Here is a 60948-nt window from a genome sequence, read left to right as displayed (position 1 = left end):
ACTTACGCACGGAACCATCAAAACAGATATACAGAACGACTTGCATGATTGTCCAGCAACGCCACTTTCAGCATCGCGACAGCTTGTCTCCCATCCAACAACACCGAGCTCTGACGACTGTAAGATCGCCACCTACCAACGACGGAGGCGACGAAGACAAGAAGTTTGTCTCCCTGAAGCAGAGTCCCTAGCGAACCGATGGTGGTGGAGACTGGAGAAGAGTCGACGGACTACCACCGCCGACCGAAGCCATGGAAACTGATGACTTGAAGGATGTGTAGCTAAGGTTTTGGGTTTCATGCAGCTTGCTGAAGATCAGGTAACACCTGGCACATCCCAATTGTATTATGTAATATTTGACCTGGACTTTGAATTCAATTCCTTGGTGCTACAATTGCGTGGAAACTTTGAACAACGTGTTGTGGAATTTGTTCGAGAGGCGTTAAATTAGTGTTTCTTCATAACTTTTGTTTGTGGATGCTTGGTAGTGAATTCATCGCTAATTAATGTTAAAAGCTGCTAAATCAGTAACAAATCCATGGAAGGTAGTTTTTCTTTCTTTCTTTCTTTGAGTAGGTGGCGATTTATTGAAAGAAGTTAGGTGGTCTAGAGAGAGGGGGACTCTGAGTGCTTTTGAGGTGCCTAGCAAATGTGGATCTGGAGTATGTACATCGTGCAGAGTGTGATAGTCTTCTCAAGACAAATCTCCAATAATTGGGATAGGACTCTGTCGCCAAGTTCTACGAGGCGCTTGAAGAGGCAAAATCATAGAGGAATGAAGAAGATGCTGTGAGACTTGAAGAAGCCACCAGTTGACAGTCGAGTTCTTTTACCACTTGATAATTTCGGCAACTATGGAAAAGTGAAAACCAAATTCACATGGAGCGCGAGAGTAATATGAATATCGGTTGTGCCCATGGATGATGGCTGGTTAGGCAGTGATATTGTTTCGCCCCATGGACTGTCGATATGAAAAAGAAAAAATCACGATAATCACTGTCACGATCTCTCTTTTTCAGTCCGGGGGAAAAGGAAGAAGATTTAGGGGTATTTGCCTAAAGGCGGACCAATGGCCCTAAATTAGGTGCTAGTTCTGCCAAGCCCATACCTCGAGCGACATTGGATTTTGAATTTTAGTTCTTAACAACCTATGTAATTCTAGGAGTCGTCAATAGCCTATTGGGGTCGGCTAGAAACCAATCAAGACACGGGAGTGTTGTCTCAATTCCTACGCAACCAGAAATTTCTAAGAACGGGGACTTGTTTACACCAATGTTTATAGTAGCGCCCTTGCGGTACCACTAACTTGAAAGGTTGTTTAGCTAAATGGCCACACAATATTGATTACCAATTATAATCTTTATTAAACCACTAAGTGTCCATGCAAATATTTTTGTAGTTTTTTTTTATGTCTAGACTAATCCTAACATAATTTAGAAGAGAAATTTACACTCAAATTAATGAAAAGTGGCACGTAAGTAAACATCCAATAAATTGAAATGACTTGAAAATAAACGCGGAAAAGATAAACCCGATACAAGTTGGGCAAATAATATTACATGGCCTTGTTATGACTCCCCAAGACAGGACCCCTATGAGCAAAATGAGAATTCAAATATACATGAAATTACTCTAAATAGTTTTAATCTACGCAAAATTGATTATTTACAAAAATGGTTATAAAATACCAAAATAGCATTAAATTAGGAAAATGACCTTTTAAAATTAGGAAAATTTCATATATGTCATTTCTATCCTAATTTGATGCTATCTAACCTTTTTTGATATTTTTGAAATTTTCATATTTTTCTCTTTTTTTATTATTATTTATTAAAAAAATTAATAATAATTCCTTAAACCGATCTATGCTACATGGAGTAACACAGCACATGAATATCACAATAATCAAGCTTAAATCGACCGTTTCAAGATCGAAGCTTAGTTTGGGCATTTTGTCGAATACTTGGTGTGCATCAAACTAGCTCAATAACCTCCTTGAGCCATGTTTGTGGCCTTCAATCTCAACCCATAAGCAATCTCATGCGAAACTAAAGTATCAAGATTATACTACCACATGAAAGGAGTAAGATTAGATAGAAATCACAGCTTAAAACACATGAAAACCAAGCCAGAATCGTCATCAAATATGTGAGTTTGATCTGATTTTGCAAATCTGAGTTTGAACCAAAGTCAAGCAAACAGGTTGAATGCCCATATTCAAGTCCCGACACTCATCACATACGAGATCTAAGGGAAACACTACTTAATCCTAGTGAAAGTAGGTAACATGAGCTTTCAAATGCAACAAACATCATACAGAATGACCCACCGAACAACATCAAAACAACATCTTCAAGAAGCACACATGCAAAACTCTTGAAGAGATTTCAAACATTTAGAAAATTTCAGCCTCAAAAGTCAATTTTCCGAGCTGGTTTTCCTCTTGATTTTCATGATCAAAACATGTTCAAACTTGAAAAAAAAAAAATCTAAGATTCTTACCTTACTTCCTAGTTTCCTTTCAAGTGGTTCTTGGCCCAAGAAACCAAGAAATTATCCTCAGGGGCCGTGGGAGTTGGCTTCTTTAACTGGGAATGAGATCTGCAGAAAAAAGAACTGACAACAAAGGTTTCGTTGACCTCTAAAATTAAACTTCAAGACCTCTTTTGTTGGAAATATTAACACCAAACTAAACTATATGTATTCTAGTTTTGGGTACAAGTCAAGCTTTTCCTCATTTGTCTCTCAATTTTCTCAAAAACACTCGCTTTCCATCACCCGTGACCAACCGGGCTCAACACTTACAAAATTTTCGGACTTTCTTGGCCCGCTAGGAGGGTGGTTTTCGGGGGGCTTTAGGAGACCTTCCCGAACTCCATTTGAGACGTGCGACCTATGGATGGAAAGATATTTGAGTGAAGCTTCACTCTCTAGTTAAAGTTTTTGGCTAATTTTGGCCACAAGCTTGTGAATTTCACTTTTCTCTCTGAATGTTGATTTGGAATTTATGAGCTTTTTTTCTTTCTGGAGTTGCTTCTGAAGGTGTCTTTGGGGAACGATTCCGAGCTCTCTCCCTCTCTCTCTCTCTCTCTCTCTCGTCTCTTTCCTCTCATCCCTTGAAAGACCTTGCTTCAATGACCTTATCCCATGAATTAAGGGATTTTTGGTCGGTCTTTTGTCCACCTACCAAGCATGCAAATTAAGCTGGTTCACCTACTCTTCTGACTTAGCAAATTTTTTAACTTCTGCAGCTGTTGAGTGTATGGACTTTGCTACGATTTTCCCGTGCTTTTAGCAGCTTATCCCTGGCCAATTTCTGTCCACTTACATTGCTATATATGGTCTTCCATCACGTGTAAAGATCAAGCTGATTGAGATGCTGAGTAGGATATGGTGGGGCCACAAATAAGCTTACTTAGTAGCTCCGAAATGAGGCTAAATCATGGACTGAGATTTGACAGCTGGTTTTGGTGCTTTAATCCATCAACTTGGCTGCAGTTCTTAATCAATTAGCAAGTTCATATATAGTATTTTAAGATCTCGACCAGATTTTGCAATTGTGCCCACCCAATTTTGCAAGAAAGTCCCTCAAAATTAGCCATTTGTTTATCCGAAAATACCCAATTTAATGCAAATTTGGTCCTTTTGGCCCGATTTGATTGATTTGACCTGACCCAAGCTCAATTTCAACTTAATTGGGGGCTAAGATGATGATTTAAGGGCTCGGGTGAAATTTTGTAAAATTTGCAAATTGGTCCCTCAACTTTTGAAAATTGCATTTTGGCCTCGGCTTGCCGCTTTAATTCCAATCGACCTCTTGGCCTTGGCTAGTCACATTCAAATCATCAGCTCCAACAACTTTTTTTCTTTTTTTTAATATTTTTCTTTTTATAATATTTATAATTATTTTGATTTTTTTAATTTTTAATTTTAATTTTTTTAGGACAAAATCTTCCATTTAATATATATATATATATATACTTAACACCTAGATGAAATATTTTTAGGCAAAAATTTAGGTATCAACAATCACGAGTTTGCATAAGTTATGCAATAGAATAGTCACAGAAGCACAAGAAGCTAATTTTCTATTCTGAATTATGAGGCCTTGGCAACAGTCTAAGATTCTTTTTTATCCTTCCGTGCCACTACGTTTATGAAGGAGAATGACCTAGAAGCCAAAACTCCTGGAAACTTTTGAAGATCTTGAGTGAAACCCGATTAATGAAATATGAGCTTCGAGGTACCAAATATAGGACATGCTAAAACGAGCAACATGTAGTTTCTCATATTAGTTGCTATTTTTGTGACATCCAGATTTTCGGGATTTAATTTCGACTGGATAAATAGGGACATTTTAATCGGAATTTTGTAGAGGACCGTTTTTATTGTGAAATTGGGATGCAAGATGGGCTATTGGATGGTGAAAAATAACAATTGGAGCATGGAGACATTGATTAATTTTATAGAGGCCAAGTAAGAGTGAATCATGAGGGAGTGGTTGTGCAATTGAAGTCATTGCTAGGAAATTGTAACATCCCCACACCCTGCAAAGAATGGACCACTTGGGAGGTTATATGGGACATTTTGATGGCTAATGGGCGCCAAGTATTTATACTTGGTTTAGATTGATTTAAGGGAGATATTTAAGAAAATATCAAACCTCAGTGGAGCCCTCACTCCTCATAGCTATCCACCTCTCTCTCTCATACCCCTCAACCGAACAGCTTCTCTCCTTGATCGTCTAAGCCTTCTTCTCCATTCCATGCGTGCGACCTCCAACCAGGAAGGGAGAAGGCCAGCAGGGGCAAGCTTCATTGCCGACCTCAGTTTCTCCATTTCTCTGCCCGTAAATACTGCAGCTCCACGCCAACGTCTCCCACCGAACGAAACCCCAAGCTGAGTCAATCTTCACTTGTCGAAACCCACCAGCGAAGACTCCATCTTTCCCCACCAAAGCACCACCGAAATTTTAGTCAACTTAGCAAGGATTCCAGGCGGTTTGTTGACTCCCTCACTCCACCGAAGCTCCCCACGCTGACTCACTCTACCGAATTACCTTCAGCAGCCCCTCACGACTTCAACCCATGCCTCCACTGAGTTTTCTCTCCAAGCTGCCACGTCCGAGTCAACTAAGCTTCAAGCGAAGCCCCATCATTGACCGTGAAGCTTCTCCATGCGCCACGCCTGCAGCTCCATCGATCTCATCATCCACCGAAGTTGCTCCACCACGTCGTGTCTTCATGCTGGTTTGTTGACTCCAGAATCAAGCCGCGGCGTCCTCCATCGGGTGGATTGCCCACGCGTCTGAGGCTGCCGCTGTGTTGACTCCAAGCTCGGCCAACCTAACGCCGTGAAGCCCCCTTAGAAGACCACGCCGTCTCACCGAATCCTCATCCCATCTCTGCCAGCACACCCGTGTCTTCTCGTTCAGCTTCCACGGTCGAAAATCCCAGCGGAGCAGCCGCGCGTCCCACTGATGCCAGCGAACCCATCCTGTTAATTGAAGCCTGCTCCACTTTCGTTGATCCAGCTGCTCGACCGAAGATGCTGCCCAACTTCTTCAATCCAGCGAAGTGCAACAGCTCACTGAGGCCCAGCAGTTTCGGTCTCCTCTTGCCTGTGAATTTTAACAGCCCAGCCCACCGAAGCACGCATCTTGAAGCCTACAGCAAGATAGGCCCGGTTCAGTCTTGTTCAACCCAGCTCCTCCAAACAAGACTAGAAGCTCCTTTGAGTTTTCTTGCCCAACCCGTGAGTTCAGTGAGGCCCATTCGGTTTAGCCATTTCAGCGCAACTCAGCCCGGTTCGCAATTGTTTTCAGCAGGTCCGAGCCCAAGCTTTAGCCCATGAAACTCAGCTCAGCTCAGCCCGCGAAGCAGCCCAAGAAGTAGGCCCAATCAAGTCTGGCCCAAGCCCATCTTTTGCTGTGGGCTTGCGAGGCTTGTAGGCCCGGCTCGAGTGTCTATCGTCGCCGCCGAAATTTTGGAATTCGGCCGCCGTCGCGGTTTTCGATCTTCGCTTTACCAAGTGAGTTTTGCTCACTAATGCTTTATTAGTTTGCTAATTATGTCTTAGGGTTGGTTAGATTTAATTACATGCACTTAGGTGGTTAGGTTAGGTTAGAACAATTAAATTAGTGACTTAATAATGCATGTTAGGTGGTTAGACCTAGTTATTAGCAAGTAGAAATGTTTGGTTATTTATTGAATGTATCTCGGGATTTTTCCCGACCCGTTTCGGGCTCCAATCAGGCAATATGGGCCTAAATTGGATTTTTTTATGTTTATTTATTTATTTTTCGAAATTAATTATTTAATTAATTATTTTTCCGGAAATTCAACCGGGATGGCCGGTGAACGGAATTTCGTGCTGATTGTCGTGGTGCAGACCGTTTATTTATTTGAGCTCTACGTTGTGTGGAATTGAATTTATTGTGGAATTTTAGGAATTTTCCTAAATTGTTTGTTATTGAGTATTTGATTGGTAATGGCCAAGCATGGGTATATAGCGAGACGTTGATGGGCTATATAGTAGGGAGAATGGTGAGACCAGTCAGGTACGATATTATTGGACATACGTGGTTCGGTGATTGGAAGTATCACTGGCGAAAACGGCGCCTTAAAGAACGCACGTAAATGACTTATGGGCACACGTGGTTCGGTGATTATGGGAATATCACTCGGTGAAAACGGCGCCTTAAAGAACGCACGATGTTGTCTATAGCCGATGTCACCTTGGCGAAAACGGCGCCCTTGAAAGGACACGTGGTTCGGTGATCAAGGTTATCATCGGTGAAAACGGCGCCTTAAAGAACGCACGGTGTCGGTGATCGGTATGTCATTGGCGAAAACGACGCCCGAGAAACATGTGATTTGGTGAATGAGTACACCACTGAGAAAGCGTGGTATGAGTGGGAATGACCTAGAAAGGGTCTGGCTGACATGTAATCGACTTAGTCGATTGATCAATGCTTGATCGGATGTCGTGAATTGTTTGAATATCTCGTGTTTAACCTTGAATTGCAGGTTGGAACCGAGGCTAAGGTAAGTCCTCGACTCGTGTTGTGCTTAGGCAACCGTATGGCGTATTAGTTTATTAATCGAGTCTTAGTGGGTAGGACTCGCCGAGACGTGGTCTCATTGGTTATTGAATAACCATTTCAGACCCTGAGGAGAAGCTAAGGAAGGGGAACCTGAAGGGAAGAAAGACTTTTGAAGAAGAAGAAGATCCAGAGAGAGATCTTGAATATAACCTGGATGTAGATTAAGATCCCATCCCTTTTGTGAACCCTGTCTTAGTATAGATAGGTGTGAGACAAGTATGTTGTGAATAGTATTGTAAATATACTATGAGTTGTGCTGTTACAGAAAGTGTGGTTGTGAATTTCAATATGAAAAATATGGCCTGCTTTCCTATCTCATTGTTTTATTGTCTGGGGATTTATAACTGCTTCCGCATGTGCTTAAATAAAAGAAAGGGTCGGTAATACATAGTCCTGGGATATCGCTTTATAAAATCGACCAAGGAGAAGGATGTGCGCGTGTCCGAGGATCGGGGCGTGACAATTTTTGCTTTAATGTTGTTAGAGCCATATCAGTTCAATAGTTACTTGGGATTTTCATCTGTATTACAACATGAGTATGTGGTGATAATCATTGCTTGGAAGTTTGTGAGGAGTATATGATACAGGACCTAAGGGATCTTGATCAAAAAATATATAAGACATGCATTCGTTCCATTGGTAGCTACATATTGGTGTTAAAATATTTCTACTGCTGGCAAGTGGATGTTGATTTCCTCTTGAATTGCATGTATGCATGTATGAAGCATGTGTCACAGTCCGTAAATCCTCCCGTACTTGTAACACTTGTGAGTGGTGCTTAGGGTTATCGAGTAAAAAGTGAGGAGGCAGAAGAAACAAATACAACTGGTCCGTGAGAGTAGCATCAAGACAGTTGGTGCTAAAAATTCTAGGATAGAAAGATTAGATCACTTAGGAGCTCTGATGGTGGGGTTGATCTCCCGTGCAAAAACTGGAGCTGATGCCACTCTCCTAACGAGGCCAAGGCAGGCTGAAACCAATTGTTGAGCTTAAAGAGATCTGTTGCCTCACTCGATGGATTAGATGCCCGAGCGAAACTGGGGTGGCATGATCTCGTACAGAGAAGCGATTCACCATATTGTTCATTGGAACAGCTATAGAAAAAAACTAGCCTGGCAAATTCCGCTCACCAGGCACTGCACGGGTCATTCTGAGGCCAAGAAAACTCTCGACCCATGACAAATGGTTTCAGAGTTGGAATCCCTCTAGTAAATGGGTGAGTGAGAGAATTGAACTTCTCACTCCAATGCGGGTCGAACTGATAAGTACTAGTGGTACAAGTCCTAGTGGGCGGAAAGTGAATCGCCGGGGCAAAAGATGCTCAAATGAAGCGCGGCTCTCTGCTCCTAGGATGGCAATGGGTGCTAGGACAAGTCGGTTCCTCGCCAAGCTGATAGGGAGTTGGAGAAGAACTGAATCCTCGCTGAATAGGGATAATGTTCCTGAATCGATTAGTGAATTCGAAGAAGAGATCTACTGCCACGTTTTCAACAAGGAAAGAACCTCCATTTGATTGGCTGGGGTCAAGATACTTAGTAGGCAAAAATGGTGCTGCCAAAAGATGCGGTTGGCGGAAAATGCCACACTTGGCAAAGAAAGGACAAGTGACCGAGAAGGGCCAAGCAGTTGAGATCAAAAGAGGCTAACAATGGAGCAAAACCTATTTTGTTTGGCGAGTATGACCATTCGATGTGAAATCCCAAAAGTGACGCATCAATGGTTAATAGACGCAAGGAAGCGACAAAATAGATCGCAACGAGGGCATTGCGAATTTGAGTGGGGGAGAATATCACGGTCCATGAATCCTCCCATACTCGTGACACTTATGAATGGTGCTTGGGGTTATTGAGTGAAGAGTGAGGAGACAGAAGGGATGAACACAATTGGTCCGTGGAAGTAGCATCAAGACGGTTGGTGTTAGGAATTCTAGGATAAAAGGATTAGATCACTTAGGAGCTCTGAGGCGAGGTTGGCCTCCTGTGCACAAACTAGTCGGGAGCTAATGCCACTCTCCTGACGAGACCAAGGCAAGCTGAAACCAGTTGTTGAGCCTAAAGAGATCTGCTGTCTCACTCGATAGACTAAACGCTCGAGCGAAGCTAGGCATGGTACGATCTCGTACAAAGAAACTATTCATCGTATCGTTCGTTGGAATAGTTATAGAAGGAAGGCTGGTCTGGCCGCACAGGTCGTTTTGAGGCCAAGGAAACTCTTGGCCCGTGACACATGCATGAGAGAATTTCTGACTCTTGTCCTCATGTTTCTTTTCTCATGACAAGTAACAAGACCTTGCTCTTTTAACATAAGGCAAAGCTTTTGTCGGACAGCCTTGAAGTTCCAACTGGATAAGATGTTTTTAGTAACCGGGTGCATTTCACATATGTTACTTCATTTTCTAATTAAGATAATTAGCGTTTCAGTCTTAATTAGTGAATGATTTCATATTGTACCCTTTGATTGAAGAGCTATGTGATTGTTGACGATGGTAGCAGTGTTGTGGCAGGAAGAAACTGGACTAACGAGACACAAAATGTATATTTATCATTGCTTCTCCACCCCCATTTACAAATTATTGCCAATAGCATTTTGTTATGGTTCTGAATGGATACCCTCGAATTATCCACTCCTAGTTTATTATTGATCATTTTATGTCTCACCCTTTAATATTTTTTTAATATTAAGAGAGACATGCGAATGCCTTGAAGGCTTGAACAACTGACTTTGACAAGAAACTAGAATTGAGCAAACAAGAACCTTAGAACGGACGTTTTCATTTTTGCAGTTGAAAAAGTAGCTCCTGCATATGGTACTCTAGAAAATAACAAAATCTTCCATGTAGCACTAATCAAAGACGATGTACAAACTTGTGAGTACTATAATTTGTATGATCAAATTTTTAGCATCTCTGCTACACTTCTTTTCCATGGCCTATACCCTTAAGTATTACCGACACCGACACGCGACACGACACGACACATCGACATGTCGTTTTTCAAAAATAGAGAATTCGACATGAACACGTTGTATATTAAATATATATTTTTATATGTATATAATAAATTATCATGTTTATGATTATTTCAATCAAATTTATAAATAAATAAATAAATAAATAAGCCTAGAATGAATATACATTAAAAATATTAACCCACCATATATTAATATCATTCATTGTTTCAATTTGACAAATTCAACTCTATTTCAATAATTCATAAAACTTGGAGAAAAAACAAGTGATCCATATTCTAAACTCGCATGTTAGATTTGTCGGAAGAGAACAAAAAAAACTTAAGGGGTGAATTGTGTATCACGGGAAGTAGGAATCAAAAGAGAAGAAAACTAAATTTTTCTTTTTTTCTCAATTTATTATTTTTATTATTGTATTTTATTTTTCATATATATATATATATATATATATATATATATATTGATTTCTCATTTATTGAGTTTTTAAAATTGACATTGATATCGGAATTACGTATCGGAAACTCATATGTCAGAATTCTGACTCAAGTATCGGAAAGTGTCGAGAAAGTTGACCAAGTGTCGGAGAGTATCCGAGAGTGTCGGACATGTGTCGAAATGTTTGACACGACACAAAGGCTCTTGAAGAGTATCAATGCTTCATAGCCTATACCTATAAGAGTTTTGAATGATTGAATAGAGACCCAACCTTAAGGACCTCGGCATATTGTACTAGAAAGACATTAGTAGTTAGACGAACTATAGAGACAGATTCATAAAAATAAGAGGACCAAGACTCATCTGATTTATCAAGAAAAAAACATTTCATATGTGAATTTGGAGAACAATATATCTTCAGGTAAGGAACGAAAATTTCCAAGAAATAGCATATGTATCTTTCGAAAGATAAATTAATTTTCAAATTCCAGGATCGCTAGCCTAACTAGTATTCTTCTTGCATGACTAAGAGGATTTTGATTTCGATTCACAAGTTTCGCTGGTGTGGCCGATGATGTGAAGTGGTTCTACAATATTACATTCCAAAAGATGTAAGTTCTCAACATAAGTGAGCCTGAAACCAAAATCGATTGGATTAGAAAGATGCATTAGCTCCAACATTCTGCTGAATGCTACAGAACTCCCAAGACATGAAAACTGAATTACATGTCAATTTATCAAACAAATGGTTTACATAACAAGCCAAACCTACATGACTCCAGGATATTGCATATTTACAGGCTAATTTGTGGTCAGACTAGCTTTTCTAGAGATCTTATCCACAAAATAACTCAAGATAAAGTCCAATACACTTTCTAGTTAATTTAAATCAATATGCATCCAGAATCTCCACAGGAAGCGTATGAAATAAGGACAGAAATAAAAAAGTTACAACCAGGGCTAATTCAATGACAGAAAATGCACCCGAGCAAACAAGTATTCTTTTCCAGCTATCCAAGCCCCAGTTTGTGACCACTGCACATCCTCCCAGTCCAGATTCTCCTCCAATACCTATTCAAGAAGGGTAGATAGATCAATGTTAAAGTTTGGGCTCCTATCGTTCTTTTCTCCTCGAAAAAACAGATCACTTTATTTCTTGTGAGTATACTGCTGCATACTTATATCACCAATTTGACCGGCATCTGAATTAAGAACATGAACAAGGATCATGCAAATGTACAGACTATAGCTAGCAATACTCTATTCTCCAAGTGAGACATGTAGTTTTGGCAAAATGTTATACAAACCAGCGATAAATGACATGAACTGACATGGTGAGGATTTCACTTTATGTACGCTAAATATGGAGGGAAGAAGAGCACGTGATTTCTCTAAGCTTATTGTAACAAGGTGAGATATGTCCTGGAATGTTGAAATTAGCAAAAGGTACTGGGAATCTTCCAAGTCCAAGAAATGCAAAGCACACATGCAAAATCCAAAGAAAGGAAACTCAATAATAATGCTAATAATACCTCCAGATATTCAGGGGCAGAGGAATTCCAACTGAACGCATAACTTTCTGGGGAAGAGGCTTTACATCGAGACCACCGAAACACATCGATCACAGTATTTTCGGCGTCATTTCTCTCTCCATTCACAGAATGTGAGTGGTGATTTTGGGATTTCTCTGTCTCAGCTTCATGCTTTTAAGAAGCGGTAGTAGCTTTGACCATCTTTTCTCCAGTGAAACAAAGCTCATAACTTTAATAAGTCAACAAGAAAAAAAATTCGCTCAGAAGTTGCATTGCTAATGAATAATCCAGGTGAAACTATGCTTTGTGCCTGAGCATTCGAGTCATTCCTATATTTTTCTGCAATTTGTAGTTAAAAGTGAAGCCAACCATAGATGCAATGAACATTCTGAGAAATAAAGGTCTCTAACAGAATCGGCAACTCAGTTTTGGCACTAAGGTTTAAATTTCAGTAGACTAGTCCCTGTATACCACACAACAAGTCTGCTCCATACTCACACTTATCAGACCAAGGTCAGCAGAAGATACATGCAGTATCAATCGTGTGAAACAAACTCCATGAAACGAGGTTTCATATTCCAGAAAGGCAGTTAGTAACATAAAGATTTACCATAGACTGTCCCAGCGTGCATAATCAATTGTCAACAAACATCTATGAATGATGCTAAGTATATACTCTGCAAGAAATATGGTACCTGCAGGAATGAGTCTCCAGATAGAGCACTTCTCCCATTTTCAGACGTGCAGATGTATATAGGGGCTTTTTCAGGCCCTTGTCCGCGACAATGCTCAGGCAATCTTTAATCCTACAAAAAAAGCACTTGCAATTTATCAGAGCACCACTAATCAAATGAACAGAATCTTAGCAAGCAAGATAGAGGCACATGACTTAGAGCTGACCAGTTAATAACCTAAGCATGCGCAACCAAGACAAAATACATAACAGGCCCTCGTCCTGCAAGCTACAATTAATCAAGCATGTTAACCTTAACTTTTCAAAAATGGGTAAGTTGGTGATTTTAAGTGTGTAGGTTATTTTAAGCATGTAGCCTTAGGCGATGGCAAGGTTAATTCTTTAGGTGCACAATTAGCCATTGACTAAATTTGATACACGTGACATGTGATATGGTATACTTTTTTATGAACCACTATATCTTTTACACGATTTTCCTTGGAAAACTAGATCTTTTGCCCAATTTTCCTCTATTCCCACATGTAGTTGCATGAGTGCGGGGAGATCAGTACGGACCATTCCCATCCTTTCAGGAATGTGATTGGTGGTAAGAACACAAAAGACGTGTCGCTCAAAAGGTCAAGGGGTTCCATCCAAAATAAGCTCCAGAAGCGGGAGTGAAGAGATGACAGCATGGGGCTCTTCAAGCCAGCAGAAATTGAGAGTATACGTATGTACTTATGCATAAAATTGACAAGGGCAGCTTCCTCCGACATGCTAAACCAAAACAGAAGGTATAAATTCCTAGATTATGGTGCTTGGAAAGCTCAACTCTCTAGAAGACAAACTGCTGGAAATAACAAATGGGAAAATAAAACATACCAAGGTTCATTGCAGAGATTGTATTGTATTGGAACTTCTCGAACAAATTGTTGTTGCCGCAGTGCATTCTAAAGGACAAAACCAATTTTATTAGATTAGCTAATTAGCATGCATATAGAGAATAATATAATATGATACAACATTGAATTCAATGGTAATCATGAAAATGAATTTGCAATCCCCAACACCTGACAACAATAGCTATAGCCTTTTACGAACAAGGGATCCCTACATGGTTTCCCCTGGCAGAACCCGAGAAAATATTGGGTACGTCTCACGCTCCAGCCTGGCAAACAAGAAGGCGGTGGGAGCGCGACACGTGTCCGTGTGGGACCTACAATTTCAGGCACCCATTTTGAAAATTTTCGTGTACTGTAGCTCTGGAGAAAAGGGTTTTATGTCGCGGGTTCTTTCTTTGCGCCCTTCTCTCTACCCTCGCTCTCTCTCCCCGACGAACTCCCTCTCTCTCTACCCTCGCTTTTTCCGACCGGCGAACCACCGCGAGCAACCGACAAACCAGGAGGATATCGGCGAGACGACCGAGAGCAACCGACCGGCGTGCGACCTCCTTCTCTCTCTGCCCTCCCTCTTTCCGACCGGCGAACCACCGCGCCGCCCCTCTGGCTCCGGTTCCGGCCCCGACTCGTCCGTCCCTTACTCTTTCTCTCTCCTCGCGTCTCTGTCTGCCCTCCCTCTCTTCGACAGCGAACCACCGCGCCCCCCTTCCGGCTGCAAATCCGGCACCGGCTTGTCCAGGTAATTTCTCACTTTCTCTTCTCTCTTCTCTCTGTCTGACGGTGTGACGGAAGGGATTTTATAGGAGTTCAACGATGCCTGAAGAGTCATTAGTAGTATGCTTTTCGCCTGTAATTTTTCTTTAATCTTGGGTCTGGCTATTCATTATGCCAGTAGGACATACTCCGAAAAGGCTCTAAAAATGATTATATGGTGCATCATGTTAAAGTTTGTTGTAATGTCTGGTTTATTAGTTTTCAGTGATTGTAATTTCTGTCAATATCCCGTCTCTATGGAACTAACAGTTGTTACGTGTGTTGATGCAGTGGAAGTTTGTTTTGCTTACTGCAGAGGAACACAGCCAAGTTGGATTGGAGACGCCGTGTTCGTATGGCTTTGGATGTGGTAAGTATCTGCTTCTTATTCGTGTAACTCAATCCATTGTTTTCTAAGTCCAGTATTTTACATTTTGGTCACCTGAATGTTTTTTTTTTCATCTGTTTCTCAGTGAGCATTTGTTTTGCTCCTTTTTATACCACCCTCATTTTGTTCTTGTTGATATCTTTCACATGTACATTCAGCATGTAACCAAATTCATCCTCTTGTAGGTGCAGTGTTTTACATTTTGGTCACCTGAATGTTTTTTTTTTTCATCTGTTTCCCTGTCAGCGTTTGTTTTGCTCCTTTTTATATTGCCCTCTTTTCGTTCTTGTTGATATCTTTTAAATGTACATTTTACCTTGTACATTTTACCTTCATGCTGATAAAAATTTGAGACGAGTGTCTTGAACCTTAGCATTCCTAACTTCCCGAGACTGCTTGGCCCGTGAACTTTTGGCCTCCAGAGTTTGTCAGTTATTTGAATTCTACTATCTCTTGTATGTTATCTTGCTGCTTTTAACGTTTAATTATTGAATTGGATACTTTTCAGGCTAGGGGCATGAATTATCTGCATCATGACAATCCACCTATCATTCATCATAATTTGAAGTCCTCGAACCTCTTAGTTGACAAGAATTGAAATGTGAAGGTGTGGCTACAATTACAGAGTTCCGTCTTTCTGTTTCAAGATATATCCCTTTTTTTAGATGCCATATATGGGTTTTTGCTTATGAGCTCATTTATGATTTGCTAAAATTGTAATTTAGGTGAGTGATTTTGGTCTGTCACGTCTGAAATCTAAAGCATATCTCACAACAAAAACTGGGAAGGGAACGGTATGAAAATTTTACTTACTATTTCTTCAATAACTCTTATTAGTCATCATTTGTAACTTTCCTCTTTAACTATCTGAAATTATAATTCTTGGCTGACTTGACCTGCGATCTCTCTCTTTTTCTCTAGCCTCAGTGGATGGCACTGGAAGTTCTCCGTAATGAAGCCTCAGACGAGAAGTATGTTTTTGTCTGTTGAGTTTTATTTTGAAGACTACTACCTTTATCTATCTAAAGATAGATTTGGTATCCTCATTTACTTCTAATATTTCTCTGCATCTCCAGATCTGATGTGTACAGTTATGGAGTGGTCTTATGGGAAATTGCCACCCAGAAGATCCCGTGGGATAATCTCAATGCAGCGCAGGTATTTTTTTTTCTTTTCTGTCACCACATTCCATTTCGTCTGACAATTGCACCTTTTCGATCAGTAAAAAAGATCCATTGAAAAAGGCATCGTGGCGTCTTGGATCTCTTTTTCACTTCTCTGTGGAGATGGACTTGGCAGGCTTTGTTTTTAGCGACATTTTATGTGAACATGAAAGGGGGGCTGAATGACTATGCCCGATCTGCCGTCTTTTTCTCTCCCTTTTGTTTCTGTTAGGAATTACATGAAATCTATTATTCGGAATGCTTTGAACAATGCTTTACTCAGGATACTTGCAGGTAATTGGTGCTGTGGGGTTTATGAATCAGCGGCTAGATATCCCTCATGATGTTGATCCACAGTGGGCATCTATAATTGAGAACTGTTGGCACAGGTGCTTCTTCTCCTTTAGTGTTTATCAAGCCCTAAGTACACTAAACAGAAGCATGGAGTCTGCAAAGGATAATTCATTCATCTTGGGTAGAAAATGGAGAAGCATTTTTCTGGTCACTGATGCAATAGAATTGGACACAGAAAATGATGCTCTATCTCCGATGAGCATTCGACATTTACCACTTGTAGTTAGGCAGTTTCATGACCTTTTTTTCTTCTGGCATAAGTTGATGTCATTCAGGAGCCTTTTTTTTTTTTTTTTTTTTTCCTTTTTGTGAGGACAAAAATTGTCAATTTGTTACAATTCGATACTGATGTGAGAACTGCATTTTCTCCTAACCAGTGATCCAAAGTGCCGACCGACGTTTTAGGAAATACTGGAAAGATTCAAAGATTTGCAGAGACAGAACGCACTTCAATTCCAGGCTTCCCGCTCTGCTGCCGGCGACAACACTCCAAGGGAAACGTGAACCATCCGATGCATCAAGAGGATTTGTCTATTCATTACATTGGTGAACAGTCCAAGCAAACCTGGCTATTTGCCAGGAAGTTGATGTTGCCAACCAATCTCGGTTCGCTTTGCTGCTTCTGGACCATGAAATTTGGCGACCATATTTTTGGGACCATTTTGAGAGGATAGAATGTTTGTCCTTTGTTTGAGCAATTCAATTGTGGGTGGATCTAGGACGATTGTATGTCGCTTTTGTGCATTTATTGGAAAAGTCACAAAGGATCTTGTAGATATGTTGCAAAGTGTTGTGGAGATCGGAGGCTGAGCACATTAGGCATTGCCATCCATTTGTTTGTGATACATTTATAGGGGAACATTAGATTCTCATCATAAAGTTGTACAAATCAAATTGACTTTGATGGCTCTTAGTGGTGAAACAGAGCTTTGCAATGGTAACAGGGGTTGCGCACTACTAAAGCTCAAGGCAGATTCTGCTTCTAAATCGCTGTTAGCCCATGTTGTTCGCCCCATGGAAGTCCATCAATGAAGATATCCATGCCTGTTCTACAGTCGTTAGCCGATTGTGCCAGGGGCTACTTCAACAAAATTTTACATGCAATCAAAGGTCTTCAGTTTTCCAGAAAGTTTGATGCTTTAGTTTCTCGAATTAAATTCAGTCTAATGAGCTTGGACTTAGGGTCGCCATCCCACCAGGCAACAACCCAACAACTCTTCGAAGCTTTGTATCAGAAATCAACCTCACATTATTGAGCATAGGCTCGTGGATTTATGATTTTTTGTTCGTCGAAATTGTACATGATTTTTGTACCGTCCAAAAGTCCCAGCATGAACTACATGGAAGGGCAAAAATGCAGGGCTGAACATTAGCAACCAAAATCGGCGAGAGTACAAACAATCTCCAGAAAGCAAGTCATGTATCCCCAAAAGAAGCACGACTCATACAGCTTTTTGATCCTACTTGGACAATGTTATGGGCAAGTCGCTATGTCCTCAGAAAAATCACAAATCCCATTTTTCGTGCCACCAATTCTTTATTGAAGCAAGGAACGAATTGCAGCAACAGTATCACCTTTATGCTCACATAAAGTCCTTTCAGCCACCTTCCGGTCCAGCTGTTTTCAGAATTTACCATACAATATTAGAAAGCTCAGGCCAGTGAGAATAAATGCGTTCAAGCACATGGCATAAGCTAACTGACCTCAGGTTCATTAGCGATTATATCAACGTCAGCTGCATTGATCTTCACAGCAGCCAATTCTTTCTCCCTAGGGAACAATGGGCCACAAGAGAATTGTAAGTCAAATGAGACGACAAAAAACCATAAAGAAATTTATGCATTGAGTACCTATGAAACAGCACCAGAGATGCACAAATTAACACAAGCCAGAAACTAGATGAAACGCTTCCCTGAAAAGGGATGATAATGCATGGATGCATTTTTGCTATGGACAACCTTTGAGCCTAATAGTTGTAACGAGTACCAACCTCAACACACAGAAGATCTTACATCCTCCACAGCTCAAATGTGGTAATGTGGTGTCAACCAAACTATATGATTGTGGTGCCATGGGAATTTCCATTTGTCAGAGGGCATGTTCTACTTGAAATGAAGGTGCGCAATGAAACCATAAGCTGAAATTTTTTTATAAAGAAACATGAAGCATCTGTGCACACAGTACTCCAATTACACACTCCACTGCGCAGCGGACACTCAAAGCCACTTTCATCTCTATTTCTCTTTCAGTTAACTTCTCTCCTGCAAAGCCTATATGTGCCAGAATTGCTTGCATACACAGTGTTTATTCCAAAAATGCTTGCTAGCTTCTTGATTGTGTTTGCTCGCTGAAAAACTAAAAGCAAACGACCCCTTTGATATCAGTTGCATAACTAAATACTCGGACAGGAGAGACCACATAGCCACGTAAGTGAAAGGCCAAATTTAAAGAAGATTAAAGCCGAAAGACCAACTCCACAAAATCCTTCCTCATGGGGAGAGATTAAACTCTTCAAGAAGCCAGCAAGTTGGTTGTTATTGTTAACACTCCTTCCAACCTAATTCAGTTTTGCTATCAAGCCAAGTATTCTCTGAATGTTGCCAACTTTGCAGAGGGAAAGAACTTGCTTCTGTTTCGACAACTTCACCTCTATTTTACCTTCAAGTACTCTCTCTAATAAAATGGCAGTCAAACTCGACATGTTTTCCTTGAATATGAAAGCAGGCAATTTCCATGAGACATAAAGCCAATCAAAGGAGTGTATGAAGTAACCAACAACTTAGGTCTAAATCTCTCAGACTTTGCGGGTCACTATCATTACTATTTTATACTCTGCCTCATAAGTTGATAAGGATACAAATGATTGTCTCCCACTAGGCTACTATACCAAAAAAATTGCCCAGAACCCAAATTAAATACTTAACAATTGGTTGATAGACAAGTGCAAAAATCCTACATTGTTAGCATCACAACATCTGTCAAACTTTTGGATTTCACTACTTTTTGGTAAAAAAAAAATTACCACACTCTAAAGTTCCCTATAGGTTTAAGATTAGTTCCACATCTAGCTAATGAGGTTTCATAAAATTCTACATGAGCGTACTTGCAACTTTAACTTGCAAGTTTATCGAAAATTTTTAGCTTTTTATCATATGAAAAATTATTTTATAATGGGTCTTTAACCTCCTCTTGAGAATGGCCTTTCATGAATGCAAAGACCTCAATTTTCTCAAAATCTTATGTGACTATACGGCCTCAAATTATCCAGCTATTGCAGTATGAAACTAGCATGAATAGGGTACTTTGCACTTAGCTTTTGATCAAGTAAACACTAGCAAGAGCTTGCAAAATAAACACGAGTAACAATACATGTGAGTCCCACATGAGTGAAGTTCACTGAGAGAATGTATCAATTGTTTTTTCTGCTGTGAGTGACTTTTGGTGACTGAAGAAGTGAAGTGCAGTGAAGTGCTTGATCTCAATGTTAGCCAAGCTTCCACTCTTGCATCTTTTGCGTGGTTGACATTGCGTATTTTCATTTGCCTCATGGGACTTAGTGCTACTTTCCTCAGAACCAATTTTAGTTTCTGTGATTGCAATCAAATCAGGTATTTGGTTGCACCTTCCTTTCATCCAATAGTATGAATTCGTGGCCTACAAACATGTTGTAATAAAGATATACACACGTAAGAATGCATGAAATGGCTGCATCCGTTTCCTAAAATTGAGTTCACAAACTTTAGACTTCTATTTGCTTGCTAAATAAAGCCAGAATGTTCAGTTAGTCTTCGCTTCCCATTTTGACATGACCAATCTTTAACCGGTGACAGTTCTCGATGCTTATTCAACCCAAAATTCCAACTATTATTATTTTTTATAACTTCACATTAGTTTGTCACCAGATAATATTTAAGTAAGCTCATGAAGGATGGCCATTTCTGATCTCGGGGTTATCTGTTTTGCATTCTTCAATGACTATACGTAACTCTTCTTTATTTCTTTTTTTCAATTTCCTTCTTTGCAATTATGTTTTGCTTTCTAGGCAGGACATCTTTGGGACCAAGTGAAAGCTTTGCCTACGGTAAAAATTGGTACCCATACGATAACAACTTAACTAATGACTTTTCAGGCATCGCTACACTCATATAAAATCCCTTCCGTCACACCGTCAGACAGAGAGAAGAGAGAAAAGAGAAAGCGAGAAATTACCTGGACAAGCCGGTGTCGGATCTGCAGCCGGAAGGGGGGCGCAGTGGTTCGCTGTCGAAGAGAGGGAGGGCAGACAGAGACGCGAGGAGAGAGAAAGAGTAAGGGACGGACGAGTCGGGGCTGGAACCGGAGCCAGAGGGGCGGTGCGGTGGTTCGCCGATCGGAAAGAGGGAGGGCAAAGAGAGAAGGAGGTCGCACGCCGGTCGGTTGCTCGCGGTCGTCTCGCCGATATCCTCCTGGTTCGTCGGTTGCTCGCGGTGGTTCGCCGGTCGGAAAAAGCGAGGGTAGAGAGAGAGGGAGTTCGTCGGGGAGAGAGAGCGAGGGTAGAGAGAAGGGCGCAAAGAAAGAACCCGCGATAGAAAACCCTTTTCTCCGAGCTACTGAGACAGGAAAATTTTCAAAATGGGCGCCTGAAATTGTGGGTCCCACACGGACACGTGTCGCACTCCCACCGCCTTCTTGTTTGCCAGGCTGGAGCGTGAGACGTAAATCTCAAGGTCATTGTTTCACTTGTCCAAACCACTTTAACAAGCTTTTATTGTCTTGTCATCCTTGATAAACCATCACCAATTCAAATAAATTCCTTTTTACTGTATCACTTGTAATGTGCCGAAAGCTGTTAACAATTTCCCAGATTATGTGATGCAGCCCACATTGAAGACCGGCTCTCTTGACCAAGAAGATCGGCCCGCATTCAAGCTTGATAAAACCGAGAAGCTATAATGATATCTTGAGTCCATTCTAGAAGTTTGAAAGAAGACACCTTGGGAGCCATGAAGACATTATGCTTTTACTAGTTTCTAGTTCCTAAGCTCTTTATTATTTTTCTAGTTTCTAGTTCCTAGGCTCTTTAATGCTTTCAAGTTTCTATGCTCTATCTTTATTTCTTTGATGATATAAGCCATCCAATTCCTGGTAGAAGACAGATGACTTTTGATAAATGAAAACTTTGCTTTGAAGCAAGTATCGTAAACCTTGTAGAGTTCATCTCCTTGAAAACCTAGAAGAGTTTTCACTCCGTCCTGAAGAGTCGGAGCTTTCGAAATCTGCATCCTTGAAGAGTTGCAGTCATCGATCTGGAAGAATTGGTGTCCCTTTCAAGCAACCAACGAAGTTCCTATCTTTTCCTGTTCTGTTCGTTACTTCCAATCCAATTTCGACTATCCTACAGTGCTTATTTCAGAAAACCCAAAACAGAGAAATTGTAGATCCAGAAGTCTTTGTTCATTTGGCTTTGGAATCAGGTCGATCCGATCTGTATCGACAAAGATACGACTGTTCTCCTGAGCTTGCGCAGTGCTGAAATTTCTGTTCGTCCCGTTTCTTGTGCGCGAGTCACTCTCCCGATCCTATTGTTTGAGAAAGCCTCCCCTAGGCTTGCATCATTATGTAAATATATGGAGAGAGTTCGATGGGCAGTGAATGCGAGAGAAAAGAAAGATTCCATGGTTGCTAACCCACGCGAAACCAAAGTAAAACAAAATGAGTTGAGATCCAAGAGTCAAGGAGATCCTGAGATCGGGCACATTCAAGAACTGTAAGAATCCTTTATGCGTTGGATTGTCCTCTGTTTCTTTTCTTGTTGGGCCTTCGAAGGTGGAATCCCGTGTGTTCTGCGTGCGTTTGTAGAATTTGATATCTGAAGGGATTATGACATCTGAAATAGTTTTTTGGTAATGTGGGTCAAGATTGAGCGCTCTGTTTTTCTTTTTCTACGATGAACCAAAATCCATGTGATGGAACGAAATCTGCATGCTGTTTGTTTTGAGTATGCCGTCCAGCTATAGCGAAATGAATAAAGAGAATATTCAGTGTCATGTAGAACGATATTGGTGGGATGATCTATTTCTTACATGATTTGTTTTTCTGCCTTCTTCTGTATGTTAATGATTTTGGGCAGTCAAGGAGATCCTGATTGAAGTCCAAGCCTTCTGCATAAACTTTTCACGGATAAGGGAAGCAGCTGGGCTATTTAGGCTTCTCAAAACGATGGAAGCACAAAATTCGTAGTTTCTTACGTAAGTTGCATGTTGTAGATAATGATGGTTCCATTGCGAGATTTGTAGGAATAGTTGCATATCTCTCTCTCTCTCTCTCTAGTTGTAATAGAAAAGAGGAACATTTTGAGGTTCTGTGGCACCATCTGATTGGTTCAGCCAAACAAGCCATTCTTGCACTTTGATTGATCACAAACGACGGAGTCATCAATGTTAGTAGAATCACACAAGCTAATATCGTTATTGGCCTTGCCGGTGACAATTTCGGGGTCATGGAAGTATTCTATCATGTCGAATTAAAGAGCATATTGTTATATATAAGGTTGATCCGATTATGTGCAAAGACACCTACGATCACTCCATTAACCAGGTAATTCAAGCTGATGGAAATACGTCAACTGGGAGAACCAAATTGCTTTCTGTTTCATCTCCTTCACCGTTATTGGCGCCATTCTGCGGGTACCTCGAGCACTTTCACTTCTTCGTTTCTCAGTATTATGTTGAGTTGAGTGGATTCGACATATTCTAAGTCTTGGTGTACCATGTTGATATGTGGTTTAAGTGGTGCCACCGTTCACGGCATGCTTACTAATCCTAGTAGAGATGACTACTCACAGCATCATTCTAGCCAATGGAGTGGCGGGGGGCTCGTGTGGAAGGAGATGTCGAATTACGCACGCAACCTTATTCGTGCCAGTTCTAGAAAGGGCTTGTAAACTTCACACATCATCACGATTCGATTCCAATTTCCCTCCGTCTCTCCATTATTATAAACGCCTTCTCCATCCGCTCGTCGTATCATGTAATTCCACGTCATCACGATTCAGTTCCAATCTCCTCCCGTCTCTCCATTAATATAAACGCCCTCTACATTTCCGCTCGCTGTCCCATGTAATTCCACATCATCATGATTGGGTTCCAACTTCCCTCCCTGTCTCCATTATAAACGCCCTCTCCATCTGCTGGCTGTCCAATAAAATTCCAAATCTCTCTCTCTCTCTCTCTCTCTCTCTCTCTCTGCCTCTTCGATATGGATGCGCAAAAGATGGGTCCATTACTTGCGGGGTTGCTTTGCATTCTGGTACTGAAGACCATGCCTTTGGGGGCGGAGGACACGGCACGACGCTACAGGTGAGTAGCGAAGTACGAGCTCACGCCGCCAGGGGGCTCCCGGAAGCTGTCCGTCACCATAAACGGATGAACCCCCGGCCCGACCATATCGGCTTATCGAGGAGACCTGCTCGTCATCGAGGTCACCAACGGGTTGGGGAAGGAGGACCTCGCGATCCAGATCGACGTTGTGAGACCGGTAAGTAACGAAGACATCAAAAAGCATGTATCGTGAAGGTGTTCAGTCCATGTGGGAACGATGACTGATGATGTTGGGGTTGGGTTTTTGCATATTGGCGGGGCTTCGACGCACCCCATTCGGCCTGGCAAGACTTTTGCCTATCGGTTCTTCATCGATCGGGTGAGTCCCATTACAAAGATCCGTTTGACACTTATTTATGACTTATTTACTTAATATTATTATACCATATACTAACTTATTTAACATCCATATGGGTCAAAAAATGGATTTATGAGGCATTTTAACATGTCTAATTGGGAGAAAGCAACTTTCATGATCCATTTATCCCTGGCGTCGGCTTCAATTTTCATGAGGGTCCCCAAAACATGAACTCAACATCGCCTCCACTATGACCATCATCTCAACTACCCCCAATTCCATCACCCCTTAATGTCCCGGCTATATTTTACATTTTTGGTTCCGCTTCTTTGTTAGAATATAAGTAGATTTCGATTTCTTAGATAATTGAGTGGTCTGGGGCTTGAATAAGTAAAATTTAGTTAACATGAGTAATAGTGCACACTGTAATTTAAAAAAGAGAGAGAGGGTAAAAACTACCAAACGCATCCTTAACATAGACATGCATTGTCTAATATCTCATAATAAAGTAAAAGAAATGCACATGGTAGATAACTTATGCCATACTCATGGACAAATTAGAGAAAATTACAAAAAAAAAAGAAAAAAAAATCATAAACCTATTATATTTCTTGATCCGCCATTGTCCAAGCCTTTGTTCTCAGCCATACTAACATTTATGTTATTCACTCTTCTCACATAACTAAATTGGAACAAAAAGGTGTGGGTAGGAAAACTAGCAAACACTGTTAAGGGAATGCCCAGCTTCCTTCATTTCCATTTTTTCAGCTCTTTCAAGAATTTCCATCGATATACATGCCTTGCCAGATACTCAAGAACCTTGTAAATTCAAGAAAAAGAAAATAGCAATGCTTCCTGACATCGGTTACTTCTTTATTCACCAACCGTATCCATTAACCCTTCCACCCACAACTATTGTTAAGGTACTATCTCGGACATGGGGATTATTTCAAGCGTAGTGTCTTTTTTAGGGTGATTTTGGGGTTGATTAGAGATTAAGAAATTAATCAATGTGTATTTGGAAAAGCACATTGGAGTTCATCTTCAAGAAAGATGTTCAAGTTACTTCTGTTGACAGCAATAACTTTATGATCATCAAAAGGTGACTAGTGGCTTAGTTGCTTATCGTTCTAAGTCCAATAACTACGTTAAAGGCTCCCAGATAATTAGTTAAATCGAATCACATGTCCTTTCCTCATGGCATGATTTGATATCATACTATTAGGTTCATAAAAAATGCTTATTTTTCTGGTACATTTTGAAGTATGTAAATTAAAAAATTCCCCATGTGTATCTGCTATTTTTCATTTTAATTAGCATTTAGAGCATTTGTTCAGTCATTAAGAAATTTCATTTGTATTTTGTTGTGTGGAGACATAATTCCGTTCACCTTTCCATGGGTACGTTGTCTCTAGGACAACTACACATATTTTGCACGTGACGTAGATAGTGGGACAGTTGGAGTGATTGATCATTTTGAATCTCGTCCTATAATTGATGCTTTGAGTAAGAAAAACTGAAATCTCTCCTACATATCACATACCCAATATTAGGAATGTGCAACCGGGCCGGATTTACCCGGAACCCAGACCGAACCACCTGAAAAACAGGGCTGCGAACCGGTCCGGTTCCCGGTTCCCGGTTCCGAGTGAAGACTCACCCGTGAACCGGACCGGTTTTGGAACCGGTTTTTAGATATAGTTTTTTTTTTTCTCTCTCTCTCTCTCTCATTCGCAGCCTGCGGTTCGCAGAAACTCTCTATACGCAGCAACCCCGCGCCCAGCAACCCTAGATCCACTGCACCCTCGCCAATCGCCACCGTCGTCGTTAGCCGGTTCGCCTCTTGTTGGTGCGCCGTAGGAACGCAACTTAACTCGTTGTCGCCTCTCGTCTTCTTGTCGCTAGACCACCATCGCCTCTCTTTTGCAGCTCGCCGACTCCTACACAGCTATTCCAGAGCGAGGTGGGTCCGAAATTGAATTGTTTTGGTAAACCCTTTCTCCCTTTGCTTTTTTGGGAGGGACGGAGGTTCGGTTCCGAAGGATTGGCTGATCTAGGCTTTGCGGTTGTATGTTACTGACCTAAAATATAAGATTGTTCTGTTGAGAGAGAGAGAGGGAGACAGAGACTGGTGAGAGACCCAATGAGCAATATCTTAGGAGGCCTCAGAGACCAGAAGTGTTACAGCTTAGAGACAAAACAAAGAGGATGAGAATTTAGGGATACGGTTGTGGTTGTATCTCTATCCTGTGGAATAACCTAAAGAAATATATGATGACGAGGATCCTGTGGGTGCTCAAATTCTTATATGACACTCTTGTAGAATCTGGGAGATATGCTTCTCTTGGACCTTTGGTGGGTCTGTGTTTTTGGGAAGTACCTGGGGAATTTCTGCTTCACTAGGCCCCTCGGACTAGTTTATTATTGAACCGCTGATTAAACAATGTCTGTGTAGCTCAGTGAGAGAGAGTCATCCTTGTAGTCTCGAGGAAACTACACTTTGTATTTTTGCTATGTGTATTTTTGCTATGTGTGCATATTGAAGCCATGCAAGCTTCACGTGCAAAGCAGTGGAAACTCTTCATGCTTAACCCATCTCCTCCATCACACAAGCACAGGGTTGATGATGATATATAAATCACGGACAATATCTAATCATCATAGGTATCTTTATATACAGCTTTTGGAGTAGGTATGTTAGGAATATCCTGGGAAAGCAACTTTGATGACCTTCAGTTGATTTCGTACAGTTCATGTCCATCATCAATTTCTTCAAAGCTGATGTGAAGATTCTTACGATTTCCTCGCAGGTCTCGGTTGCACTTATCTGAGGCTGGTTTGCTGAAGTTGGTAGGTTCAATTCAAGGTCTCTGGACAGCCTGCACCCTTGAAGAATTAAAACCTTGGTCTGATCTTCCATAATTTTGTTGGACTCTGGGATTGTCTTGCTCTATTGGTCAGCACAAATAGAGCATTTGGACATTATTACAACTGCATGCTCTAGAGGACATATAAACTAATGGGGTGTTGATTTCCATGTTGCTGATTATACGGTTGCAGAACCACATTATTTGGTGCTTAATGTTTCAATACAAATTAGGAGGATTACGTTGTCTTCTCGCATATTAATGTAAAATTCGAAGACATATAGGATATCGGGCGGTTGTAAAACAAGTTCCAGTGGAAACGGGGATTGACTTTGGAACCGGACCAAACAGGGTGGTTCCAAAATAGGGTCCAGTGCAAACAGGATCCAAAAAACAAGAACCGGTTATAATAGGTAGGGTACAGGGTCCATGTTTGGAACCTACCCATCCTGGACCCAATCACCCCTAGAAAACACAGCTTCAAATCTTTAGCTCACTGTCATTGCCGATTGTTAAACTCCATCATCCAATGGCTTCTTCATTGAAACCCGAAAGGATTTATGATGTCTTCTTAAGTTTCAGAGGGGCAGAACTGCGTCGCAACTTTGTCGGCCATCTCTACCAAGCTTTAAACCAGAATGGAATATACACTTTCTTGGATAACGAAGAACTGGAAAGGGGAGACAAAATATCACCAATGCTTATGGAGGCCATTGAAGAATCGCACATTGCAATCATTGTTTTCTCCGAGGACTACGCTTCCTCAAGGTGGTGCTTAGAAGAGGTGGCGAAGATTATGGAGTGCAAGGAGCAAGGGAACCTCACCGTTCTGCCCGTGTTTTATAAAGTGGACCCAAGAGAAGTGAGAGAGGGAAGAGAGAGTTATCGAAGAGCTCTAGACAAGCACGAGTCCAAGTTCGGGAAGGATTCGGACAAAGTGAAGAGATGGAAGGAAGCTCTTTTCAACGCCGGTAGCTTGTCCGGTTGGAATTTGAATGATGGGTAAGTAGAGTGGAGTCCATATTTTGTGGAAGAAACTAATCTTTACAAGTAAGTATAAAGATTGTTTTCACAAAAATAAATTAATTAGTTAATCAACTCACACATGATTGTAAATTTGTAAGTAAATGTATAGATGCTTCATCTTATAAATCCTAAAAATTCTTAAGTTGCTTGAGTTAAAGTTAGTAATTTCGTACATGAGTTGGTAAATCTAAGATATAGTTAAAAGGATAAACAAAAATATGGCAAAATAGAAGATAAGTTAATAATTAAAAGAAAAATAAACTTGGTGAGTAATTTTAAATGAAAATTGATGCTCATAATTAGTTGATAATCGTAGAAAAATATGTAAGTCACTCTAATTAAGATTGGCAATTTTTAAGATGAGTTCGTGAGTAACTCAAATGAGAGTTGGTTATCCAATAGAAAAGTTGGGAAATTAAAAGAGCAAATAGCATTGGTAATTAGTAAAAGTTGGTAACTCAAAACTAGTAGGTAATTAGTTAATATGACAAAAGTTGGTAAGTAGCTCTAATTTATGTTGGTAATTTCATATAAAAGTTAGTAGATTGAAGGCCGTAACTAATGAAAATCAAATTTGGCGAGTTAGTAGTTGGTTATCTGCTAGTTATAAAAGAATTTGGTGATTTCATAAATTTATTAGTCTTTTTCCACCGACAATATTTTTGGCACTGAAGAACTTATTGAAATTCACTGGGACGGAAACAAAACATCTATTTTTGAGCATGGAACAATATTATCCTGATTTTGGCTGTTGCAAAGCCCTGTTTCATTCGTAAGCTCTATGGCTCTTTCTTTTGGATCCTTGTTGCCCTCCTCAAAGTATAATAAAAGGTCTAAACGTTTTGTTTGTGGGCTATTTGAGTTGTTTGCATTTCGTTTGGGTCAATTGAGTTCGACATGTTTTCAATTTTGGCAACCTAGTGTTAAACTTGTTACTCACACATGGCTAACCATGAAATAGACTCAACCAAAAAAAAGAAAAATCATAGAATGGACACGTGGCTCTTTCCAGTAATAGAAATTAGACATTAGGACTTTATCAGCTGAAAAATTTACAAACTCAGTTGAAAAAGATAAAACATTAAAATTTAATCAACCAATGGACAAAATGTTTAAGTAGTGTCATTGCACTTACCCCATTTCTTCTTCAGAAGGAATAAAGCAGTTAGCAACGCTTGATACAGGATAATTAGTCTATACAGACCGTGTCAGGCAATGACAGCGTGCTTCAGGGTTCTTTGATAATTTTCGGATTGCAATCTTAATTGCCGTTCAAAGTTCGTCCTAAATAGCTCCTTTTGGTTAAGTGCATAAATTAATGAAAAAGAAAAATAAGTGAATCAAGAACGTGAATCACTTATGTAGATAGATACATGAATCGTTTGACTAAAAGTTGAATCCTGAGCTTGTTCTCTCGGAGTTCTAATTCAACTAAGAGGGGAATACATTTTGTTTTGGCTGTAATTATCTAAAAATGTGACACACTACTTTGTTTTTGTTGGCCAGTGATTGCTCGTAATTGCTTATTCAAATTGCTAAAACGATGCTATAACTTCCTTTTCCGTTTTTATCAGAGATGAGTCGAAGCTTATACAAGAAATTGTGAAATGGATCTCCTGTCATCGTGACCAAATGCCTTTGCATGTTGCTAAGCACCCGGTTGGGATAGAATCTCGAGTGGTTATGCTAAAATCAATGTTAAACCTTGAATCTGATGATGACGTTGTGATGGTGGGATTATGGGGACAAGGAGGTATAGGGAAGACAACCTTGGCGACTATTCAATTCTACTTTTAGACAATTTGAGGGTTCATGTTTTCTGGCAAATGTTCGAGAAAGATCAAAAGGTTGCAAGGATCTAGTGACTTTGCAAGAAATATTATTGAAAGATACATTATTACTGGAGCAAAGATTAGAAGTGTCCACTGCTGATAAAGGTATTAATATAATACCAAGCAGACTTGGTTGCAAGAAAGTTCTCCTGATCCTTGATGATGTGGATGACCTGCGCCAATTAAATGCTTTAGCAGGAGAAGGCAAGTGGTTTGGTAATGGGAGCAGGATCATCATTACCACAAGAGATAAACATTTGCTAACTTGTCAGAGGATATATCAAGATCATGTGTATGATGTTAAAGCACTAGATGATAGTCAAGCTCGTGAGCTGCTTGGTAAGCACGCTCCTCAGACGCACCAAATCAGAATAGATCTAGTAAATGGGGCTCTGAATTATGCTAAAGGTCTTCCTTTAGCACTTGAGGTGTTGGGTTCCTTATTATGTGGTGAAACAGAAGATGTATGGGAAAGTACACTAATAAAACTTTCCAGGAGTCCTGACAAAACCATTAATAATGTGCTCAAAATTAGTTATGAGGGACTAGATGAAAATGAGAAAGAAATCTTTCTCCACATTGCCTGCTTCTTTAGGGGGTGGACAAGGGAGTATACAAAGAAAGTTATTGAAAGTTGTGATCTTGAGACAACTGTGGGATTTCAAACTCTTGTTAAGAGGCCCTTGATAAGATTTGAGTGGGACATCCTAGAAATGCATGACTTAATTCAATTGATGGGTAAGGAAATTGTGAACCAAGAATGTCGCGATGATCCCAGAAGACACAGCAGACTATGGTTGTATGATGATGTTGATGAGGTTCTGTCCAGTGACAATGTAAGAATTACGATTACGACCAAGGTTGTGCTCCTTTTCTTTGACTTTAATTACTAAAAATATGTATAACCTAAATATATCGCATATGCAGGAAGATTGTGCTGTAAAAGCCATAGTGTTGAAGCTACCTGAGTGGACAGAGATGTGTATCCATCCTGATGCTTTTAAAAAAATGAGAAGGTTGAGAGTGCTCATCTTGCACAACCTGCAGGTTTCTTTCCAAGGTCCTTTATGTCTTCCTAAGGGACTTAGATGGTTTGAATGGCCTGGATGTGCTCGTTGGATTACAGAATGGTCCTCTGGTTCAATGAAATTAGTGGGAATTGATATGAGCAAAGCCAGTATCACAGTAGTGCCTGAACAATTTAAGGTGAGCATTTACCTACACAGACCTTTTCATTGTCTACTTCTTTTGTATGTGTATATATGTATTACATGTACTAGAACACGAAACGAAGTGGCTTTCCCTAGTTTTTGAAGCCACTTCTCTTTTTATTTTTTCCCCCTTTCAAAATGACCCTAATTACTCGAGTAGGAAATATGTTTACGTGCAGCAAAATTGGCATTTAGAAATTAAGTGAAACAACTTTATTAGAAACTACTACACAATACAAAGAAATTTTATCAACATATGCCGAAGAAAAAGAATTTTTAAGGTTTGAATGCATTATGCTGTAAAACAAGGCATTCTTAAATGCTTAAATCAGTTTGTGCAGAACAGCATTTCTAAGTAGACGAAATTAAATATATATTAGAAATTTTGCCCGTAATGCATGTGCGTTTAGAAATAATATACAAGATCCGCACGGTATACCGCTAGTTTCTTAATTGAAAGTCAAAGCTAGGTTTTGAGTTGAATACATGAACTTTCTTTCTTCAAAAGGTTTTAAAAAGTTGGTTTCATTGTCTTTAAATGGCTTAAAAAAGGTTTCTTAATTTTTGGGAAAAATTCATTGTGATAGAATATATATTTTTGACATAAAGCTATTATATATAGTCTAAACCAGACTTCGGTGCTCGCCACATGACATTCACTTTACTTCTACAATTGGCACATGGCATAACATGTGGCTTAAATTTGTTAGTGGCCTGCCTTCACGTGGTTGCCACATGTCGCTTCATTTTATTTTTCTGATTGCCACATGGCATGACACAGGGCACACTTTTACCACGTGGCCCACTTCTGACCAATATTCATTAGCTTTTTTATTTGTCATTTCTAAATCCATTCTCTTACCACATATGTGTATAGATTTATAATTATTAGTAAAGTTTCTAAGTGTTTACTTATTTCTCAATACAGCACGCAATTCTTAGCAAATTAGTTCATAGTAACTTTGACTGAGATTTTTGTTCCGCCATATTTGCAGGACTTCCAACAATTGAAGTACATTAATCTCAGTTATTGCGAGTCCCTAATTCGTATCCCTGACCTCTCATATACTCGACATCTCGAGGAATTGGTTCTCTGTTGTTGTAAAAACATGGTAGAAGCCCATGAGTCGATTGCATATCTTGAGAAGTTACGGGAGTTGACTTTAGCTGGGTGCTCTCAACTTGGTGTTTTTCCAAGTGTGCTCATGACAAAAAGACTCCGGCTTCTTCAGCTTACAGATTGTAAAAAATTGGAAAGGTTCCCTGATATTCCACATGAACTTGAAAGCCTGACAGTTCTTTCGTTAAAAGGGACTGCTATTAAAGAACTTTCATCATCAATAGAAAATCTTGTTTCTTTTAGGGTATTGGTCTTATCTGATTGCAAGGATCTGGTAAGTCTTCCGTCTAGTATATACAAGTTACATAACATTAAAGAGTTGGAACTTTCGGATTGCACATCCTTCATTAGGTTTCCAAAGTACGATGATTCTGCTGATCCATCTATGAAGATCGTACTTCCAAGTTTAAAATTTTTAGACCTTTCTAGAAGTGGTCTGACTGAATTGGGGTTTCTCGAGAATCATTCCCGTTGTCCCAAATTGAGTCATTTAAATCTGGTGGGGACCAAAATAACTAGCCTTCCAACATCCTTTGAGCGCAAACATTTCGAAGTCTTGAGTCTACCATACATTATTGCAGCCCCAGGTGGCCTTAAATCTATAAATGAGTGGAGATCTTGCTATCCATATGTTTCTGACGGTAGAGAGTTTGTCAAGGAGATTTATATATACCCGTTTCGCCCAGTAAGATTCTCTCTCTCTCTCTCTCTCTCTCTCACACACACACACACACATTAATGTGCAGTGTATGCTGGATTCAGTGTGTGCTTGTATATTGCAACAGCAGAAAACAATAGATAGGAAGCTTAAGAAAAGCAAATAAATCTATAGTGGTTCTACACGTGCATGCATATGGTGGAGGTGGCTTCCATTCTTTTATAAGAATCATTTCTATCACATGAGACTTGTATATTATTATAAGCAAGGATCAATGTATCTCCACTCATTTATAGAACTAGTCAGGAGTGGAATTCGCTAGGATTACTTACTAAACTCAAAATTGAATTCTTCTATTCGGGTACTTTCTAACTGTTTATCTTATAACAGGCTTACAATGTTATTCTTCCTGAAGCAATGTTTCCAGAGTGGGTCCTCCCTATTGAAAATGGTTTTGTATCTTTTAGGGTTTCTAGGGACATGTACAACAAGTTTCTTGGATTCGTTCTCTGTGTTGTTCATAGTACTGATGAACAGGATCATGGGTCACAATCATACCACATAGAATCAAAAGTTAATGGCCAAATGCTGTATAAGCGTGAATGGACTCCCGTTGAAAATCACACCTTGTTTCTATTATTCATAAGGCCTACGCAGTCGGGATTTGCCAATCCTGTTCAAATTTATGGGAGTCATGTACAATTTAGTGTTAAAGTATCAGGTGGAGTCCCGAAAAAGTGTGGATTCCGAATAATGTGCGAGCCATTGGAGGAAGATTTAAAAGTTAAGCTTCAAGATCTAATGGATCCAGCTTTACTCTTCGAGTATGGTCATGAATCGACATATTCGAAACCCATGGGTCCACTTATGCATGGAACGATCAAAGCAGATATACAGAACGACTTGCAAGATTGTCCAGCAACGCTACTTTCAGCATCACGACAGCTCGTCTCCCATCTGACAGCACCGAGCTCTGATGGATGTAAGATCGTCACCTACCAACGACGGAGGCGACGAAGAGAAGAAGTTTGTCTCCCTGAAACAGAGTCCCTAGTGAACTGATGGCGACGGAGACTGGAGAGCAGAGGCGATGGACTAGCATCGCCGACCGAGGCTATGGAAACTGATGACTTGAAGGATGTGTAGCTGAGGTTCTGGGCTTCATGCAGCTCGCTGAAGATCAGGTAACGCCTGGCACATCCCAATTGTATTAAGTTGATGTAATACTTGACCTGGACTTTGAATTCGATTCCTTGGTTCTACAATTGTGCAGGAACTTCGAACAATGTGTTGTTGAATTTGTTCGAGGGGCGTTGAATTAGTGTTTCTTCGTAAGTTTTGTCTGTGGATGCTTAGTAGTGAATTCATCACTAATTGATGTTAGACGCTGCAAAATCAGCAACAAATCCGTAGAAGGTAGCTGTTCTTTCTTTCTCTGAGTAGTGGCAATTTATTGAAAGAAAGTCAAGAGAGAGGGGGATTTGGGTGCTTTTGAGGTGCCTAGCAGATGTGGATCTGGAGTATGTACCTATCATAAAGATCGTGCAGCATGTGATAGTTTTTTCACGGCAATTGAATTGCAAGAAACTTTGATATACGGTGTAGTTGTACACTGGTAGTGGTACTGTTGTCTGATAGTGTTGATTAAGCTGGTGGAAGCACAGGTGAAGTGGAGGTCCAATGGTCTACCTCCGATGTTTTGAAGCCTGTAATATATATTTTGTGGTTGGGTGATAAAAACTGTATACTTGGAACACAAAAGGATGTTAGTATGTGGCAACATGCAGGAGTAAGAAATTTTGGAGCAGTCAGCATTGCTAGTGCCCACAGAGCTCGTTGTCTTGTCTCTTTCTTTGCAAATGCTGATAGCTAGATAGCAGTTGATTTTAACTACTGTCTTTATAGCTCATCTCATCTTTTTGGCAGGACAAATACATGCAGAATAGACTCGTTAGACTTGTATGTGTTTTCTTGCAGAGTTTGATACGGAACAATCACATTGATGGTACGTGTTTGCATTTACTCATTTTCTTCATGCGTTGGGTTGTCCTTTATTTCTATTATTGTTGGGCCTTCGAAGGTGGAGTCCTGTGTGTTCTGCGTGCCTCTGCAGAATTTGATATCTGCAGAAGATTGTGGACTCTGTTTTCTTTTCTACAATGAAGCAAAATCCATGTGACGGAACGAAATCTGCATGCTGTTTGTTTTGAGTTTGCCTTCCAGCTATAGCGAAATGGATAAAGAGAAGATTCAGTGTCATGTAGGACGATATTGGTGGGATGATCTGTTTCTCACACGATTTGTTTTTCTGCCTTCTGTTTGTTAATGATTTTGGGCAGTCAAGGAGATCCTGATTGAAGTCCAAGCCTTCTGCATAAACTTTTCACGGATAAGGGAAGCAGCTGGGCTATTTAGGCTTCTCAAAACGATGGAAACACAAAATTCTTAGTTTCTTACGAAAGTTGCTTGTTGTAGATAATGATGGTTTCATTGCGAGATTTGTAGGAATAGTTGCATCTCTCTCTCTCTCTCTAGTTGTAATAGCAAAGAGGAACATTTTGAGGTTCTGTGGCACCATCTGGTTGGTTCAGCCAAACAAGCCATTCTTGCACTTTGATTGATCACAAACGACGGAGTCGTCAATGTTAGTAGAATCACACAAGCTAATATTGTTATTGGCCTTGCTGGTGGCAATTTCGGGGTCATGGAAGTATTCTATCGTGTCGAATTAAAGAGCATATTGTTATATGTAAGATTGATCCGATTATGTGCAAAGACGCCTACGATCACTCCATTAACCAGGTAATTCAAGCTGACGGAAATACGTCAACCGGGCGAACCAAATCGCTTTCTGTTTCATTACCTTCGCCGTTATTGGCACCATTCTGCGGGCACCTCGAGCACTCACTTCTTCGTTTCTCAGTATTACGTTGAGTTGAGTGGATTCGACATATTCTAAGTCATGGTGTACCATGCTGATATGTGGTTTAAGTCGTGCCACCGTTCATGGCATGCTTACTAATCCTAGTAGAGATTACTACTCACAACATCACTCTAGCCAATGGACTAGCGGGGGGCTCGTGCGGAAGGAGAGGTCGAATTACGCACGCAACCTTGTTCGTGCCAGTTCTAGAAAGGGCTTGTAAACTTCACACATCATCACGATTCGATTCCAATTTCCCTCCGTCTCTCCATTATTATAAACGCCTTCTCCATCCGCTCGTCGTATCATGTAATTCCTCTCTAATTCCACATCATCACGATTGGGTTCCAACTTCCCTCCCTGTCTCCATTATAAACGCCCTCTCCATCCGCTGGCTGTACAATAAAATTCCAAATCTCTCTCTCTCTCTGCCTCTTCGATATGGATGCGCAAAAGATGGCTCCATTACTTGCAGGGTTGCTTTGCATTCTGGTACTGACGACCATGCCTTTGGGGGCGAAGGACACGGCACGACGCTACTGGTGGGTAGCGAAGTACGAGCTCACGCTGCCAGGGGGCTACCGGAAGCTGTCCGTCGCCATAAATGGACAAACCCCCAGCCCAACGATATCGGCTTATCAAGGAGACCGGCTCATCATCGAGGTCACCAGCGGGTTGGGGAAGGAGGACCTCGCGATCCAGATCGACGGAGTGAGACCGGTAAGTAACGAAGACATCAAAAAGCTTGTATCGTGAAGGTGTTCAGTCCATGTGGGGACGATGACTGATGATGTTGGGGTTGGGTTTTTGCAGATTGGCGGGGCTTCGACGCACCCCATTCGGCCTGGCGAGACTTTTGCCTATCGGTTCTTGGTCGATCGGGTGAGTCCCATTACAAAGATCCATTTGATACGTATTTATGACTTATTTACTTAATATTATTACACCATATATTAACTTATTTAACATCCATATGGGTTAAAAAAAATGGATTTATGAGGCATTTTAACAGGTCTAATTTGGAGAAAGCAACTTTCATGATCCATTTATCCCTGGCGTCGGCTTCAATTTTCACGAGGGTCCCAGAACATGAACTCGACCATAGCCTTCACTATGACCATCACCTCAACTACCCCCAATTCCATCATCCCCTGATGTCCCGGCTATATTTTACAATTTTGGTTCCGCTTCTTTGTTAGAATAGAAGTAGATTTCGATAGGTAATTGAGTGGTCTGGGGCTTGAATAAGTAAAAATTAGTTAACATGAGTAATAGTGCACATTGCAATTTTTTAAAAAAAAAAAAGAAAGAAGAGAGAGGGTAAAAACTACCAGACACATCCTTAACATAGTCATGCGTTGTCTAATCTCTCATAATAAAGAAAAAGAAATGCACTTGGTTGATAAATGCAATACTCACAGACAAATTAGAGAAAATTATTAAAAGAAAATCATAAACCTATTGTATTTCTTGATCGGCCATAGTACAAGCCTTTGTTCTCAGTCATACTAACGTTTATGTCATTCACTCCTCACATAACTAAATTGGAACAAAAAGGTGTGGGTAGGAAAACTAGCAAACACTGTTAAGAGAATGCTTAGCTTCCTTCATTTCCATTTTTTCAGCTCTTCCAAGAATTTCCATCGATATACATGCCTTACCGGATAGTCAAGAACCTTGTAAATTCAAGGAAAAAAAATAGCAATGCTTCCTAACATTGGTTACTTCTTTATTCACCAACCATATCCATTAACCCTTCCACCCACAACTATTATTAAGGTACTATCTCGGATATGGGGTTATTTCAAGTGTAGTGTTTTTTTTTATGATGATTTTGGGGTTGATTAGAGATTAAGAAATTAATCAATGTGTATTTGGAAAAGCACATTGAGTGCATCTTCAAGAAAGATGTTCAAGTTACTTCTGTTGATCTATTCCATCCCTGTTGTGCAGCAATAACTTTATGATCATCAAAAGGTGACTAGTGGCTTCGTTACTTATCGCTCTAAGTCCAGTAACTACGTTAAAGGCTCCTGGATAATTAGTTAATCATATCTAATCATATGTCATTTCCTCATGACATGATTTGATATCATACTATTAAGTACATCAGATATGCTTATTTTTCTAGTACATTTTGAAGTATGTACATTAAAAAAATTCTGTGTGTATCTGCTATTTTTCATTTTAACTAGCATTTGGAGTATCTGTCCAGTCATTGAAAAATTTCATTTGTATGACGGTTGGAGTGATTGACAATTTTGAATCTCATCCTATAATTGATACTTTGAGTAAGAAAAATCGAAATCTCACCTATATATCACATACCCAATATTAAGAATGTGCAACCGGACTGGATTTACCCGGAATCCAGACTGAACCACCCGAAAAACAGGACTGTGAACTGGTCTGGTTTCCGGTTCCGAGTGAAGACTCACCCGGAACCGGTTTTTAGATATAGTTCAAAAGAATAAAAAAGGCGCCCCCCAAGCGTACCGACCCCTCTCTGTCTCTGTCCGTCTCTGTCTCTCTCTGTTCGATCTTTCGCGCACTCTCTCTCCCTTAATCGCAGCTGCGATTCTCTCTCTCCGAGCTCCTGCGATCCTGCCTCTCTCTCTCAATCGCAGCCTGCGATTCGCAGGAACCCTCTATACGCAGCAACCCTAGATCCACCGCACCCTCTCCAATCGCCACCATCGTCGTTAGTCGATTCGCCTCTTGTCGGTGCGCCGCAGGAACGCACCTCTCGTCTTCTTGTCGCTAGGCCCAGACTCGCCACCATTGCCTCTCTTTTGCAGCTCGCCCACTCCGACACAGCTATTTGGAGCGAGGTGAGTCCGATATTGAATTTTTTTTGGTAAACCCTTCTTCCCTTTGCTTTTTTGGGAGGGTCGGAGGTTTGGTTCCGAAGGATTGGCTGATCTGGGCTCTGCGTTGTATGTTTCTGAGCTAAAATATAAAATCGTCTGTTAAGAGAGAAGGGGGAGAGAGAGAGACTGGTGAGAGACCCAAAGAGCAATATTTTACGAGGCCTCAGAAACCAGAAGTGTTACAGCTTAGAGACAAAACAAAAAGGATGAGAATTTAGGGATACGGTTGTGGTTGTATCTCTATCCTGTGGAATGACCCAAAGAAATATATGACGAGGAGGATCCTGTGGGTGCTCAAATTCTTATATGACACTCTTGTATAATCTGGGAGATATGCTTCCTTTGGACCTTTGGTGGGTCTGTGTTTTTTGGGAAGTACCTGGGGAATTTCTGCTTCACTACACCCCTCGGACTAGTTTATTATTGAACCGCTGATTAAACAATGTTAGAGTAGCTCAGTGAGAGAGAGAGAGAGATAGAGAGAGAGTCATCCTTGTAGTCTCAAGGAAACTACACTTTGTATTTTAGCTATGTATGCATATTGAAGCCATGCAAGTTTCACATGCACAGCAGTGGACTTCATGCTTAACCCATCTCCTCCATTCGACCAAAAAGAAAACCTATCTCCTCCATCACGCAAGCGCAGGGTTGATGATGATTTATAAATCACAGACATTATCTGATCATCATACGTATCTTTGTATACAGCTTTTAAAGTAGGTATGTTAAGAATATCCTGGGAAAGCAACTTTGATGAACTTCAGTTGATTCCTTATGGTTCATGTCCATCATCAAATTCTCCAAAGCTGATGTGAAGATTCTTATGATTTGCTTGCACGTCTCGGTTGCGCATATCTGGGGCTGGTTTGCCAAAGTTGGTAGGTTTGATTCAAGGTCTCTGGACAGCCTGCACCCTTGAAGAATTAAAATCTTGGCCTGATCTTCCATAATTTTGTTGGACTCTGGGATTGTCTCGCCCTATCGGTCAGCACAAATAGAGCATTTGGACATTGTTACAACTGCATGCTCTAGAGGACATATAAACTAATGGGGTGTTGATTTCCATGTTGCTGATTATAGGGTCACAGAACCACATTATTTAACGCTTAAGTTTCAATACAAATTAGGAGGATGATGTTGTTTTCTCGCATATTAATGTAAAATTCGAAGCCTATAGGATATCGAGTGGGTTATAAAATAGGTTCTAGTGGAAACAGGGTTGACTTTGAAACTGGACCAAATAGGGTAGTTCCAAAATATGATCCAGTGCAAACAAGGTCTGGTATAGGGTCCAAAAAAGAAGAACCGGTTATAATTGGATCGGGTACAGGGTCCATGTTTGGAACCTGCCCATCTTGGACCGGATCACCCCTAGAAAACACAGCTTCAGATCTTTAGCTCACAATCGTTGCTGATTTGTTAAACTCCATCATCCAATGGCTTCTTCATTGAAACCCAAAAAGATTTACGATGTCTTCTTAAGTTTCAGAGAGGCAGAACTGCGTCACAACTTTGTCGGCGATCTCTACCAAGCTTTAAACCAGAATGGAATATACACTTTCTTGGATAGCGAAGAACTGGAAAAGGGAGACCAGATATCTCGCCGATGCTTATGAAGGCCATTGAAGAATTGCGCATCGCAATCATTGTTTCCTCCGAGGACTACGCTTCCTCAAAATGGTGCTTGGAAGAGGTGGTGAAAATTATGGAGTGCAAGGAGCAAAGGAACCTCACCGTTCTACCAGTCTTTTATAAAGTGGAACCAAGAGTAGTGAGAAAGGGAAGAATGAGTTATCGAAGAGCTCTGAATAAGCACGAGTCCAACTTTAGGAAGGATTCGGAGAAAGTGAAGAGATGGAAGAAAGCTCTTTCCAACGCTGGTAACTTGTCCGGTTGGCATTTGAATGATGAGTAAGTAGAGTGGAGTCCATATTTTGTGTAAGAAACTAATCTTTACAAGTAGAAAGATTGTTTTCACAAAAATAAATTGATTAGTTAATCAACGCACACACGATTGTAAGTATATGTATAGATGCTTCATCTTATAAATCCTAAAAGTTCTTAAGTTGCTTAAGTTAAAGTTAGTAATTTCGTACATTAGTTGGTAAATCTAAGATATAGTTAAACAAATAAACAAAAAATATGGCAAAATATAAGATAAGTTGATAATTAAAACAAAAATAAACTTGGCGAGTAATTCAAATGAAAATTGATACTCAAAATTAGTTGATAATTTGATTAAAGAAAACTATGTAAGCCACTCTAATTAAGATTGACAATTTTTAAAATGAGTTCGTGAGTAACTCAAATGAGAGTTGGTTATCCAATAGAAAAGTCGGCAAATTAAAAGAACAAATAGCATTGGTAATTAGTAAAAGTTGGTAACTCAAAACTAGTAGGTAATTAGTTAATATGACAAAAGTTGGTAAGTAGCTCTAATTTATGTTGGTAGTTTCATATAAAAGTTAGTAGATTGAAGACCATAAGTAATGAAAATCAAATTTGGTAAGTTAGTAATTGGTTATCTGTTAATTATAAGAGAATTTGGTGATTTCATAAATTTATTAGTCTTTTTCCATCGACAATATTTTTGGCAATGAAGAACTCATTGAAATTCACCAGCACGGAAACAAAACATCTATTTTTGAGCATGGAACAATATTATTCTGCTTTTGGCTGTTGCTAAGCCCTGTTTCATTCGGCAAGGTCTATGGCTCTTTCTTTTGGATCCTTGTTGCCCTCCTCGAAGTATAATAAAAGCTCAAAACGATTTGTTTGTGGGCTATTTGAGTTATTTGCATTTTATTTGGGTCAATTGAGTTTGACATATTTTCAATTTTGACCAACCCAGTGCTAAAATCGTTACCGGTGGAATTTCGAGTTCGAAAAATCACACATGGCTAACCATAAAATAGACAAGACCAAAAAAAAAAAAGAGAAAAAACCATAGAATAGACACGTGGCTCTTTCTAGTAATAGAAAATAGACATTAGGACAAAATGTTAAGCAGTGTTGTTGCACTGAAAAAGATAAAACATTAGAACTTGATCAACCAATGGACAAAATGTTAAGTAGTGTTATTGCACTGACCCCATTTCTTCTTCAGCAGGAATAAAACAGTTCGCAATGCTTGATACAGGATAATTAGTCTGTACAGGCCATGTAAGGCAATGGCATCGTGCTTTAGTGTTTTTTAATAATTTTCAGATTGAAATCTTAATTGCTGTTCAAAGTCTGTCCTAAATAGCTCCTTTTGGTTAAGTGTAATCATATATAATAGTAAAAAAGAAAGATAAGTTAATTGTCTTGTATAAATCAAAAGAACATGAACCACTTACGTAGATAGATACATGAATCGGCTGACTAAAAGTGGAATCCTAAACTTGTTTTGATTGGTTGCTGAGCTCTCGGAGTTCTAATTCAACTAAGTGGGAATACATTTTGTTTTGGCTGTAATTATCTAAAAATTTGGCACGCTGCTTTGTCCTTGTTGGCCAGTGATTGCCCGTTGATTGCTTGTTCAAATTGCTAAAATGATGCTATAACTTTTCTTTTCCGTTTTTGTCAGGGATGAGTCGAAGCTTATACAAGAAATTGTGAAACGGATCTCCAGCCATCTTGACCGAGCACCTTTGCATGTTGCTAAGCACCGGTTGGGATAGAATCTCAAGTTGTTATGCTAAAATCAATGTTAAACCTTGAATCTAATGATGATGTTGTCATGGTGGGATTATGGGGACAAGGAGGTATAGGGAAGACAACCTTGGTGAAAGCCCTATACAATTCTACTTTAGACAATTTGAGGGTTCATGTTTTCTGGCAAATGTTCGAAAAACATCAACCAGTTGCAAGGATCTAGTTACTTTGCAAGAATATTATTAAAAGATACATTACTACTGCAGCAAAGATTGGAAGTGTCCAATGTTGATAAATGTATTAATATAATACAATGCAGACTTGGTCATAAGAAAGTTCTCCTGATCCTTGATGATGTGGATGACTTGCGCCAATTAAATGCTTTAGCAGGAGAAGGCAATTGGTTTGGTGATGGGAGTAGGATCACTATTACTACAAGAGACAAACATTTGCTGACTTGTCAAGGGATATATCAAGATCATGTTTATGAAGTTGAAGCACTAGATGACAGTCAAGCTAGTGAGCTGCTTAGTAAGCATGCTTCTCAGACGCACCAAATCAAAATAGATCTAGTAAATGGGGCTCTAAATTATGCTAAAGGTCTTCCTTTAGAACTTGAGGTGTTGGGTTCCTTATTATGTGGTGAAACGGATGATGTATGGGAAAGTACACTAATGAAACTTTCTAGGAGCCCTAACAAAAAAATTAATAACGTGCTCAAAATTAGTTATGAGGGACTGGATGAAAATGAGAAAGAAATCTTTCTCCACATTGCCTGCTTCTTTAGGGGTTGCACAAGAGAGTATACAAAGAAAGTTCTCGAAAGTTGCGATCTTGAGACAACTGCAGGATTTGAAATTCTTTTTAAGAGGTCCTTGATAAGAATGGAGTCCAACATCCTAGAAATGCATGACTTAATTCAATTGATGGGTAAGGATATTGTGAACCAAGAATGTCGCGGTGATCCAGGAGGACGCAGCAGACTATGGTTGTATGATGATATTGACGAGGTTCACGTGACAAGGTAAGAATTACGATTATGATCAAAGTTGTGTTCCTCTTCTTTGACTTTTATTACTAATAATATGTATAACCTAAATAATCTTGTATATGTAGGAAGATTGTGCTGTAGAAGCCATAGTGTTGAGGCTACCTAAGTGGACAGAGATGTGTATCCATCCTGATGCTTTTACAAAAATGAGAAGGTTGAGATTGCTCATCTTGCACAACCTGCAGGATTCTTTCCAAGGTCCTTTATGTCTTCCTAAGAAGCTTAGATGGTTTGAATGGCTTGGATGTGCTCATCGGATTACAGAATTTTCCTCTGGTTTAAAGAAATTAGTGGGAATTGATATGAGCAATGCCAGTATCACAGTAGTGCTTAAACAATTTAAGGTGAGCATTTACCTACATAGACCTTTTCATTGTCTACTTCATTTGTATGTGTATGTGTATTACATGTACTAGAACACGAAACGAAAGGCCTATTTGGTAACCATTCAAATAGTGTCTGATTCTGATTTTTTGTTTTTGGGAGCAGTTTGAGAACATAATCGCGTTTGGTAAAATTTTTGTTCCCGGGAACAGATTTTGAGTAGAATCAAGAAAAAAAAAAACTTGATTCTTGTTCCGGAAACAAAAAAAGAATAAAAAAAAGTGGAACTCTTCTTCCTTTGCTTAAACGTTCTCTCCCCTCCTCTGTTGCCATCCGCCACCGTCTGCTGCCGCCGTTCGCCGGTCATCAGCAACCAATTCGGCGAGCTCGCTACAGACTTGCCAGGCCAGGGCGAGGTTCGGCGAGTTCGCCGAAGGCAAGCCCAGCCACCAGTGAGGCCAAGCCTCGGCAGGGCTAGGCAAGCCTCTCCGGTGGCCACTGAGCCTCACCCAGCCCTAGCGAGGCCGGCCTGGCCACCAGCGAGGCCGAGCCTCAACGGGGCTAGGCGACGGCGGGCAAGCCTCGCCCGGTTGCCGACGAGGGCTAGCCTTGCCGAGAGCCGCGACGCTCCGATGAGGTTGCTAGTCCAACGATCGGATAAAAAGGAAAAAAAAAATTATAAAAAAATATTTAAAAATTAAAAGAAATTGATTTGGAATAGAATTAATGAGCATGACACCAAACACAATTCTATTCCAAAGTTAGAAATTTTGGATAGTTACCAAACAGCTTAAAATGCTTAGAAATTGTTCTCAAGAACAGAATAAAAAAGAATAATTTCTTATCAGAATCTATTCTCGGGAACAAAATCGTTACCAAAACGCGCCCGAAGTGGCGTTCCCTTGTTTTTGAAGCCACTTCTTTTTTTTTCCCTATCAAAATGACCCTAATTACTTGAGTAGGAAATACGTTTACGTGCAGCAAAATTGGCATTTAAAAATTAAGTGAAATAACTTTATTAGAAAATAATACACAATACAAAGAAATTTTGTAAACATATTTCAAAGAAAAAGAATTTTCAAGGTTTGAATGCATTACGCTGTAAAACAAGGCATTCTTAAATGCTTAAATCAGTTTGTGAAGAGCAGCATTTCTAAGTAGACGAAATTAAGTATATATTAGAAACTTTGCCCATAATGCTTGTGCGTTTTGAAATAATTTGATATGCAAGATCCACACGGTATACCGCTAGTTTCTTAATTGAAAGTCAAAGCTAGGTTTTGAGTTGAATATATGAACTTTTTTTCTTCAAAATGTTTTAAAAAGTTGGTTTCATTGTCTTTAAATGGCTTAAAAGAAGTTCCTTAATTTTTGGGAAAAAATCGTTGTGATAGAATATATATTTTTGACATAAAGCTATTATATATAATCTAAACCAGAACAAAAAGAATGTTCACTTCGGTGCTTGCCTCGTGACATTCAGTTTACTTCTACAATTGGCACACGGCATAACAGGTGGCTTAAATTTGTTAGTGGCCTGCCTTCACATGGTTGCTGCATGGCACTTCATTTTATTTTTTCTGATTGCCACGTGGCATGACACATGGCATACTTTTTATCACGTGGCCCACTTCTGACGAATATTCATTAGCTTTTTTATTTGTCATCTCTAAATTCATTCTCTTTCCACATTTATGTATAGATTTATAATTACTAGTAAAGTTTCAAAGTGTTTACTTATTTCTCAATACAATGCGCAGTTCTCAGCAAATTAGTTCATAGTAACTTTGACTGAGATGTTTGTTCCACCATATTTGCAGGACTTCCAACAATTGCAGTTCGTTAATTTCAGTTATTACAAGTCCCTAATTCGTATACCTGACCTCTCATGTACTCCACATCTCGAGGAATTGCGCCTCTCTTATTGTGAAAACATGGTAGAAGCCCATGAGTCGATTGAATATCTTGAGAAGTTACAGGTGTTGACTTTAGATGGGTGCTCTCAACTTGGTGTTTTTCTGAAAGTGCTCAAGACAAAAAAACTCTGGCATCTTGATCTTACAGGTTGTAAAAATTTGGAAAGGTTTCCTGATATTTCACATAAACTCGAAAGCCTGACACTTCTTTCTTTGAAAGGGATTGCTATTAAAGAACTTCCATCATCAATAGAAAATCTTGTTTCTTTGGAGAAATTGAACTTATCTGTTTGCAAGAATCTGGGAAGTCTCCCATCTAGTATATACAAGTTACCCAATATTGAAGAGCTGGAACTTGGGGGTTGCGTATCCTTCATTGGGTTTCCAAAGTACGGTGATTCTGCTGAGCCATCCATGAAGATCGGACTTTCAAGTTTAAATTATTTAGACCTTACTGGATGTAGTCTGACTGAATTGGAGTTTCTCGAGAATCATTCCTGTTGTCCCAAATTGAGATATTTAAATCTGTGGGAGACCAAAATAACTAGCATTCCAACATCCATCCTTGAGCGCAAAAATTTAATATTTTTTAGAACCATGCCATGTTCCAGACCCGGATAACTTTAGGAGGCTCGATACCTATGGTTCTGACGGTATAGAGTTTAGCGGGATGGTTTTGCAATTCCCGCCTGGCGATGTAAGATTCTCTCTCTCTCTCTCTCTCTCATTCATATTAATGTGGAGTGTAAGCGGGATTCAGCGTGTGCTTGTATATTGCACCAGCAGAAAACGATAGATAGGGAGCTCAAGAAAAGAAAATAAATCTAAAGTGGTTCTACACGAACACACATGATGGAAGAAAAGAAAATAAATCTAAAGTGGTTCTACACGAACACACATGATGGAAGAAAAGAAAATAAATCTAAAGTGGTTCTACACGAACACACATATGATGGAGTTGGTTTCCGTTCTTTTATAAAAATCATTTCTATCACGAGACTTGTATAATATTATTATAAGCAAGGATCAATGTATCTGCACTCATTTATAGAGCTCTAGTTTGAAGTGGAACTCACTAGGATCACTTACTAAACTCAGATTGAATTCTTCTATTCGGATACTTTCTAACTGTTTATCTTATAACAGGGTCGCTTTTTTACTCATCCTGGAGTAGAGTTACCAGAGTTGGGTCCTCCCTATTGAAAAAGGTTTTGTATCTTTTAGGGCTTCTAGGGACTTGTGTCAGTTTCTTGGATTCGTTCTGTGTGTTGTTCATAGTACTGATGAACAGGATCATGGATCACAATCATACTACATGGAAACAGAAGTTAATGGCCAAATGCTGCATGAGGATGAATGGACTCCCGTTGAAAATCATACCTCGTTTGTATCGTTCATACAATTTGCGCTGTTGAGAGAAGCCAATTTTGGTCAAATTTATGGCAGTCATGTACAATTTAGTGTTAAAGTATCAGGTGGAGTCGCGAAAAAGTATGAATTCCGAATGATATGCAAGCGACTAGAGGAAGATTTAAAAGTTAAGCTTCAAAATCTAATGGATCCAGCTTTACTCTATGAGTTTGGTCATGAATCAACATATTTGAAGCCATGAGTTCATGGAACGATCAAAACAGATATACAGAACGACTTGCAAGATTGTCCAGCAACGCCACTTTCAGCATCACGACAGCTCGTCTCCCATCCGACAACACTGAGCTCTGATGGATGTAAGATTGCCACCTACCAACGACGGAGGTGACGAAGAAAAGAAGTTTGTCTCCCGGAAACGGGGTCCCTAGCTAACCGACAGTGACGGAGACTGGAGAGCATCGGCAATGGACTACCACCGCCGACCGAAGCCATGGAAACTGATGACTTGAAGGATGTGTAGCTGATGTTCTGGGCTTCATGTAGCTTGCTGAAGAACAGGTAACGCCTGGCACATCCCAATTGTATTAAGTTGATGAAATATTTGACCTGGACTTTGAACGATGTGTTGTTGAATTTGTTCGAGAGGCGTTGAATTAGTGTTTCTTCGTAAGTTTTGTTTGCGGATGCTTAGTAGTGAATTCATCACTAATTGATGTTAGACGCTGCAAAATCAGCAACAAATCCGTAGAAGGTAGCTTTTCTTTCTTTCTTTGAGTAGGTGGCAATTTATTGAAAGAAGTAGGTAAGTCAAGAGAGAGGGGGATTTGGGTGCTTTTGAGGTGCCTAGCAGATGTGGATCTGGAGTATGTACCTATCATAAACATCGTGCAGCGTGTGATAGTTTTTTTCAGGACAATTGAATTGCGAGAAACTTTGATAATTGGGATAGGACTCTGTCGTCATGTTTTACGAGGTGCTTGAAGAGGCGAAACCATGTAGGAATGAATAAGATGCAGTGAGACCAGAAGAAGCCACTAGTCAGACAGCCGAGTTCTTTTGCCACTTGATAATTTTGGCAACTATGGAGAAGTCAAAACCAAATTGCCATGGAGCTTGAGAGTAATATGAACATCGGTTGTGCGCATGGATGATGACTGGTTAGGCAGTGATATTGTTTCGCCCCTTGGACTGTGGATATGAAAAAGGAAAAATCATGATGGACACTTGTTTACATAAGTTATGCAGTAGAATAGTCACAAAAGAACAAGAAGCTAATTTTCTATTCTGATTTCTGAGGCCTTGGCAACAGTTTAGGATTCTTTTTTTATCCTTCCGTGCCACTGCGTTTATGAAGGAGAATGACCTAGAAGCCAGAACTGATGGAAAATTTTGAAGGTCTTGAGTGAAACTTGATTAATGAAAGATGAGCTTCTGAGGTACCAAATATAGGACACGCTGAAACGAGCAACATGTAGTTTCTCATATTAGTTGCTGTTTTTGCTTTAATGTTGTTAGAACCATATCGGTTCAACAGTTACTTGGGATTTTCCATCTGTATTACAGCATGAGTTATGTGGTGATAATCATTGCTTGGAAGTTTGTGAGGAGTATATGATACAGGACCTGAGGGATCTTGATCAAAAAATATACCTGAGGGATCTTGGTAGCTACATATTGATATTAAAATATTTCTACTGCTGGCAAGTTGATGCTGATTTCCTCTTGAATTGCGTGTATGCATGTATGCATGCATGCATGAGAGAATTTCTGACTCGTCCTCATATTTCTTTTCTCATGACAAGTAACAGGACCTTGCTTTTTTAACATAAGGCAAAGCTTTTGTTGAAGTTCCAGCTGGATAAGTTGTTTTCAGTAACCGGGTGCATTTCACATGTCACTTCATTTTCTAATTAAGATGATTAGTGTTTCAGTCTTAATTAGTGAATGATTTCAGATTGTACCCTTTGATTGAAGAGCTGCGTGATTGTTGAGGATGGTAGCGTTGTTGAGGCAGGAAGAAACTGGACTAATGAGACACAAAATGTATATTTATCATTGCTTCTCCACCCCCTTCTACAAATTATTGCCAATAGCACTTTGTTATAGTTCTGAATGGATACCCTCGAATTATCCACTCCCAGTTTATTTTTGATCATTTTATGTCTCACCCTTTAATAATTTTTTAATATTAAGAGAGACATGCGAATGCCTTGAAGGCTTGAACAACTGACTTTGACAAGAAACTGAAATTGAGCAAACAAGAATTTAGAACGAACATTTTCATTTTTGCAGTTGAAAAAGTAGTTCCTGCAGATGGTACTCTGGAAAATAACAAAATCTTCCATGTAGCACTAATCAAGACGATGTACAAACTTGTGAGTACCGTAATTTGTATGATCAATTTTTTAGCATCTCTGCTACACTTTTCCACGGCCTATACCTATTAGAGAGTTTGGAATGATTGAATAGAGACCCGACCTTAAGGTCCTCCGCATATTGTACTAGAAAGACATTAGTAGTCAGACGAGCTATAGAGACAGATTCATAAAAATAAGAGGACCAAGATTCATCTGATTTATCAAGAAAAAACATTTCATATGTGAATTTGGAGAGCAATATGTCTTCAGGTAAAGAACTAAAATTCCCAATAAATAGCATATGTAGCTTTCGAAAGATAATTTAATTTTCAAATTCCAGGATCGCTAGCCTAACTAGTATTCTTCTTGCATGACTAAGAGGATTTTGATTTCGATTCACAAGTTTCAGAGGATTTTGATTTCGATTCACAAGTTTCACTGGTGTGGCCGATGATGCAAAGTGGTTCTTCGACATTACATTCCAAAAAATGTAAATTCTCAACATAAGTGAGCCCGAAACAAAAATTGATTAGATTAAAAAGATGCATTAGCTCCAACATTCTGCTGAATGCTACAGAACTCCCAAGACACGAAAACTGAATTACATGTCAATTTATCAAACAAATGGTTTACATAACAAGCCAAACCTACATGACTCCCGGATATTGCATATTTACAGGCTAACTTGTGGTCAGACTAGCTTTTCTAGTGATCTTATCCACAAAATAACTCAAGATAAAGTCCAATACACTTTCTCGTTAATTTAAATCAATATGCATCCGGAATCTCCGCAGGAAGCGTATGAAATAAGGACAGTGAAATAAAAAAGTTACAACCAGGGCTAATTCAATGGCAGAAAATGCACCCGAGCAAACAAGTATTCTTTTCCAGCTATCCAAGCCCCAGTTTGTGACCACTGCACATCCTCCCAGTCCAGATTCTCCTCCAATACCTATTCAAGAAGGGTAGATAGATCGATGTTAAAGTTTGGGCACCTATCGTTCTTTTCACCTTGAAAAAACAAATTACTTTATTTCTTGTGAGTATACCGTGCTGCATACTTATATCACCAATTTGACCGGCATCTGAATTAAGAAACATGAACAAGGATCATGCAAATGTACAGACTATAGCTAGCAATACTCTATTCTCCAAGTGAGACGTAGTTTTGGCAAAATGTTACGCAAACCGGTGAAAAATGACATGAAGCGACACGGTGAAGATTTCTCTTTATGTGACAGCTAAATAGTGAGGGAAGAAGAGCACGTGATTTTTCTAAGCTTACTGTGACAAGGTGAGATATGTACTGGAACGTTGAAATCGGTAAAAAGTGTTAGGAATCTTCCGAGTCCAAGAAATGCAAAGCACACATGCAAAATCCAAAGGAAGGAAACTAAAATGATAATAATAATAGTAATAATACCTCCAGATAGTCAGGGGGCAGAGGAATTCCGACTGAACGCATAACTTTCTTGGGAAGAGGCTTCTTACATCGAGACCACCGAAACACATCGATCACAGTATTTTCAGTGTCGTTTCTCTCTCCATTTACGGAATGTGAGCGGTGATTTAGGGATTTCTCTGTTTCAGCTTCATGCATTTGAGAAGCTGTAGTAGCTTTGACCATCTTTTCTCCAGTGAAGCAAAGCTCGTTCCTTTAATGAGTCAACAAGAGAAAAAAGTCGCTCAAAAGTTGCATTGCTAATAAATAATCCAGGTGAAACTATGCTTTGTGCCTGAGTGTTCGAGTCACTCCTATATTTTTCCGCAACTTTTAGTTATATGTGAAGCCAACCGTAGATGCAACGAACATTCTGAGAAATAAAGATCTCCAACAGAATCGGCAACTCAGTTTTGGCACCAAGGTTTAAATTTTAGTAGACAAGTCCCTATACCGCACAACAAGTCTGCTCCATACTCTCACTTATCAGACCAAGGTCAGCAGAAGATACATGCAGTAGCAATTGTGTGAAACAAACTCCATGAAGCAAGGATTCCATATTCCAGAAAGGCAGCTGGTAACATAAAGATTTAACATAGACTGTCGTAGCGCGCATAATCAATTGTCAAAACAAACATCTATGAATATGATGCTAAGTATATACCCTGCAAGAAATATGATACCTGCAGGAATGAGTCTCCAGATACTGCACTTCTCCCTTTTTCAGACGTGCAGATGTACGTAGGGGCTTTTTCAGGCCCTTGTCCGCGACAATGCTCAAGCTATATTTAATCCTACACAAAAAGCACTTGCAATTTATCAGAGCACCACTAATCAAATGAACAGAATCTTAGCAAGCAAGATAGAGGCAGATGACTTAGAGCTGACCAGTTAATAACCTAAGCATGCGCAACCAAGACAAAATACATAACAGGCCCTCGTCCTACAAGCTACAATCAATCAAGCATGTTAACCTTAACTTTTCATTAATGGGTAAGTTGGTGATTTTAAGTATGTAGGTTATTTTAAGCATGTAGCCTTAGGTGATGGCGAGGTTAATTCTTTAGGTGCACATTTAGCCATTGACCAAATTTGACACAAGATATGTGATATGGTATACTTTCCATGAACCACTATATCGTTTACACGATTTTTCCTGGAAACACTATATTTTGCCCAATTTTCCTCTGTTCCCACATGTAGTTGCATGAGTGCGGGGAGTTCAGTATGGACCATTCCCATCCTTTCAGGAATGTGATTGGTGGTAAGAACATAAAAGACATGTCGCTCAAAAGGTCAAGGGGTTCCATCCAAAATAAGCTCCAGAAGCGGGAGTGAAGAGATTGTTGAGAAGTAAGTGAATGTACAAGTAAAATAATTACTTTTATTATAAACCAATATTACAACTCTCTATTTTATCATCCTCTCACAACAACTCATTGTACTTACTTACCCACTCCCTCACAAACCTCACACGGACACAACTCTCTCACACACCCACTTACTCTGTATTTCTCTACACTTCACGCCACCTACTCCACCCACTCACACACTCACGTACACACTTCACTCACGCACACAACACCCCTCACACTTACTTCACACACACTCACACAAGGGGCAAGAACCCCTATTTATAGGGTGTAAAGTCGGCACACATACACCGACTTCCCACACCAAATTTGTCTTCTTCCTTATTATTTTATTGCAACTTGGGTCAACAATTGCGGCTGAGAATTGTCTGGAGAGAGGGAGAGAAATCTGGAGGAGTAACGAGAGAGAGAGAGAGATCTAGAGTAATAGAGAGAAAGAGTAATCTGGAAAAATCCAGAGAGAGAGAGAGAGGCGGTGCCCTTCTCAACACTCCCCCTCACCGACTATTCTCTCTTAATTTAGATATGGTAGCCGTGCCGATATTGTTTTTGGATTCTTTAATTGTCTCCCTCCATTCAGCATATTGCGAAGCTTCCTCATATGTGGATGGCTCTATGGCTTCATCTCCAATTGCTTCTCTTGCTGCAACTTTCCATTGAGTTTTGTGATCCTTAAATTTTTGCAATGCCAATTCATTCTGCCCATTAATCTCCTTTTCCTTCTTCTCACTCAATTCGGTCTTTGTATGCAGCATATCTCCTCTAAGAATTTTGAGATTGGAACTCATCCGGTCAACCCTCTCATTTGTGACTTTCTTTTCGTGCTTCAATCGATCCAATCCCATCCGAAGCACTTCAATGTAGACCTCTTGATCCTTTTCCTCATCAAATTTCTTCCCCTTGATCTTATTCCACCGATCCTTATACCACGGGATGTAGGGTGTAGATGGCCTCCTTTTCTCAAAGAAAACTTTCTTTTTCTCCTTCATTTGTTCGTTGTCTCTTCCGATATGATTACTTCGGAACATCATAGCAGGCTTGAGATCCTGAAGCTCCTGTAACTTCTTGAACTCACATCGGAACTTCTCTAGCTCCCTTTCTTTTGCCTTGAGCTCTCCATCCTTCTGCCTTATCATCTCATCCCTTTTCTTTAACATATTCTCCATCTTTGTCTTCTCAACTTTTAGCTTCTTTATCATCTCTTGCATCTCTTGCAATTTCTTTTCACGACTGCTTGTTGGCATTTGCTTCTTCGAGTTCTCCCTTGGCTTGCTCTTATTCAGGGTCGTGATGGAACCTGTCAAATTATCCAACTCAACTATACAAGCTGTTGCAAGCTCTTCTCGTTCCTTCATTGCAACAGGCACTTGAAAGTCCCATTCTTCTTCGCTTTCAATCTCCTTCTTGCAAGAAGTGACGACATTTCCTTCTTCTCGCCTGTACCAACAAAATCTGGCAATATGTCCTACCTTGCCACAAATGTAGCACCGTTTGCTACGCCTTTTGTTGCTCTTATCTTCGTCGTCGTCGTTGTCACGATCTTGACGAGCTCCCCCTGGCTGATAACCCTTCTTTTCGGGTTGCCTCCACCAATCTCCATGATCTTTCCATGGTTTGCCATCTCTTGCACCTCCTCTATTTCTATTCTGGCCCTTGAACCCTCTTTTATTACTGAAGAGGGCACTTTCATCCTCCTTAATGGAGACCTTAGGGATTTGTTTATCTAAGGCCTCTTGATTGGCCAATATATTTTCCAACTCAGTTAGAGTTGGCTCATTTGCCCATCCACGAGTAGCCGTAACGATACCGTTATACTTCGGCCTTAACCCATGAATTATTATTCTTCTCATTCTTGTCTCAGAGATGGCATTCTTAGGATCTAATTTTGAAATTTCTTCGCAGATAGATTTAACTTTAGAAAAGTATTGACTTACTGTCATACTTTGTTGCGAGATTGAGAGGAGCTCGTTCTCCAGGCATTGTAACTCGGCATCGTTTGTCCTTGCAAACAGCGTTGCCAAGTTATCCCAGGCCTCCTTCGGGGTCTTCGCACTCTTTATGTGTTGCAATAATTCATCATCAACAGTCACGGCAAGAACGTAAAGAGCCTTACGACTTGACGTTCCACTTTCTTAAATCACTATCATTTGTGGGTGGTGTGGTGTTGTTGCCGCCAACAATATCCCATAAATCTTGTCCAAGCAAATAATACCGCATGCGGGTACTCCAATTATTATAATTAAAGTCATTGAGCTTCTCCATCCCGTTCACCGGACTCGAGAAATCCACCATGGTGACTTGAGTATAATGCCCCGCACTATACCAAGTAAGCCTGGTCTCGGACCAACCGACTTCACAATCCCAAATTGTGCACTGGTAGAACTCCAACGTCCTTCGCTTCTTCGCTCCTTCGCTCGTCGATCCCTGACCGCCTTGCTCATTTACAATGGTCCCCGACCACTGTCTTCACACGGCCTCCGACGACCTGCTCTGACACCACTTATTGAGAAGTAAGTGAATGTACAAGTAAAATAATTACTTTTATTATAAACCAATATTACAACTCTCTATTTTATCATCCTCTCACAACAACTCATTGTACTTACTTACCCACTCCCTCACAAACCTCACACCGACACAACTCTCTCACACACCCACTTACTCTCTATTTCTCTACACTTCACGCCACCTACTCCACCCACTCACACACTCACGTACACACTTCACTAACGCACACAACACCCCTCACACTTACTTCACACACACTCACACAAGGGGCAAGAACCCCTATTTATAGGGTGTAAAGTCGGCACACATCCACCGACTTCCCACACCAAATTTGTCTTCTTCCTTATTATTTTATTGCAACTTGGGTCAACAATTGCGGCTGAGAATTGTCTGGAGAGAGGGAGAGAAATCTGGAGGAGTAACGAGAGAGAGATCTAGAGTAATAGAGAGAGAGTAATCTGGAAAAATTCAGAGAGAGAGAGAGAGGCGGTGCCCTTCTCAACAGAGATGACAGCATGGGGCTCATCAAGCCAGCAGAAATTGAGAGTGTACATATGTACTTATGCATAAAATTGACAAGGACAGCTTCCTCCGACATGCTAAACCAAAACAGAAGGCATAAATTCCAAGATTGTGGTGCTTGAAAAGCTCAATTCTCTATGTTGAGAAATATTGTAAGCAATAAGGGTAAAATAGTAACTTAGTTATGAGTAGGGTTAAGCGCATATATATTTGTAACCCTTTTCTTTTTTGATAATCAGAATACTATTATCCTTTACATGGTATCAGAGCCGCACTTTAAAAAAAATAAAAACCCTAGCAACCTACGATGTTGGAGACCACTATTCCGTCACCAGAAAAGGCCACGCCTCCGGCTGGCAGGTTGCCGGCGTTGATCAGCGACCCTCTGCTCGATTCTCCATTGTCGCAAATTGCGCCGGATGCCGTCGAAGAGCAACGCCACCACCGATCGGAGGCTCTCGGATCTCGCTGCCTCGCGTGGCTCGTGCGAAGGGAATCGAGGCCCTATCCGTGCTCGTGAAGATCTATGTAGTATTGATCAGATCGGGCTGAGTTTCGGAGGAAGCCAGGCGCTGCCCACATCAGTTTCCTCTACAAGGAGCGCGAATTCCTTCCCTTCTGGATTTGATTGAAGGGGGAGGTCATTTCAACAACAATTGGAGGAGGTTACGTATAAAGTTTTGTTTTGTCTGGACGTGTAATTGCAAACTTTTCTTTCGTTTTCATGCTCCAAGTTAGGTGCTACTGAGATTTTAAAAAAAAGAAAACATATATATCTCCTTGAATGGGCTTGGAATCTGCACGAAACTAGCCGTGTTGTTGAGCTGGTTGATTCTAGATTATCAGAGTTCAATGAAGAAGAGGCAATACGCACGGTTGCAATAGCACTCTTGTGCACTCAAATGTCGCTAGCACTAAGACCCCCAATGTCCATTGTGGTGGCAATGCTCTCTGGCGATACTGAAGTGGCGACCGTGTCCACGAGGCCAGGATTCTCGAGGATTGGCGCTCAAGAAAAGCTGTAGGAGCACCCGATTGATCCCCCCCACGATCTTGAAGTCGTCCTTTCTTCTGGGGAAGTGATTCTGAAGCAATCTCGTTCTCTCGGATGATGCTGAAGTCGTCCTTTCTCCTGTGTGAAAGCTAGATATCCTAACTGCTGGACATGATGGGATGCTTTCTATTGTATTAATTATTAATATTAAAAATTTTGTGCTGGCTGCGGAGTGCTAGAAAGGCTTCTAGAAACGGCGAATGATGGGATATTTTCTAGTGGTGGACGGTAACCTACTTTATTATTTGTACTGCACAAAATTTTAGAAGTGGCCATTGTGGATGATAGATTTGCTAGTTATTACAGAGGATAGAGTTGCTGTTCCGCACTTGAAAGTGATTTGCATTGAATCAATAGAGATATTGAGAATAAGTATACTGGTGCTTTGGTGATTCGTATGGTGATTCGATTGAAGCCTTTCTCTTTGGAATGTTTGTGTTGTGGCACCCCTCGACGGCCCCCGATCCATTAGGGTCGCCACAGTTCTCTTACCTTTCACTTTCCCTATTAACATGTTACTCGATACCATTTCAATTGCAGTGGGTCCATACAACATAGGGGGTTTACACCTTTTTTTTTTTTTTTAGATAGGTCCCTTGCGCAATTCATATACGGAAGCACATCCAACAAACTCCCTTCCCTATATTCAGAAAACGATGCACACCTACTAAACATCTTATATAAGTTAAAAGCTGTACACTTTTATTCACTTAAACCATATGGACATCATTCATCGGTACATCAAAATGCCATAGTTTTCTATACTAGACTATACTTCAAAAGATAACCGACATCTCTTCCAACAGTCGTATACTTAAAGTCCATCGATTAGTGTTGGCGTCCAAAAGTCCATTCCTTTGCTATCCTCCTCCTCGCGGTCATATCCAACCGCTCAATCCATCTACTAATCTGAAATGTTGGTCCCCGAAGGGGTGAGTACAACCACTCAGCAGATAAATGATCAATAAACCACTCAATACATCATCCTGCAATCATCACAATCATAGCATCACATGTCATACAAGCATCCATGCACAACATACCATGGCATCATGCACAGGTCATCATACCTCATGTACCATCATCATCATATAGACATCACCATCATATCATACACTTACCATCATCATGTCACATATGGCATCATCCTTACCATGCATCCATGCGTATAACATCATCATCATATCACCATATCACATGTACCATCATCATTAACATGCATTCATGCATGTAACATCATCATCATATCATCATATCACATGTACCATCATCATTACCATGCATCCATGCATGTAACATCATCATCATATCATCATATCACATGTACCATCATCATTACCATGCATCCATGCATGTCTCATCATATCATGCATATATCATCATGCATAATTCAATTTCAATTTCATTTTGGACCGCCACATTTCTCTTTTCCGGGACCAATGTTTGCATCCCACATTCATCACTCGCGCCCAATCCTGGCATTGCGATAACCATCCGGGCATGTATCCATGATACAACCGGGCATCCGACACCCCCACATTCCGGGCATCTCGTATCCCAACTAGCATCACGAGGAACCTCTGGGCATGTATCCAAGATACAACCGGGCATCCGGCATTTACACTCCCTGATTGGGCATCTCACATCCCAACTAGCATCGCGAGGCATCCCCTTGGGCACAAACCTCCAAGGCTTCCGAAATTACGTACCAACATACCACCAGGATCCCCCCTCCTCTGGAATTACGTACCGTATACCACCAGGCATCTCGAAACTCCCGAGGACCCTCTGGAATTACGCCACTAGGCCACCGGGCATCCCGACACTCCCGGGGCATTATCAACCGCCTCCAACAATTTCCTCATTTATCATTGTTCATGTTCACTAATTTATGTCTCAAAATTAGCATGGCATATGATGTAATGGCAAACAAAATCATATTCAGCATTGAATTCATACATGCATCTCAATGCGTGCATCAAAACCTCATCATACATGCAACAAGGTACAATTATTCATAAATTTTTTTATAGAATTCGTACCAATTAAAATAATCCATTTATCATGCCCTTTTTGACATTTATTTAAATTTCAGCTTGTACCACTTACGAAAATATTTAATTCAAATATCCATATGATTCTCAAAAATCATAAAATTAAGGCAAGTGATAGACAAGACAATGGGATAATGATTTCATGCAAAATACATGGCCAAACAGAATTCCACACAAATTCATAATTCACACAAATTCAGCATGTAATTTCGGATGAAATCAGAATGCACAATTTCCGAAATAATTTGATTAAAATATCCAAAAAACCTCCCAAAATTACGAAATTTTACCAAGTTATAGCCAAGACACTAAAGTAGATTTTTCATGAAGACTTCCAAGCCAAATTATTTTTTAGATTATTTTCTACAGTCACACGAAACTTCTGGATCTAACACCGAAACGTCCAGTGCATGCTTCTCCGAAATACTGAGTCTTCACCTACCTATTCTTCTTCGTTTCCTCTGAAATTTGGATATGTTTTACTTCAAGATTTTCTCTACAAGTTTTATGAAGGGATATAAGTCAAATATCCAGATTATAGTCATCATATGGGTCCATGAAGTCTCGGGTTTCCTGTACCGTGTCTCCAGATTTACCGTCTTCAAGAGTAAGTCGATTCACTAGGTTGTACTTGTTCATTTTACTTCAAATTTGAGTATGTTATATCTTAAGATGTTCTCTACATGTTTCATGAATAAATCGAAGAGAGATTCCTAGTAAGAATCAACATGCAACCACAAATCCACCGAAAGGTCAGTGAAATCGTTCTAGATCTGGTGTCTCCGTATAATGAGAGTTTGACCCCTCAAATCTCCGTCATTTTAAACCAAATTTGAGTATGTTATATTTTAAGATGTTATATACAACTTTCATGAAGAAATAAAAGTCGAAAACGAACTCAAAACATGCATACAAGCTCTCACAAGGTTATGACTCAAGCGGATTCATGCGAAAACATTTCAGATCTAGCATCTCCGTATGATGAGAGTTTGACCTCGTAAATCTCCATCATTTTGCACCAAATTTTAGTATGTTGTATTTTAAGATTTTGGATACAACTTTCATGAAGAGATCAAAGTCAAAATCGAACTCAAAACATTCATGCAAGCTCTCACAAGATTCTGACTCAGGCGGTTTATGCAAAAACAGCAAGCATATCCAAGAACAAAGCACATTTTTGCTTCAGTTTCGCCTACCCTAACATCCGAAACTCACCACTAACAAATCATACATGCAAGGCACACATGCAAGGGTGGAAATCAATCCCAACTTGCCTCAAAGACCAAGCGGACGACAGCAAACGAACGGCACACCGGCAACGGACGGACGGCGTGCGGGCGGCGACGGGTGAGCTCCTTCCTTTCTCTCTTCCTCTCTTCCTCTCTTTTTCTCTTTCTCTCCTCTCTCTCGGCACCTAGACCGACCACTCCCTCTCTCTCTCTCTCTCTTTGGTTGTATCTTTATATATGCATGCAATCTTATTTTTGCATGGGGGACACTTGTCCCTAAGAAGGAGACAAGTGTCTCCTTTGTTGAAGACACTTGGAGGAAGCCATGCGGCTCCTCCTTCCCCCTCCATGCGCGGAAAGCCCAATGGGCTCTATGGGCCGGGCCTCTTGGCCCACTTTAGGCCCATCTCACTTGGGCCTAAAGCCCAAACTTAAATGGCCCAAGTTTTTTTTTTTTTATAATACATCTTAATCCTCAATTTAAATAAATACCTAATTGCATAATAAAAGGCCAAAAGACTTTGCAACATAGTTTAATAAAATCCAACTTATAAAATTCATGGCCAAATACGTAATTTCCTCATCAAATAAAATCCTTGGTCTCACGTGAACATAGGATGCGTTTCTAACAACAATAATTATCCATTTATATAAATACCAGATTATTCTTATTCACTTAGCCATAAATCTTGAAATCATAATTCAATAAACTCCTACTTATAAAACACATGGCCGTGAGTTATTTTTGGGATGCCACATGTGTATTTGATTGAATTATTGGAATTAAGTATTAGCAACTGTGAAGTTCATTTATTAGGCTCAATCATTCTTTATTCACTAATGGCGACCAATGGATTGACTTCTGGATCTCTTTTTGGTCATTTTCAATTAACATCTATCAAGTTAGATGGAACTAATTATCCATCTTAGTCTAAAGCGGTCAAGGTCTATCTTACTACCACCAGACAACTAGACCATCTCACGTCTACAATACCGTCTGACACGAGTAAAGCCACCAATTGGATTGCAGGAGATGCGATGATTCGGACCCTATTGTGGAATAGCATGGACCCTAAGGTTAGTCCTCACTTTATTCAATGTGACTTCGCTAAAGCAGTTTGAGATAAGTGTGCATTACTTTATTCGGGGAAAAATAATATGATGTGAGTATGTGACACGTGGGAAAAGTTATTTGATATTCAACGTGGAGATCAATCATTGTCTGATCATTATGCTCGGGTCACCACTCTCTGTCAACGATTGGATACTTATCTTCCTGCCTCGAACGATCTAGATGTTTTGGCTAAACGCCAAGAGGATTTGAGGGTAATATTATATCTCAAGTCATTGGGGCCTGATTATTCATGTCACGTCCCGATCCTCGGGCACGCACACATCCTTCACATCCGGTCGATTTTATAATGCGATATCCCAGGACTATGTATCGCCGACCCTTTCATTTATTAAGCACATGCGGAAGCAGTTAAAATCCCCAGACAATAAAACGATGGGATAGAAAAGTAAGGCCATATTTTTCATATTGAAATTTATAACCAAACTTTTATACAAAACACAAACTAATTCATAACTATTCACTTCAAAAGGAATTCTCAAAAGAAGATAGACTCTCAGTCCATCCAGGCCATACTTAAGGCCCCTCTCAGGATTATCTTTTTCTT

General features: G+C 40.1%; 6 protein-coding genes across 6 annotated transcripts; 4 read left to right on the top strand and 2 right to left on the bottom strand.

The window, feature by feature from the left end:
- Window positions 1-13966: 13966 nt before the first annotated feature.
- LOC120288211 (serine/threonine-protein kinase EDR1-like) lies at window positions 13967-17212 on the top strand. The gene is made up of 7 exons (XM_039301761.1): window positions 13967-14350; window positions 14656-14734; window positions 15478-15546; window positions 15674-15723; window positions 15829-15910; window positions 16210-16304; window positions 16647-17212. The coding sequence occupies exons 1-7, from the start codon at window positions 13992-13994 to the stop codon at window positions 16672-16674; spliced, it is 762 nt and encodes a 253-aa protein (XP_039157695.1). The 5' UTR covers window positions 13967-13991; the 3' UTR covers window positions 16675-17212.
- A 291-nt stretch (window positions 17213-17503) lies between these two features.
- On the bottom strand, window positions 17504-18537 carry LOC120288212 (huntingtin-interacting protein K-like). Its single transcript, XM_039301763.1, has 3 exons — window positions 18261-18537; window positions 17974-18040; window positions 17504-17887 (listed from the first exon to the last, which is right to left on the bottom strand). The coding sequence occupies exons 1-3, from the start codon at window positions 18353-18355 to the stop codon at window positions 17807-17809; spliced, it is 243 nt and encodes an 80-aa protein (XP_039157697.1). The 5' UTR covers window positions 18356-18537; the 3' UTR covers window positions 17504-17806.
- Window positions 18538-25643: 7106 nt separating this feature from the next.
- On the top strand, window positions 25644-29729 carry LOC108955232 (toll/interleukin-1 receptor-like protein). The gene is made up of 3 exons (XM_039301762.1): window positions 25644-25889; window positions 26737-27795; window positions 29394-29729. Exons 2-3 carry the CDS (start codon window positions 27323-27325, stop codon window positions 29614-29616), a joined length of 696 nt encoding a protein of 231 aa, XP_039157696.1. The 5' UTR covers window positions 25644-25889; window positions 26737-27322; the 3' UTR covers window positions 29617-29729.
- Window positions 29589-35334, top strand: LOC120286032 (probable WRKY transcription factor 19). Its single transcript, XM_039301759.1, has 7 exons — window positions 29589-30487; window positions 30579-30857; window positions 31858-32667; window positions 33031-33824; window positions 33914-34056; window positions 34567-34645; window positions 34980-35334. Exons 1-4 carry the CDS (start codon window positions 30365-30367, stop codon window positions 33700-33702), a joined length of 1884 nt encoding a protein of 627 aa, XP_039157693.1. The 5' UTR covers window positions 29589-30364; the 3' UTR covers window positions 33703-33824; window positions 33914-34056; window positions 34567-34645; window positions 34980-35334.
- A 2849-nt stretch (window positions 35335-38183) lies between these two features.
- LOC120288241 (toll/interleukin-1 receptor-like protein) lies at window positions 38184-42095 on the top strand. Its single transcript, XM_039301884.1, has 3 exons — window positions 38184-38394; window positions 39923-40344; window positions 42002-42095. Exons 2-3 carry the CDS (start codon window positions 40040-40042, stop codon window positions 42093-42095), a joined length of 399 nt encoding a protein of 132 aa, XP_039157818.1. The 5' UTR covers window positions 38184-38394; window positions 39923-40039.
- A 7834-nt stretch (window positions 42096-49929) lies between these two features.
- On the bottom strand, window positions 49930-53523 carry LOC108955234. The gene is made up of 5 exons (XM_039301883.1): window positions 53372-53523; window positions 52404-53339; window positions 51213-51323; window positions 50512-50743; window positions 49930-50040 (listed from the first exon to the last, which is right to left on the bottom strand). The coding sequence occupies exons 1-5, from the start codon at window positions 53521-53523 to the stop codon at window positions 49930-49932; spliced, it is 1542 nt and encodes a 513-aa protein (XP_039157817.1).
- Window positions 53524-60948: the final 7425 nt, after the last annotated feature.

Source organism: Eucalyptus grandis, chromosome 9 (genome assembly GCF_016545825.1).
Source record: "Eucalyptus grandis isolate ANBG69807.140 chromosome 9, ASM1654582v1, whole genome shotgun sequence".
Classification (NCBI taxonomy): domain Eukaryota; kingdom Viridiplantae; phylum Streptophyta; class Magnoliopsida; order Myrtales; family Myrtaceae; genus Eucalyptus; species Eucalyptus grandis.
This window is presented reverse-complemented; position numbering and strand designations above follow the sequence as displayed.

Excerpts from the sequence above, each read along its gene's own strand:
- LOC120288211 (XM_039301761.1), top strand. The coding sequence starts at position 13,992 with ATGTCGCGGGTTCTTTCTTTGCGCCCTTCTCTCTACCCTCGCTCTCTC. Across the intron at positions 15,547-15,673 it reads CAAAAACTGGGAAGGGAACG|CCTCAGTGGATGGCACTGGA; the intron begins GTATGAAAATTT and ends CTTTTTCTCTAG. Across the intron at positions 15,724-15,828 it reads AATGAAGCCTCAGACGAGAA|ATCTGATGTGTACAGTTATG; the intron begins GTATGTTTTTGT and ends CTGCATCTCCAG.
- LOC120288212 (XM_039301763.1), bottom strand. The coding sequence starts at position 18,355 with ATGGAAATTCCCATGGCACCACAATCATATAGTTTGGTTGACACCACA. Across the intron at positions 18,041-18,260 it reads AAGATCTTCTGTGTGTTGAG|GGAGAAAGAATTGGCTGCTG; the intron begins GTTGGTACTCGT and ends ATTGTTCCCTAG. Across the intron at positions 17,888-17,973 it reads TAATCGCTAATGAACCTGAG|CTGGACCGGAAGGTGGCTGA; the intron begins GTCAGTTAGCTT and ends TTCTGAAAACAG.
- LOC108955232 (XM_039301762.1), top strand. The coding sequence starts at position 27,323 with ATGGCTTCTTCATTGAAACCCGAAAGGATTTATGATGTCTTCTTAAGT. Across the intron at positions 27,796-29,393 it reads GGTTGGAATTTGAATGATGG|AGATGAGTCGAAGCTTATAC; the intron begins GTAAGTAGAGTG and ends CGTTTTTATCAG.
- LOC120286032 (XM_039301759.1), top strand. The coding sequence starts at position 30,365 with ATGCATGACTTAATTCAATTGATGGGTAAGGAAATTGTGAACCAAGAA. Across the intron at positions 30,858-31,857 it reads TAGTGCCTGAACAATTTAAG|GACTTCCAACAATTGAAGTA; the intron begins GTGAGCATTTAC and ends CCATATTTGCAG. Across the intron at positions 32,668-33,030 it reads ATATATACCCGTTTCGCCCA|GCTTACAATGTTATTCTTCC; the intron begins GTAAGATTCTCT and ends ATCTTATAACAG.
- LOC120288241 (XM_039301884.1), top strand. The coding sequence starts at position 40,040 with ATGCTTATGAAGGCCATTGAAGAATTGCGCATCGCAATCATTGTTTCC. Across the intron at positions 40,345-42,001 it reads GGTTGGCATTTGAATGATGA|GGATGAGTCGAAGCTTATAC; the intron begins GTAAGTAGAGTG and ends CGTTTTTGTCAG.
- LOC108955234 (XM_039301883.1), bottom strand. The coding sequence starts at position 53,523 with ATGGCAAACCATGGAAAGATCATGGAGATTGGTGGAGGCAACCCGAAA. Across the intron at positions 50,744-51,212 it reads CTGGAGACTCATTCCTGCAG|GAACGAGCTTTGCTTCACTG; the intron begins GTATCATATTTC and ends GACTCATTAAAG. Across the intron at positions 50,041-50,511 it reads TGCCCCCTGACTATCTGGAG|GTATTGGAGGAGAATCTGGA; the intron begins GTATTATTACTA and ends CTTCTTGAATAG.